At 47.9% G+C, this 66813-nt stretch overlaps 2 protein-coding genes across 2 annotated transcripts; both read left to right on the top strand.

Moving 5' to 3' along the window:
- Positions 1–19359: 19359 nt before the first annotated feature.
- Positions 19360–26355, top strand: LOC144123906 (uncharacterized). Its single transcript, XM_077656619.1, has 4 exons — positions 19360–19449; positions 23829–23920; positions 25185–25287; positions 25918–26355. Exons 1-4 carry the CDS (start codon positions 19360–19362, stop codon positions 26353–26355), a joined length of 723 nt encoding a protein of 240 aa, XP_077512745.1.
- Positions 26356–30454: 4099 nt separating this feature from the next.
- LOC144123153 (E3 ubiquitin-protein ligase Siah1-like) lies at positions 30455–47141 on the top strand. The gene is made up of 4 exons (XM_077656036.1): positions 30455–30530; positions 40054–40183; positions 42535–42638; positions 46383–47141. Exons 2-4 carry the CDS (start codon positions 40074–40076, stop codon positions 46766–46768), a joined length of 600 nt encoding a protein of 199 aa, XP_077512162.1. The 5' UTR covers positions 30455–30530; positions 40054–40073; the 3' UTR covers positions 46769–47141.
- Positions 47142–66813: the final 19672 nt, after the last annotated feature.

Raw genomic sequence — 66813 nt, 5'->3', positions numbered from 1 at the left:
TCGCCCGCGGACTGTGTGAAAGCACAGCAGGGCCCTTTCGCCTATGAGGAGGTTTTGTTTCTGGTAACTATCGTAAGCAAGGGTGAATTACGCCCGGCTTTAAACTGAGCGCTGACAGGATATACAGGCTTTCTGTTTGAGGACCGCCGAGCACGCTTGTGGCTATCGCCGCCGAGTTATTCAATTATTGCTGGGCGGAAGTAAGCACAAAAATTATTTTTAACCCTTTTCTCCGTGATTCTGATTACTGGACTGCCATCAACGCTTAGTAGCAATAATTTTTAAATACCCTTAGGCAACATAGCCAAAAGCTGACTTGTACCAATTAGCTTCCTACTGAATACATCCTTAAGATTTAGATGTTAAACTGTCCTTTGAAATAAACATGCCTGCTGGATGTACAATACCCAGTCAAATAAAGAATTACGCATTAGGATTCAGCTCATTCAAAAACTGCAAAGAAATCAAAAGCAAACATATTTATCTGCAGCAAGTTGTGTTAATCCCCGAGACATTGATGCATAAAGTAAGGGGGGGGGGTGCTGAAAATAGAACTAGGAAGGAAAATGACGGGAAACCGATAGCAGTCAGTTTTGTACATATAGATTGGCGCAAAATAAGAAAAAAAAATCGCGAATAAGCAGAATACGGGCGTTGTTTTCTCAGGCCTCTTGCAATTTGCTCAGCTGTGCTCCCGCATTATGGATGCAAAAAGAAGAAATTTTTATACTGAAGAAGTTGGCGCGGAAAAAACGAGGACAAGCGAGACAAACAAAGACGAGCGCTACTCACAACTGAAGGTTTATTCCAGACAATGCTCGAATAAATAGTGGAACCAACAAGAACAAAAAACAAACAAACGTCATGAACACCACAAGTTACCCCGTGAATCCCAATGTTTTGGTTAGGAACAGATACTCCCTATCAGAGAATCGGACGGAAGTCTGACTAATGCACTTATCGCCACTGATGCGCATATGAAAGGCTTCCATGAGCTCCCGCGTGAGTTGCTCCCTGTGCCTGAATAGGATGGTCGTTTTTTCAAAAAGCGGTTTACACTGGATTTTCTTTTCCTTGTCGTTTGTGATGCACGTGCGGCAATGTTTAGGGAGGTTATCAAGAGAATCTCCCCCGAGCAATCTTCGGTGCTCTCCTAAGTGCATTAGTCAGACTTCCGTCCGATTCTCTGATAGGGAGTATATGTTCCTAACCAAATCATTGGGATTCACGGGGTAACTTGTGGTGTTCATGACGTTTGTTTGTTTTTTGTTCTTGTTGGTTTCACTATTTATTCGAGCATTGTCTGGAATAAACCTTCAGTTGTGAGTAGCGCTCATCTTTGTTTGTCTCGCTTGTCCTCGTTTTTTCCGCGCCAACTTCTTCAGTATGCATTTCAACCAACTAGCCCAACTTTCCGCTCTCCTAAGAAATTTTTATGTGGGAAGCGATATTCCTGGCTGATTGGAAATTGCGCAAGCGGCGTGGTGTGCAAATTATCCCTTTTGTGTCGAAAGGCATAAATTGGACAAACTGGTGTATGTATGCAAGAAGCGCATGGACATAAGCTGCCAGTGTAAACTGATGGTAAGTTACTTCTGCCGAAGCACAGCAAAACATAAAAAAGCGAGCAAACGTTGACACGTATAAAAACATTATGCAGACGCCATGTATGGATCTGCGTCACGTCACCTCCTTGAAGATCTTTTTAGCCGAAAAAAGATTAACTGCGTGGCATCGACGTATGAGTGTGCCTGAAACAACAAGAACTTTTCGATGTATGATTAGATGAGAATACGTACTTATACATGTTTATGTTTAGATTTATACGGCTTTACCGTCCCAAAGTGACTAAGGCTGATATGGACGCCGTAGTGTATGGCTCCGGATAATTTGGGCCCGTGAGGTTCCTTAACGTGCATTCACGTCGCACAGTAAACGCGCCTCTAGAATTTCGCCTCTATAGACACGGGACCGCCGCCGTCGGGGTCGAACCCGCTTCATGCTGGCTAGCAACCGACCACTGTGATCAATGATCCGCCACGGCGGCTCTACTTTATTGTTATGTGTGCTTTATGCTGGTCTATGCAGTACTAGGTCCTAACTCGTGTGCCACAATATACTGGTGCCTATGTTGTAGCGGGACTACAGAAGGAGTAATAATAAAATATTCTCTAGCAATCACCAATAAAAGGAACGCTAATTAAACTTCCTATATATAATGGACGCAAGCATGGGTAAAAAAAGAGTTCAGAACTTTTCAGGAATAAATTTGTTTCCTTTGTACTTTGTGCTTTTTTGTCCCGTGTAGCTTGTATTAGAGCTGTGAAGTTAGTCCTGAAGAGAGGCAAACTTGGGTGGAAGAAATGGACCTCGAAGTATGAACAAACTGCAAAACTTACGTTCCCTGGAATGGGCTATTATTTTTCAATGGGGCAAATAACTCAATGCGAGCTATGAGAAAAATTCAGAATTTCGAGTTTTGCTGGAAATATATAATTTTAGATCAATGAGTGTTACCTAATTGTTCCATTCTTGACGGCATATTTGAGCCTTTTTTTTAGCCATTCTGAGAAAAAAGATCCAATATTAAAAAATAGATTAATGGGAATTAAAAACGACGCCAGATTTTTTGCACTGACCTTAAAAAGTTATGTGTCTAACTCGTAAGCGCATTATATTTGACGTTTCTTCACTGTTGCTTTCGCCATAGCATTGCTGTGGAATATTCTATTAATGCGAGAGCATTAGAACCTACGTGTCAAAAAAAAAAAAAACTTATGAAAGATTTTGAGTACTTAGACCAAACGAAAAAGTAGGCGCGTTAGAACTCTTTTTCAGCTGTTCTGAACCAGTTTTCACGGAAGACAAGGAGAGGGCTGAGTCGGGCTGATTTTGTTCATGTTGTATGGTATGACGAAACAGCGCTGACGGACGGGACGTAAAAAGAGACAGACACATGCGCTCTCTGCCTGTCTTTTCCTCCGTTCCATTCGTCAGTGCTGTTCAGTCGTACCATTCAAAAACAAAGTGCCACTGTCCTGCCATGTCTGATGCTGCCATGGGGCTAAATGCGGCAATTGTCCACTTATGCTCGCTATAAGTTCTAACGCTTTAAAAATGTCAACTGGCGGTGTTCTCTCTGATGGCACTTGGCACTGCTGGCAGGTTAGAAACTAGAGAGAGCAAAATCCCCTCCACATATAGGGAAGAGGAGCAGAGCCCAGAAAGCGGTTGCCATCGGCAGAGCCCAGAAGGTGGGCTCTGCCGATGGCAATCGTCTTCGCCTTTTTCATAAACTTTTTCACCATTCTTATCTACGCGAAGAACTTATTTCACCCCCACAGTACGTGTCACCACGTATGGATCACGCCCACAAGGTTGGAATACCATTCTGCAGAACGAAAACCTGCTTTCCTTCCTTTTTACCCCGGACATCCGACGAGTGGAATCACCTTCCCGCACCACTGGCACTAATCGATGATCACCGTTTATTTCAAGATGCCTTAGCTAACACTGTATAACTAGCTACATTCAGTGATATTGTGCTCATATTTCTATGTTTTACTACATTGTATAACCACTCCCCTCTACAATGCCGTATGGCCCTGAGGGTATTTCAAATAAATAAATTAATAAATAAACCTAGACTGAGGAGGTTCTGACAAGAGTGAAGGAATGCGCAACATGAGGGTGGTCGCGAAGGAAACAACCCGCCGGGAGGCTGTACAGGAAGGTGAAGGGTGAGGAGAAAAGCGAGATCGGAAGAGGAGCCGAGAAAGTAGTGAGGCGCACACGCGCAGGACACCACTCATTTGTTGAAGTCGATGCGTGCTAGTCACCTCCAGATCAGTGTGCCGATGAGTACTGGAGATGAGACATGGAACAGACCGCATGAGTAGGGCGTCAAGTATAAAGAAGTACAAAGTGCGCAATAAAGGTGTATGCAAAGAAATGTGTGCCGTGTGTCGTGTTCTGCAATGCCGAATGACTCTGATACTTCGCATTTCCGTCGGATTGGTCCACTGATTGCCAGACATTAGAGTTAAAGCATTGCGCGATTCGTGATCCGCTACCATGTACAGCTTCTGCGGAGCACCACTACATACGCGCTGGTTGGTCCAGGCGTGCATGCAGCTGACGGCAACGTGGCGCCATCTGGCGCCCCCATGGCATTCTGCGTACGCGGAGTGGCGCCACGCGGCAGCGGTTCATAGTAGCGGATCGCGCGGTGCTATAACTCTGTGGCATTTTTTAGACGTAAGTATAACTTGCCCCATTGAGCGAAAAACCGGCCGTGTGCGCGCGCGCGCGTGGGTGCGTGGGTGTGTGTGTTTGTGCGTGTGTGTGCGCGCGTTTGTGTGCGTGTGTGCGCGCGCGTTTGTGTGCGTATGTGTGTGTGTGTGAGAGAGAGAGAGAGAGAGAGAAAACTGCCAGTGATCGTTGAATGTTAAGTATGGACAGTCTGATTCTGCATATAAGGCCATTAATCCATTAGCTATCGCATCAGACCCTTTAGGCGGAGCGCGGGCCGCAGTACGCCGGCGACTGCTTTCCCGGAGTTAGCGCGCAAAATTCACCCATGCAGAATTTCCAGCATCGAGGCATCGGTTTACATCACGCCGCAGAGCTCTTTTCGCCTCGCGTTCTTCTGCTTCACGAGCGTCCGCGCGTGCTTGCGCCCTTTCCTCTCTCTGCCTTTTTGCCTCTTCTTTCTCCTCGTCACAGAGACGCATCGCCTCTTCCTTGCTTAACCCTAGCTTGAGCGCCAGCTCTAACGTTTTTGCCAAGTCCATACTTTCTGCCGTCGAGAGATTGGAAAAATCTGAGACAAAGCAAAAGGGAAAAAGGAAATGAATCCTGGCACAGGCTCGCCACTTATCTTTGTCACGGATCTCCCTGAAGAACACTCGGGCCGAAAGATTTGACTAGGCGACGGGTGTACCCACACAAACGCACATTTAATACAGCCTACGTGACACACACACTAGAAAACAAAACTAACAAAACTAACACAAAACACAAAGACTATAAATACACGCGACCCGGGCACACTGCTACTAGCATCTCCTACTAGTGTTCTACTATTAGCGGTCGGCGTTCGTGCTCACGGTTGGTTCGGTGTGGCTGCGGCGTTCCAGTAGGCGGCGTCGAGGTGGCGTTCGCCGTGCTTGGGCTTGCGTCGTTGGAGGCGTTCGACGCGCTTGGGCTGGCGTCGCTGTCTGCGTCGTACAAGCTCCCGGTCCAAGCGCCCTTGGAGGTATGCCGGTGTTATTGGCGTGGGGGCACCACCCGGATGGGTGGCATCAGCGCTGGAGATACCCCTGGCCGTAGCAAGTGGTAGCGCCCTCCGTCGACTCCCCGGAACGGGCTCAGGCACGGCAGGGAGTCCACGATGCGTTGCCGTAGAACGCGAGCTCACCGGAGAGAGAGAGAGAGAAATAACATTTATTAGCACCCGTCAAAATGATGATGGGTATCCGAGGCGCCGCTCGGTCCCAGCCATGTCCTCCCCCTCAGCCGTCGACCGGGATCTCTTGGATCTTAGCAGCGGCAAGGGCGAGACGAATGACTTCACGTTGTTTAGTTTCGTCCTCGTTGTGAAGCCGTGCCTCCCAGGACTCATCTGTTCGGTCAAGTTGTCCAAAGCTCGGACATGTCCATACCATATGGATCATGTCCGCTATGCTGTCGCAACGTTTGCACTTGGGGCTGAAAATCTCAGGATGCCACTTGCTATAAAGCTGAGGGTTAGGGAATACTCCGGTTTGGAGCTTGCGCCACGCAACCTCTTAGTTTTTGGTTAGCTGCTTACTTGCTTTTGGAAGTACCGCTCGGCCTAATTTGTAATGGTTTAGGATTTCCTGATACGTGTTAAGGTCGTCTTCGAACTGTAGGAGCTCCTCATCGCGCGAGGGGGAAGGGGTTGTGCACAAGACGCCACTGGGATCCCGGAAAGTAGCTAATCCTCGGACCAGTGCGTGCGCTTTCTCGTTTCCCCTCAACCCTTGGTGCACGGGTGTCCAGATGAACGCTACCAGTTCTGCCGGTGGTGGACATCCGGCCAACACTCGTGCTGCTGTAGCTGAAATGCAGCCCGCGTCAAAGTTTCTAATCGCTGATTTTGAGTCACTCACGATAATTTTAACCTGTTGTTGAGTTAGAGCCAGCGCAATGGCCAACTCTTCCGCCTCCGTTACTGTCGCGTGTCTGGTGCTGCAGCACGCTACCGGGCCTACGTTTTCCCTAGTGGCTACCGAAATGTGCCCCGAACTGTTTGTGCATTGTGCGGCATCCGTATACAAGACATCCTGTCTGCCCTGAAAGCGGGCTTGCAACGCTACTGCTCTTTCCTTCCTCCGGCTCTCATGGTAGATGGGATGCATGTTTTTGGGGAGTGGGGGTATCTTTAATTTGTCCCTAACCTGTCCAGGAACCGGGTCCGTACGTCTCGAGTACGCTCGAGGCTCGTGCCCCAGCTTCTCCAGAATGCTGCGGCCAGAACGACTTCGTAAAAGTCTCTGATACTGCGAGGTCCTTGCAGCCTCAATGAGCTCTTCGAGGGTATTCGAAACCCCTAGACTCAAAATCTTGTTTGTTGGCGCACAGGGTGGTAAACCTAGTGCTGTTTTTATCCCTTTACGGAATAAAACATCCAGTTTGTCCTTTTCCGCCTGGTAAAGCCGCAAATAAGGTGCCACGTAGACTATCTTGCTGATTATAAAAGATTGCATTAGCCTAAGGAGGTTAGCTTCTTTCATACCCGCATGTTTCTTAGCGATTCGTTTTAGGAGTCGGCAAGTTTGACTGGTGCTAGCCTCTAGTCTCTGAATCGTTTCCGAGTTCCTGCCGTTCGCCTGAATTCGTAATCCTAGAACGCTAATGCATTCCACCGCTGGAATTACAGTACCGTTGACCCTGAATCGATTTTTTGAGGACAAGTGTTTATATCCAAATACCATTATTGGATTTAGACCGCATTTGTCGACATGTGATGTCATGCTGCAGCTAAAAGAACAGATAATAGAAAATCCAACACTAGACACCAGGGTGATCGTTGGTCTAAACGTGTCCAAAGCTTTCCACAACGTAAAGCACTCGGCCATTCTGGAGGGTCTGGCTGCGTTAGACGTGGGTGTTCGTACCTACAACTACATACGCGATTTCGGCATCTATAAGCATGGGGGTAACACACTGACGGGTATTCAACGGGGCAACAAGGGCACACCGCAGGGATCGGTGTTGTCTTCGACCCTGTTTAATATCGCCATGCTAGGCCTCCCCGCACAACTGGACAAAATTCCGGGGCTGAACCATACGTTGTACGTAGATGACCTGACTCTGTGGATGTGCAGGGTCAGTGATAGCCAAATTGAACTGACGCTTCAAAGAGCTATATATGTAACAGAAAAATACTTAGAACCAATCGGTCTCAGGTGCTCGGCCGAGGAATCGGAAGCGCTATTTCACGCGCCCATGCGGTCGCCACAGCGTCGGCGCATAAAGAAGGATGGACCATATAACGCGGGAATCACACTCAGGGTCAACGAGCTCACCGGAGCAGTAGCCGGCGCCGCTCTTTTCCAGCCAAAGTGTCCCTGACCCGCCGGAGCCGCCGCTTCTCTGCTATTCCCCCCCTGGCCTCGCTCTCACTCGCCCTTTAATAGCCTTGGTGCTAGCCCACGTAAGCCTTGTCGTCGTCTTCTCTTCTCCACCAATCATCTCTCTCCACCTCACCGAATGCTTCTCCACCAATCATCTCTCTCCACCTCACCGAATGCTTCTCCACCAACCATCTCTCTCCACCCCACCAAATGCTTCTTCTTCCTATTCTTTATTCTTCGGTTAATCCACGTCGTCTTATTCACACCTCTTTCCTTTAAAATTTAATTTAGGCTCCTTAATATATGTGACCATTTGTTGATTAAAGTCCAACATTGACCTGACTCTATTAGCGATTACCTTAGTAAATACTTTGTAGGCAATGGATAGTAAGCTGATCGGCCTGTAATTTTCAAGTCCTTGGAGGAAGAAGACGAAGACCTAGTGGGTGGATACGTGTCTGCTTCTAGGTCTGTGTTTTCGCTTTTCGATTGCGTCCAGTGCATCCATCACATGTGGATACTACAGATGAAGACACAGCTTTAGACAATGCAATCGCGGAGGCTCGCCGCCGACTAGACGAACTCACCCAGCGCCGGGAACAGCGTCGTTCTCAATCCTCTCGAAGAATTCTCATAACTCGGGAGCAATCATCAGAGGAATCACCTAGGGTAAGCACTGGCCCACAATCAGGTGCCGACCACCTGTTAGCCGTGACTACCCCGACAGTGGACAAGATATTAGCGCTGATGAAGCAGGTGACATCCCTCATCGTGGAAGCTCTTCGGCCTCGTCATGGATAGCGCATCATCATCGGTGGTGGTGCAGTGGAACTGTCGAGGTTTCGCTAATAAGGCCTCTGAAGTGAACATCCGCCTTCGCGACGGAAAGCTGAGGGCATGGGCGTTCCTACTGCAAGAGCATAATGCACTCCCACGCCTTTCCGGTTTCTGCGCATACCATTCACCATCTATCCCTGATCGCCGTTGCACCGCCTCCTCCCTCAGCCCAGGTAAATCTGCAATTTATATTCACAGTTCAGTTCCGCACACACCGCTCGACCTTTCACGGTGGTGAAACACACGTCAAGAGGTTGTCGCCCTTCTCGTAAAACCTGCACGCACACCCCTTATTCTAGTTTCTTTTTATAGTCGTCCTGGCTCCGCATCTCCCAATCTGGGATGGGTTCGTTTTCTACGTTCTACCAACTCGGGTATCCCTATTCTAGTTGGCGGTGACTTCAACGGCGCACACACTGCGTGGGGTTACCCATCGGATTCCTCAAGGGGTTCACACATCCAAGGGAGCTTTTCAGATCATTCCTTTCAACTTTTAAACCACCCGAATACTTCTACCCGCCCACGAGGTGGCCCGTATTCACCTGATTTGACTTGGTGGTTAGGCCCCGGTAACCCTCGTTGGGCTGTTGATTCTGATACTTGGGGTAGCGATCACAGCCCTATTTTTATCTCCCTCACGCCTACGCGTCTACGGAAAATACGCCGCACTGTACGAATAACATCATGGGATTCTGTACGCGCAGACAATCATTTATCTACATTCAACCCCTCTTCAGCATTGTCTACTCTATCTGATGTTCTCGCTACTCACACTATTACCACTACTGTAAATGAAGATGACCCAAACCCGGACATACATCTCTTGAATCTGTGGGCTCTTCGTCGCCAGGCGGATCTTTACGCTACTCGTCACCCCGATCACCCTTCGGCTCTTCCTACTCTTCACCGCGCTACCGCACGGGCGCGGCGCTATGCAAAGCGGCTAGGCAGGCAACGCTGGGCTGCATGGTGTGCCCGCCTGTCCTCTACGCAGGGCAATCGACATCTTTGGAGAGTGTTTCACGCCATGGAGCGCCCTTCTCAGGTTGCAGATTACACAGAGAGCATTCGCCTCGCGCTAAATGTGGATGAGGACACATTTGCACAACAAGCGGCCCGTCAATTTTTTCCAAACCATGACTGCACCGCTACGTCTCCACCTGACTTATCGGTAACAGAGCCCCCCGATGGGATTACTTCTGACCTCACCATGGCAGAGCTGCTGGCCTCCATTGACCGTTTAAAAACTACTACTACTCCCGGGCACGACGGCATACCTAACTCCTTATTCCGTAACTTGGAAGGGAGGGCTTTGGAAACCCTACTTGATACTTTTAACGAAGTGTGGCTTTCTGGCATCATGCCGGGAGACTGGAAGCATTCTATTGTGGTTCCAATCCCCAAGTCAGGTCAGCCTCCAGTATCTCTCTCGGCCCTTCGTCCAATTTCCCTTACCCCTACCATCTGCAAGCTTTATGAAAACATTCTAGCCGCACGCTTATCATGGTGGCTGGAATCCCATGATTGTTACCCAGATTCCCAAATTGGTTTCCGCCCACATATTGGAACGGAGGACGGCCTTGCTACTTTGGCTGCTGATGTGCTTGACCACTCTCCACAGAGTCACCTTGTACGAACCGTAATCGCTACAGACATAACAAAGGCATATGATAACATCCTTCACTCTGCCATTCTTGCCTCCCTTCAAACTCTTGGTCTCCCTCACCGGTTCCTCCTCTCCATTCACGCCTTTTTAGCAAATCGAACCTTCAGCGTGCGTGTCCACGGAAAGCCCTTTGGTAATTTCACTTCCAATAGAGGAGTGCCGCAGGGCTCCGTTCTCGCCCCCACATTATTTAATGTGGCTTTAATTCCTCTGGTTCGAGCCCTAGAGACCATCCCTTCTATCCGCGTGCTTGCATATGCCGATGATATCACCTTGTGGTGCTGTCATCCAGATGCGTCTATTCATCAGTCGGTCCTTCAACACGCGCTGGATGTATTGACATCTCGCCTCCCACCTTTGGGTCTAACACTCTCTCCTACTAAATCATGTTTCATTCGAATTGGAAATAAAGCCGCCTTACGGAAAGCTCCCCCTTTAAATTTTACGGTACATAATTCTCTGATTCCTCAGGTAGAAACGGTTCGTATTCTTGGTCTTCTTCTCCATACATCTGGGACTGGCACCCCGTGGCTGACAGCCACCCGTAAATCGGCTCACGCTACTCTAGGTCTGATTCGTCGCATAGCTATGCGCTCTGGTGGCGCACGTGCTCATACGGCCCGCCAGCTTGTGCGCTCTATCCTTCAGCCACGGATAGTATATCAGGCTCAATTTCAACGTCTCACCCGCAGACAGTGGGACTCCCTTGAAGCTATCAATCGTGAGGCTATGCGCGTCATAACATATCTGCCTCGTTTAACACCCATACCTGTGCTACAGGAGTTCGCCCAACTTAATACACTCAGTGAGATCATCGACCAACGGGTGGCAAATAGAGCTCGAAAACAGTCTCTCAAACTTCATCGTTTAAAGACACTTCCACCGTGGTCCTATTGCCAGCTCACTGACAATCGCCCCACTGTTTCCCCGTCGGTATCAGCAGCGTATCTGCCTGAAGGGTGCATATTATACACGGATGCATCTCATTCTGCAGAGAGGGGAGTTACTGCTGTGTATAGTCCATCTCATCCGCATCTCAACTCTCGCGCGACGTATACTGCGGATACGTGCACTCCCCTAGCATTGGAACTTCAAGCCATTTACAATGCCATTGCTTCCCTTCCGCTCGTTCCAACATTCAATACAGTTCACATTTACACCGACTCCCGCGCCGCCCTTAAACAGCTGAAGGCTGTTCGACGAACGTTCCAGATTTCACAATCTATTCATGTGCTCTGCGCAAAGTATCCATGTCCTGTGCGCATACACTGGATTCGCGGCCATGCCCAGGATCCACATAACATTCAAGCGGATGCTATGACTCATCTTCATACATTAGACGATCCGCCACCTTCCCCTCTTCCCCCAGATCCGTTCCTGTCCCACGTTTCCGATTCCGAAGTTCTGCGCCAGCGAACACGCGCTCTAATTCCTCCGTATTCGCACCCTCTCCCCCGTAGTCTTACTCGGCAGGAGGAGGTATCCGTGCGCCGGATTCGGGCAGGGGCGGCTCTGACACCATCTGTCCGTCATCGGTGGCGTGCCAAAGATCTGCCACTACCTGACAGGTGCCCTCACTGTGGCGCTGCACCGGACATATGTGATGTGCGGCACTTGTTGTGGACGTGCCCAGCGACGGCTGCTATCAGAAAACGGCTCCTCAGGGAGGTGGGCCTGCGGTGGAACCGCGAAAGTGACTTCGTGAAGTGGACAATGGACAACCGTTTCATTAACAACCTCTGCGACTACCTCAGCGCAACGGTTCTTCACTCCTTCTTTTAACTTTCAATCCCGTGCATTCCTTCCCCCCTTTCCTTTTTCAACTTATGCCTCATGGCACACTTCTCGAATAAAAAAAAAAAGTCCTTGGCGTCTCACTTCTTATGAATTAAGATAATGTTTGCATTCTTCCAAGCTTCTGGTACAGTCGAGGTCAGAAGGAATTGCGTGTACAGGGTGCCTAGTTTTTCTAGCACGATGTCCCCTCCATTCTTCAGCAGATCTGCTGTTACCTGATCCTCCCCAGCTACATTTTCCCCTTTTCATTGCTTCTAAGGCTTTCTTTACTTCATCTTTCGTTACTGGCGGGATGACGCATTGCTGTGCACTGCTGTCTTTCTCATTAATGATCTGATTACATTGGCTACTGTACAGGTCTGTGTAGAACTCTTCGGCTACGTTAACTATCTTATCCATATTGCTAATGACATTGCCCTGCTTGTCCCTTAATGCATACGTCTGGTTTTTACCTATGTCTAGTTTCCTCTTCACTGCTTTTAGGCTACCTCCGTTCTTTAGAACTTTCTCGATTCTCTCCATATTAAACTTCCTTATGTCGGCTACCTTGCGCTTATTTATTAACTTTGATAGCTCTGTTAGTTCTATTCTATCGGTAGGGTTAGAAGCCCTCATGCTTTGGCGCTTCTTAATCAGATCTTTCGTCACCTGAGATAGCTCCCCGTATCCTTTCGAACTGTCCTACCGCCTACTTCTACTGCGCACTCCGTAATTATATATGTCAGATTATCGTGCATTGAATGAACATAGACATCGTCTTCCTCAGTTAAAGCCGATTATCTGTTTTGCAGCGCTATACTAAACTCCTGTGCTTTCCCTCTTACGGCTAACTCGTTAATGGTCTTCTTCACTAGATTCTTCCGTTCCCTCTTCAAGTCTAAGCTAATTCTGGACCTTACCATTCTGTGGTCGCTACAACGCACCTTTCCGAGGACGGCCTCATCCTGAATGATGCCAGGTTTAGGGCATAGAATGAAGTCGATTTCATTTTTAGTTTCACCATTGGAGCTCTTCCAGGTCCACTTCCTGTTGTCTCGTTTGCGGAAGAAGGTATTCATGATCCGTAAATTATTTCTATCCGCGAATTCGATTAATAATCAACAAAATGATCAGGCAGGCTTTCGTAAAGGATATTCCACAATAGATCGTATTCACACTATCAATCAGGTGATAGAGAAATGCGCAGAATATAACCAACCTCTATATATAGCTTTCATTGATTACGAGAAAGCATTCGACTCAGCGGAAACCTCAGCAGTCATCCAGCCATTGCGCAATCAGGAGTAGAAGAGCCTTAGGCCAAAATACTGAAAGATATATATAGCAACTGCACAGCTACTATAGTCCTCCGTAAAGTCGGCAATAAAATTCCAATAAGGAAGGGCGTCAGGCAAGGAGACACGATTTCGCCAATGCTGTTAACCGCATGTTTACAGGAGGTATTTCGAGGCCTGAATTGGGAACAGTTGGGAATAAGAATAAATGGAGAATACTTAAATAATCTGCGATTTGCTGAGGACATTGCCTTGCTGAGTCACTCAGGAGGTGAACTGCAAATCATGATCTATGATTTAGGCAGAGCAGATCGATGGGTCTAAAAATTAACATGCAGGAAACCAAGGTAATGTTCTACAGCCTAGCAAGGGAACAACAGTTCACAATTGGCAGCGAGAGCCTAGAAGTTGTGACGGAATACGTCTACTTAGGGCAGGTAGTGACAACTGATCCGGATCATGAGAGGGAGATAACTAGAAGGATAAGAATGAGGGGGAGCGCATATGGCAAATTCTCGCAGATCATGAGTGGCAGTTTACCAATTTCCCTCAAGAGGAAAGTGTACAACAGCTTCATCTTACCGGTACTCATCTACGGGGCAGAAACGTGGAGTCTAAAGAAAAGAGTTCAGCTTAAGTTAAGGACAACGCAGCGAGCCATGGAAAGAAAAATGTTAGGTGTAACGTTAAGAGACCGGAAGCGGGCAGAGTGAGTGAGGGAACAAACACGGGTTAATGACATCCTAGTCGAAATCAAGAGAAAGAAATGGGCTTGGGCAGGGCATGTAATGCGAAGGCAAGATAACCGCTGGTCCTTAAGAGTAACGGAGTTGATTCCAAGAGAAAGTCAACTCAGCAGGGGGCGGCAGAAGGTTAGGTGGGCGGATGAGATTAAGAAGTTTGCAGGCAAAGGGTGGATGCAGCTGGCAAAGGATAGGGTTAATTGGAGAGACATGGGAGAGGCCTTTGTCCATCAGTGGGTGTAGTAAGGCTGATGATGATGATGATGATGATGAATATATGTGACACGCATTTCGATGAGAATGCTGATACTGAAGTTCTTACCGACGCAAGCAGCGTGGGCCTAGGTGCCGTTCTCGTTCAAAAAAGCGAAGGGCTGTAGAAGTTCATCGCATACGCTAGCCGTTCTCTTTTCAAGCCCGAGGCTAACTATTCGACAAATGAGAAGGAGTGCCTTGCCATCATCTGGGCTACGTCAAAATTTCGCCCCTACCGGTACGGACGACCGTTCAAGGTGCTCAGCGATCACCACGTGCTGTGCTGGCTCGCCAACTTGAAGGACCCCTCTCGCCGACTCACTCGATCGAGTCTGCCTCTCTAGGAGTTTGACGTCACCGTCGTTTACAAGTCCGGACGCAAGCACTCTGACGCCGATTACCTCTCACGAGCCCCTGTAGATACACCGCCGCCGGACGACGATGAGGACGCCTTCCTGGAACCCATCAGCCCCAGCTCTTTCGCTCAGCAGCAACGCTCGGACCCCGACCTAGAACGCCTCATCGAGTACCTGGAAGGCAAGGTTTTTTGACCCCCCGCTTCATTCAAGCGAGGGCAGTCTTCCTTCTGTGTACAGAATGAGGTCCTTGGGAAGAACTTTGCAGCGAGCAAAACAGCCTATCTTCTTGTTGTACCTGCTTGTCTCCCCGAAGAAGTTCTACACACTTCACACGACGAACCGACAGCTTGACATCTCGGGTTTACTCGCACCCTCCCATGCATTCAAGACAAGTATTACTTGCCCCAACTGTCTGCCGATGTCGCACATTATGTGAAATCCTGCTGAGATTATCAGCGACGAAAGACTCCTCCCACACGACGAGAAGGTTCTGTGAACCCCATTGAACCTCCCTCAAGGCCCTTTCAGCAGATCGGCATGGACTTGCTTGGCCTTTTTCCAACGTCAACGACTGGAAATAAGTGGATCATCATAGCGACCGACTACCTGACCCGCTACGCCAAGGCTAAAGCCCTACCAAACGGAACAGCAGAAGTCGCCAAATTGTTCGCGGAGTGCATTCTTCTTCGACACGGCGCCCCCGATGTGCTCATCACGGACAGAGGAACAGCATTCACGGCGGAACTAACGCAAGCCTATTTGCGTTACAGCCAAACCAGACACCAGAGGATAACTGCATACCATCCGCAGACCAACGGACTGACCGAGCGCATGAACAAATCCATCGCCGAAATGCTCGCCATGTATGTCGATTCCGAACACAAAACTTGTGATGTCATCCTGCCTTACGTCGTCTTCGCCTACAACACCGCAGTGCAGGAGACCACTCAGATGTCGCCTTTTAGGCTCGTCCATGGCAGGGAGGCCACGACCCCGCTAGACGCATGCTGCCCAACGTTACAGAAGAAGAGAACGTCGTCGTTGCTGCCTACCTTCAACGCGCAGAAGCTCGAAGGCTTGCCCGATTACGGATCAAAGATCAGCAGCGGTCCGACGCCAGACGCTACAAGCTACGAAGACGCAACGCCGAATACAAGCCTGGAAACCAAGTTTGGGTTTGGACGCCCATTCGCCGCCGTGGATTGAGCGAAAGGCTTTTGCGCCGCTATTTCGGCCCGTACAAGGTTCTTCGTCGGCTAGGTGAACTGGATTATGAAGTCCTCCCTGACGCAATGACTGCATCCCAGCGACGCCGCGTACGACCAGAAGTTGTCCATGTAGTTCGTCTGAAGCCGCACTTTGCGCGCTAAACGACGCTGCATTTCCATACTCTATTTTCGCAAGATCTGTTTTATCACTTACTAGTCGCTTTATTTGGTCCAATGCATCGGGTCGATGCTTCCTTGAGAGGGGAGTAATTCCGCGAAAATTTGCAGTGTTTGTGCATTCTTCAAATCTGCCGCCACACAAGTTTTCGCATTGTTTGCGACGCAAGACGCGACTTGAATTATCTCGACTGATCGCAGCCAGGCAGAGTTGATTCCACATTGTTCCGGAATGTTCTAGTAACTTTGCACGCTTTATCTCGAAAGTTCGCTATCAGCTTCAAATTGAGCACGGCCAACAGCGGCGGGCACCTCTGTTCGACGACCGCCAAGCACGCTTGTCGCTTCGCCGCCACCGAGTGATTCAGTCCATTTCGGGCACAAGCCAGCCCAATCAACAGTTTTCTTTTAGAAGACCCCTTCTGTCTGTCTTCATCGCTGCTTCTACTGCCGTCACCACTACGTGATAATATGATCACGGCGGCGTCAGCAAGACAGCAAGACAACGTAAGCCTCTGTCGGGAAAGGTACAACGAGACGCCTCCAGCATGATTGAGGTAATTTAAACGAAAGCTATAACGGTGAAAGCTTGTGCAGCATCATTCTCATTCCTTTTGCATGCCGGCTGAAAATAATTTCAAAGCAGGCAAATGAGTATGTGCAGCACACACGCGTTCCATTAAGAGTGAAAAAAAATGCCTTAAAGCTTAAAAGAATTCTATAACCCGGCTAAACCATTAGTAATGATGTACATAAAGGTGATTTCGGTACTCAAGTTGAAATTTTCATAGCAGTGTTACAACATCAGTTATATAGCAGTCACGTGTAAATGACCGCAGGAGGGCGAAAATTTTTTTTGTGTAATTATTTCTGTAAAGGCACGCGGGAAACAAAAATATGAGTCTTGTACATTTTCTATACAGGTGTGCTGTTCCTGCCGGTGAAGGCACCAGCACACAGGAAGTCTGCGTGGGATCCATCCATGACCCATTTGTGTGCAATATCTCTATTATCCTGTACTGCTCGCATGGAAATCGTAAAACTCGTGAGCAAGTGCTTAGTGTATTCTGGCAGGCGTGAATGTTTAACATGTTTACAAGGAGTAAGATTGCATACAGCTAGTGATGTCTGATTGCATTTATACATAGTTAATTGAGCAAGGAAGGACAGTGTAAATAGAACTGCTTATCAAAATATTGTAAATGAATCATGAATTATAGTTTTCAGATGACAGCAAAAGTAGGTGTTGGTGACACGCAGTGCTGTTCAGTGATTTTGGATTTCTCTTACTGACCACAATGCAGCCTCATTTTGATAGGTGCAAAATGCAAAATCATGCATATACTAAAACTCAAGGTAGTCATAAAAAACTGAACTTGTGCCCTTCCCTGCAACATATTTTGTAGTGGTTTGTTTTACTGAATATAAATAGACTCTAATATGAAATCATTTGTGGCCATCAGTTTGGAAAATCTGCAATCAAGTTCATGCAGCTATTATGGAAAGAGTTTTTTGGTACTAATAATTGGTTTTGCACTGAACATATTTTAGTTATACGTGAAACTAGACTGCAGTTGGACTTGCAGCTTCAACAGTTTCACATATTTGGGAACGCAATGTCTAGCTTGTTCAAAGATTTCAGTGTACAACATAACTTGCTGGTGATGATGTGCATCAAATGCAGATGTGGTGGAGCACTCTCATTATGAGAACTCGTGCTCGAAAGCCCTGATGCCAGATCCACCTTCGCTCACGTCTAAGCCTGACTGGTTACCTAGCTCGGTGGCCATGCCAGGCTCCTGAATGATTACATGAGCTTTTTGCAAAGATGTCAAGGGCTGCACGGCACGGCATGGAGAGATGGTCAAGAGTTCTATTCGAAGATAGCACAGCTTGCATTGTGCAACCGAACGCATTCATGCACACTCAGCTGCAGGATATTGACACCACCGGCGAGTGGTGATAATAGCAGGAGCATCAACATCTACAACAAGGAGAAGGAAACAGACCATTCAGGTTCTACCTGACAGAGAGGAAGTGTATGATCAGCTGCGTGTGGTAATCGCATTCACTGCCATGGTTTTCACATCTAGCTTTGCGACAAGCAGTCAGTGCACATTTTCTTTTTTTCAAGTTTAACAACAATATGCTAAGAAGCTCGTCAACCCTTCTTCATTTTGGTTCTCTTCTATAAACACGACCATATTTTTGGCTTTCAATTCATTAGTGGTATGCATGACAACAGAGATTACTTTCAAGGCGAAAGCCTATATAGGCCCATGACCTGCAAGCAGGGATATTCTCAGAAAACTGTCACAGTATAGCTATCGATCCAACGTGGTTGAGGTGTCCACCAAGATTTCGAGATATGATCTCTGGGTCCTTCCCTCAAAAACCTTTTCTTTCCTCAAAACACATCCCGCGCGGTGGCTCAGTGGTTAGGGCGCTCGACTACTGATCCGGAGTTCCCGGGTTCGAACCCGACCTCGGTGGCTGCGTTTTTATGGAGGAAAAACGCTAAGGCGCCCGTGTGCTGTGCGATGTCAGTGCACGTTAAAGATCCCCAGGTGGTCGAAATTATTCCGGAGCCCTCCACTACGGCACCTCATTCTTCCTTTCTTCTTTCACTCCCTCCCTTATCCTTTCCCTTACGGCGCGGTTCAGGTGTCCAACGATATATGAGACAGATACTGCGCCATTTCCTTTCCCCAAAAACCAATTATAATTATAATTATTCCTCAAAACGCATGCTGTCACATTCCTCCACGTAACCAGGAAAGTGTCCTCACTGTTAAATATTAATTTGTTAATTAGCAATACTAGTTTTTAATACCTGCGCTTCAGCCTACCGCATGCGTGTGACGTCACTGAGTGGCGACACCATCGTTCGAAAGGAGCGCTTCCCAGGCAATCTTTCCAGATGCTTCTTGAATGCTGATCTCGAAGGATGCCGCTTAAGCGCTCTCCTGTGTTTCCAGAAATCAAGCGTGCGCGTGCTAATGCGAAAGTGTTGTGAAGCGAACAGTTGTGTAGTCGTTAATCAATTCCTTCGCCACACATCAGCGACACAAGCCGCGGCACTACGCTAAAGGCTTTCGCTTCACCCCACTTTAGGTCGACAAAGTGACCTCCTGAATTTTTCTTGGGTGCTGCAGTTTTTTCGTGAGTGAAGAAGTGTCCCAAGTACTTTCTGCCTACCATCCGCTAACTTCCTGAGTGTGCAATTCAACAGAGGCTATGGCGATTTTGAAGAAATGCCGTTCCTTGTAGTGCCTCCTTACATGTTCTGTTTGTGAACAACACACATTTTATTTGGTGCTTCAGTTAGAGACAGGAAGACACCAAAATGTTTTCTTTCTAGTATCACAGTGATGACTGGACAAGCTTTCACCGGTGCTTTTCTGTTTGCTTTGGTGTTTTTGGAGAGCTAGCAGTCCATAACATGCTCAACCTACAGCATGGTCCCTGCGTCTGCAGTCATTTACAGCATCTCTTCAGGGTGCAGCACATCCTGCGTGGCACTCTTTGTGTGGTAAGATTGCAACGTGCTTTACTTCATGGCATTTAGTTACCTCTGTGTGCTTGCTTTCGACTGTCTCTTTCAAATGCTTCATGTGGTTATACAGAAATGGTGTTTTTCTCGACGGAAAAGTGAGGTGATTGTTTCATGTTCATTATCTTCGAGGTGACAATGCAAGGCTAGGGCAGAGTTTTGTCAGGCTGCCCATTCCCATCTTCGAACTGAAATTTGTACCCGTGACGAAAACCTACAAATTCTACATTCAGTTGAATGTAACTGGAAGTATAAATTATGCAGGCGGACGTAATTTCAATAATATTAATAATAATAATAATAATAATAATAATAATAATAATAATAATAATAATAATAATAATAATTGGTTTTGGCGGGAAAGGAAATGGCGCAGTATCTGTCTCATATATCGTAGGACACCTGAACCGCGCCGTAAGGGAAGGGATAAAGGAGGGAGTGAAAGAAGAAAGGAAGAAGAGTTGCCGTAGTGGAGGGCTCCGGAATAATTTCGACCACCTGGGGATCTTTAACGTGCACTGACATCGCACAGCACACGGGCGCCTTGGCGTTTTAATAATAATGCTCCAAATGGCATTTTGCAGATGGAAGGGTATGATCAAGTTTAGTAATCCAGCTGGAAATTGACTGTAATACTAATGGTACTGAACTTTGTTATTGATTTTTCTGGGTTACTCTTGTGGTGTTGCCAGGTCCGGGATCTTTTTCTCTTTCCGTGATCTGGGGTCCGGGATAAATTTGTGTGCTGGCTATCAAACTCCCAGTGAAACTGTGTAAAATCTCAATTTCACTGACTCAGCCACTTGCATTTTGCTTCAATTATATTGGGGATATTTTTCGGCGGCCTTAAGAAAAATCCAAGACAACCTCTTTACCCTCTACACCCTTAGTGTGACTGGACCGTCAGTGTACGTGCTTCCACCTTTTTTTTGGCAAAGGTGACTACTGGGTACTCCTCTTTGCATGTCAGGCAACAATAATGTGCGGATACACCACTGTTGAACGTTTTTGAAAGGAGGGTCTGTCAGAAAATATCTTTGTACACGAGGCATATTGTTCAATATGTAATGTTGCACTAGGTAATAATTCGCAGTAGAACACGTTCTTGGGCAAGTTGGTTCATAGCTTTGTTCATAGCTTGACTCAATAATTCGCAGTATGGCTGCATAATGAATTCTAGGATTTATGAAGGACAGTGATGAAAATAAATTATTTTTTGCAATACAGGCTTCCAGTAACTTTTCGCTGTACTTATAAAACACACCTTGCTCAGACAAGTTGCTACACCTAAAAGGCATAGGAACTTGTCTCCATTCCCGATGTAGTAGGAGGACACGTAAGCTCAGAATTTAAGGGCATTTAATGACTGTGTTAATGGCTCTCTGCAGTGGTTTCTCCTCAACACACACTCACTGTTGTTCATTCATATTCGCACATGTATCAGAATTATCTCAGCACATGTTTCACACTCTTGTCTTTGAACTCTTGCACACTGCACTTCACCTATATAATATTATTGTAACTGGTTTCTCACTGATTAGCACTTATCTAGTTCACTGCAGCAATTACATTATTAAGCTTCAAATGAAGCCAACAGCACACACGCTTCACCCCTCCCCCTTTGCACCTGAGTACAGTCAATCTGCCAGCACGGTGTGGTTGGTAGTGTGTGCCTGGCTGGTGACCCAAGGGTCTTTGTAGCCAGACTAAAATTTAATCATAAATTTTGTACCTGAAATCTATTGCATTATGAGGTGAAGTAGTTTGAGACATATGCAGACATTTGATTTAAAGTATAAATCCTGTTTTCAGTGACTTTTATTGCAGATATACCCCCGTGGCGCGGTTTTTTGACACAATGCCGGCTGGCTAAAGCTGAGATTTTGCTGAATGGCAGCCTTAACGATGCCGTGTTATAAAGCTCTCCTTGACAGTGGTATGTGCAGACTTTCGATACCTTTCTTTTCTAGTTGCACATATCGCCCAATAAAATGTTAACACTAATTGCGGTGCCATCACATGCCACACACCAGTAAAGGTATTGCGTGGTACTAATCGCTAAGAAAATAATTTTTTTTTGTGGGAGTCCAAAACAAAACAGCAGCCCATTTCAACCTTACTTGGTTTGGTTTCATATTTCTGCTTGAACTCAAAGAGAAAATAGCCAGCAAAGCTGTAGAACAAGGTAATTTTTTAGGAAGCCTAAATTTTATGCACAAGCACTTTCAGTGACTTTAATTTCGTCATTATGCAACCTGTTCTACCATTATATTCGTAGATGAATACTTTTTTTTCATGCCTCTTCGAAACTAAGGGTCAAACCTGCTTACCATGTTTCACACTGCCTTAATCGTGCTGAAAAACACAATTTACTTTCAATGTGCACACCCCACTGCGCATCTTAGGTGTTCCATTTTTTTTCACGTAGTCAAGGACTGTACTAGCATCTTGCCAATGCAGTCCACCACGATAATCTTTTGCGCTTCAAGTGCTCCCTTTGATCAAATAATATAGGAGCTGTCACAGGAGCTTGGTTTTCATTACAGCAGGCCCTTTCTTATTGGAATGTGGTAATGTATTGTTACAGAACAAACTTAGATTTGTCCTCAGCATTCTTTCAGACTTTTGCCGACATTGCAACGCCTACACATGGCACGGTGGCCTTCATTGAACTGTGGACATCGTGTTTTTAGCGTGCATAGAGAGTTTAGGTTGTTTATTTTAATGCACAGTGAAGTAAACTACTTCGAAAGTGAACGCAATTCATAAGCATTACTCTCCTGCAGTGCACTTTAGTGCCATCACATGTTCTTCATTGCATCAGTGTATGATGTAAATGTTGCCTAACCACATTGTGATATACCGCTTGAAAAAAAAACAGCCCTAATATGTGTGTGATAAAGAGTGTACACAGTGAAGGTTATACACTTGCCACACCAGGCAACAAACATTGCTGAAGCATGTTGTAGGTTCCTTATTGTAGCAGTGCTGGTTCACTCTGACGTCACGCTGACGAGCGACCTAGCATCGTCCCCTATTACTTCACCCTCCTGTCTCTCCATTAACCCGTTTCATATCGGCAATAAATGCTGTTTTTCACTGACTGGCGCCCTGCTCACATGATGGCAGCGGTCCATAGTCGGCATGTCTACACCAGCGTCCCTTTCAGCGTCTCTTCTTCCGCCGCCGAAGCCCTCGAACACATCAGGCAACGCTTGGCTAGGATGGCAAGCGTAGAAGAGTTAGCTCACGTTGTTTTCCTACTGCTACCCAGCTGAACAAGCAGAGCAAAGAGGTGCAGGCAGCCACACTGCTAGTGACGGGTTGTGAAGAAGCTAGAAAATCGTACAGCACGTTCAAGTTTGAAGCAGGAGAAGACAAAAAGGACGTCGGGGTCCTGCTAAAACAGTCTGGTTGGTTTTGGGATTACAGAAATCCTCAAACATTTCACGAATTCCGCTATGGCTCAAGAAACCAAAAGGAAGGCGAAAGATTCATTGAATGGCTGACAGAACTGCGAATACTGGCAAAGAACTGCAAATTTGGTGAGCTAGAAGACCGTATGTTGCGCAGCCGCATTATTGTGGGCATTCGAGACAGAAAATTGCAGCAAAAGTTAGTAGCTGGGAACCCGTCCTATTAGAAGACTGTCGAAATCTGCCGCACCCTAGAACAAGGGAAAGAATAGTTCCGCGAGATAAGCGAAGCGGCAGGAACCACCCATGAAATGAGAGTTCATGTAGTAGGTGCTAAAAATGACGACTGCAATAGATGCGGTTATCAGACGCACTGTAGCGGAATATGCCTCGCGAACGGTAAATCTTGCAAGAAATGCGGCAGGCGGAACCACTTCGCAGAAGTATGCAAGTCGTAGCCGCATTCACAAAGTGCATTTCAGAGAAGAACATAATTGCAAGAGCTGCAGATAGAAGACGGGATTACTTCTTAGAAGCTTTGACAGTGCACACACTGACGGCAGACAACTGGAGTGCGATTGCGGACATTGAAGGGACACCAATGAAGTGCAAATAATACACGGGAGCAAACTGCTGCGTTATTTCAAGAAAGGACATTAAAGAACTGGCAGATAAGACAGAACAGACCTGCCTGGTCACGCTTACGGCATTTCTTGGACACAAAACCACTTCCCGCGGGAAAGTACGGTTGTTGCTTTCTGCAAACGACAAAGCTCACGACAAAACATTTTTCATTGTGGAGCAAGAAGTGCCGGTAACACTGAGTGGTACAGCAGCCCAACGTTTCGGGTTTATCAGCCGCTTGCAGAGCATTCAGCACGGCCAACTCTACCCACCAGCAGAGCCTTTTGCAGAAGTCTTCAAAGGCTTCTGCTTCTGCAGCTAAAAGACTTCGAGTACAACATGAAGCTGAAGCCTGGTGCCGGGGTGTCATCGTGCCAGCTAGAAGAGTTCTGGTGGCCCGTTAAGACAAGGTGAAAGCAGAACTACAGCGCATGGAAGAGCAGCGCGTCTTATCAAAAGTAAACGAGCCTACTGACTGCTCTAGTTTCATGATCACAGTAGTGAAAAAAGGTCAAAGTACGCATTTGCCTCAATCCAAGAGAGCTAAACAAATCGCTTTTGCAAGAAACATTCCCTATGCCGACAATGGAGGACGTGTTCCTGCGACTTTCCGGGGTTGTGTTTTTCTCTACTTTAGATGCCGAATCAGGATTTCGACAGATTAAATTGGGCGAGGCAAGTTAAAAACTCTGGACGATGAGCATGCCGTACGGCTGCCACCAGTTTTTCGCATGCCGTTCGGAATCCCCTCAATAAAGCAGCAATAAACCGCTTGTTAGAAGGATTTCCTTGCGTGGTGGTAATTATGGACGACATATTGCTCTGGGGAAGAACTAAAGAGGAAAACAACTACCACTTGACAGTCCTGTTGACTCGCTGTCAAGAGAACAATCTTAGGCTGGGCCTGAAGAAATGCGCGTTTTCGCAGCCCCAAGTGCGTTACCTGGGCTACATCTTCACTGCAGAAGGCCTGCGAGTAGACCCACAACGAGTTCAAGATGTCCTACTAATGCCAGCGCCCAAGAACTGTAAGGGGTTACAAGTATTTCTTGCCATGATTATTTTTGTTTAGCGGTTCATTCCTAGGATGTCTGATGTGACTGTCCGCTCCGAACATTGTTGCGCAATGACATTGCGTGGGTGTGGACCGAAGAGGAGGAAAGAAGTTTTAAGAGGTAGCGGCAGTCTTTGGTAGAAGCACCTGTGCTATCGTACTTCAACCCGAGCCGCCCTGTCGCTTTTTCGCCTCTGTCGCTCGCAAGCGCACAACAGCGCTGCGCGCAAATTGAAAAAGAGACGCTTGCTATTGTGCGCGGTTGCACGAAATTCCAGGACTGCATTTACGGCCAGCCAGAAGCAATCGTTGAGACCAATCACCTCTTTTTGGTGCCGATTCAATAAGCAGTTGCATCAGTGTCTTCTTCGATTGCAACGCACGAGAGTAACCCTGCAGCGCTATCCTATCAATGTTATCTACAAACCGGGCAAATAACAATTTCTCGCAGATGTTTTGTCGCAGTTTCCCAGCAAAGAGTGCATCGCGGGAGAGAAAGAGCAAAGTCAAGTGAATGTGCTAGATTTCGTTTCTGCTTCAAATGAACGTGTCGGGGACCTCCTTACTGCAACCGATGGCGATCCTTCTCTCCTCCAGCTACGTGTATATGCGGAAACAAGCTGGCTGGACGACAAGCGTGATGTCCCCGAAGCCGTCCGCCCATACTGGTCATACCGGGAGGAGATACACACCCAGGACGGCCTCTTATTTCGCAGTAACAAGGTAATCATACCACATTTGAAGAGAGCAGAAATTTTGTGTCCTCTTCACGCCGCACATTCGGGAGCGGATAAAATGAAAGAGCGGGCGAGAAGTGTCATGTTTTGGTCAAGCATCTATGCAGATATCGACCAGTACTCCAAAGCTTCCAAAATCTGCCAAACGCATCAACCACGCATTGCGCAGATGCCACTTTTGAGCCACGAAGTACTTATCTTGCCGTGGGAAGCCGTGGGAATGGACTTGTTCTTTTACGGTGGCAGGCAGTATGCCATAGTCGTTGACTTCTATGCATTCTTCTTTGAAATACGCGAATTCCAACATGTGACAGCGAAACTGCTCAAATCATGGTGTGCGGAAATTTTCGCTGTTCATGGACTGCCCTTAAAGCTTTGCAGTGATAACGACCCACCGTTCAACAGCGCAGAATTCCAAGCATTTCTAGCCACGCTAGGTGTTGCACACGTCACCTCGAGCTCTTATCATCCACGCTCTAACAGAATGGCTGAGAGGGCAGTCCAAGAGGCTAAGAAGGTGCTGAATAAGTGCTCGTGTGGGATGCCAGACTTCCAAATGCCTTTATTCGAGTGGCGCAATGCCGCCAGGGATACTGTGGTGAAGTCTCCTGTGCAGAGGCTTATGGGAAGGCAGACGATAACTCTGCTCCCGGTACCGGCACAACACATGGTTCCAGAGATGGTGCCCAGCAGAACCGTGCACAGCAGACTCCAGGAAACTCGCCAGTGCCAGAGAAGCTACTGCAACCGTGGCTCCAGACACTTGCCTCCCCTATCGCAGGGACAGCAGGTAACTGCGTACGACACGCTTCATCGGACCTGGGCACCTGCTATCTTCCTGAGGCCAGCGGAGACACCGCGTTCCGCAATCCTGAAAACGGAAGACGGCCGGGAGATCAGGAGGACCCGGAAGCACATACGCGACGTAACCCCTCGGCCAGACGATCTTCCAGCGTCTGGCGACCCAGACGTCGCACTCGACCCCTCAGAGCTACGGCGAAGTACACGACAACGTCTACAGCCATGCCGTTACCCACTGCCGGAGAGACGTTAAACTATTTGTTTAGGAAAACAAAGATGTAGCAGAGCTGAGTGACTCTGACGTCACGCTGACAGCGACCTAGCATTGTCACCTATTACGTCACCCTCCAGTCTCTTCACAAACCCGTTTTCTATCGGCAGAAAACGCTGTTCTTCACTGACTGCCGCCCTGTTCACAGTGGAGTGCACAGGGCTTGACAAAACCAATACACATCCAGTGTTATCATGCAGCATTTGTGAACCTTTTGCAGAATACCACTGCTTGTGTGTGATGATGCCTCTCTGAAATATTGTGCTAAAGGCCACGTTAGCCTTGCATTTCTTGCATTCTTTGTGTGTTATCTTGCGGCTGTCATGCTTGTGCTTTTTTATTGTCGTGTTGCTCTTCTTCCTTCTTTATTGTGGTGCTTGCAACTTCACAGTTCTTTTTATTCTGCTTTGAATCCTTCGCCTCACCCTGACACATTTTCATGCTTAATGTGCCACGTGCACTAGATAATGCGTGTGTATGTGCATATTAAGATATCAACTAGTATGAAGCGAATAAAACAAGTGTCTTGCACACTGCATGAAGCTGTTTGTAATATGGCACAACCCTCCACCTTCACTCTCCACCTCTGTATTCGTCCCGTTTTCTACGGTTGAGTAGCATATGTGAATACTTTTTTTCCATGTGACCTCTTCCCCTTTCCAGACATTAAACTTTTCTCTCTTACTAGGAATGTTGCTGCATTAAATGGAGCTTGCTGTTGCTGCAGCAGGTGCATAACGGTAGCCTTATAATAAATGAATCACTGGGCTCTGCGTGAGAAGTTTTGTTTCTCATTCTGCATTGTGGTGTTAACTTCCATCAAACGACCAGTCACCATCATCATCAGCCTGAATACGCCCAATGCAGGGCAAGGGCCTCTACCATGTGTATCCATTAAACTTCTCCTTTGCCAGCTGCACCCACAGCGCCCGCTTTTTCTCGGCCGATATACTATCATCGGGCGTGAGGGCCAACGCTCGGTGATTCAGCATAAAGTTGAACAGAGCTTCCAGTTGAATAGCGCCGCAGCGCCGTGCCGCTATCGCCTTCACTGCTTCCGTCTGGAGAGTCCATTTTCATTCTGGCGCGATTTCGTGCTTCTGTGAATTGACAGAGGTACAGAAGTTTCAGTTAAGTTGTCTTTATTACAGTTTTTTCATGCGACGAAGTTAAGTTATAAAGGGGTAAATTTTCAATATATATACTTGTTTTGCCTTCATTTTATGGGCGCACGATGACTCTCCCCCTTGTCGCCGCATGTGCTGGCGAAGCGACAGTCAGGGACCGCCAAATAATCCTCAGTCATAGCATTTTTCGCGCTCTGCCGCCAAGTTTCGTCACTTCCTGCGGGTATAGCAGCGGCAGCGTCGCGAAGAACATCGCTTCACGCAGTTGCCGCTCAACTATCCTCACTATTCTTGCGACTATTTGCGTCGCGTTAAGAACCAACGCCAGATCCATATATTCCTTCGCTGGCCAACGCAACCGTATGGGCTGATACGCTGAGACCGCAACGCATTTCCCTGTTTCGTTCATCGGCTGTAAACCACGCGTACGCGCCGCAGATGCTCGGCTTCAGGCACGCTTTAAGACATCGGTGTTTTTTGAACTTGGCGCCAAGTAGCAGACGACAGTATCGATTGTTGTCATACTTTTGAAGCGAAAAGCTTCACTACGCTAGTCAACACCGCGCTTCGCGCGAGCCGGCGTATGTCGGAGCACGAGTGACGTTACGCACGGTGCAGGTGACCCCCGCCGACTCCGTCGCCTGACCTCTCGCTGCTGTTTCTCTCTCTCGCTCCCTAGACCTTACTGCGCAGGCGCCACTAGTAGCACCAAGCCAAAGGTGTTCCGCCGCTGCGCGACTTTCCTCAAAATCCAACTTTCAATTTTCAATTTTCTCTTTCTTCTTTCCCTCCCTCCTTTATATCTTCCTTTACGGCGCGTTTCGGGTATCCATCGATATATGTGCCACGGTTACTGTGCCATTTCATTTCCCCAAAACCCAAACGAAACAAGTTAGCCGACGACGTTTATAGAGTTCATTGCCGTTGACAACTTTGCAAGGGCCGTTCATTTTCTCGAAAGGAAAAGCGCACAACCGGCTCCGTGGGTCAGTGGAGAGCTCAATATCGCTTTCATGTACGTGGCGTTGGTGCCCAACTGCACAAGCCTGCTTTGATTGCGTTCCGCACAATGGATAGGCAGCGCAACCTCCCTGCCACCCTGCGAGGGGGCATGCAGTTAATGGTTGATCGCGAGAGATTCACCAAACGAACGCTCCGGCCTAGCTATTGCTGCAGTGCCGCATGTCAGCCGGAATGCTGTCAGCGCTAATGCACTCAGGCCACATCTCTCTCTCTCTCACCACCGCCACATGTATCAAAGAATGAGGCGTCTGCATATCCAGAGAGCCAGTTCTGCGCCTTTACTTTGCTCAAAATCACCGCCGTTTAGAACATTGTCAACACCAACGCCAAACAACACAGTGAACGCCGACATCCTTCGCTTTGTATATCCTCGATTAGCTGAGCTAATACACATTTTTTTTCTTTCTTTTCCACTTTCGTCATGCGATTCTGCGTTTACGAACCTTGCCACCTCCCCGATGTACGCGTCACGGGTACGCCTCGCTCAGGGCGGATCGGCGTATATCGAGAATAGGGCCCCTGGTAGCGGCGCTTGGATTGATTTGGATGTAGGACTAACGATTCATGACGCGGGTAATGGCGATGCCAATGGCCGTTAGGCTGCCCAGAGTCAAGAGAGTTCTAATTATTGCTCTGGCGGTGGTGGTAGTGGTTTTATTAAATATAATAGTAAAAAGGAAGGAAAAGATTTTTGCTAGCCCCTGCATCTGCCATCGATACTGAAGCACCTGAGCTGGGGCAGCGGAAATAAAGGACAGCAGGCTGAATGGAGAAATGAAATGAAAGAGGTGAGGGGACAGGAATAGAGGATAAGGGGAGAAGTAATATGTACAAACTATTTACGCAATAAGAAATGTGTCCAGGTTGTGCGCGTGATTAGTTCATTTTAGAGGAATTAAATCACACACGCGCACAGCACTGTGTTGGTTACAACTAGAGTGGGGCGTCCAGTTATTAATCGTTCAAGGAAGAACTCGCGGAGCGTTCGGTCACTGCGTGTAACTACCTGACGGAGAACAGACGGGACGTCAAGCCCGTGTGTTCGAGGAATGCTCAGAGGCTCACCAAAGTTCGCTCACGAGTGCGCGCACTGCTCTGCGGCCACAATAGCGTCTTGATGGAGTCTGGTAGTATGCCCTGCGCCCTATAGGCCGCGAGCATATCGCGACGAGCATCGGCGAACGCGGAACAGCGAAGGAGCAGATGTTCTAGTGTTTTATTGTTCTGGCTTTGAAATCGCCGCGCTTGTGGCTGTGGGTCTAAATTGAGAAAATTATTCAAATAATCGTGTCTTACATGCATTCGCACACATATAAAATGGGATGAAAGCGTGTAATAGTTGACTGCTTGAAATAATTCCTTCCTGAAAATGCAGGACTGCGAACGCAGGAATAAATAAAATCCAAAGGTAACAATTTCAGTTTGTTCATACCTTCAAAAACAAACATATCTGTTTCTGGTAATTTGTTAGCACATTTCCAAAACTTTCAATGGGCTGTAAGAACATCATGCATATTTGAATATCCTCTCCACTTAGCATGCAGAGGATATCTGAGTCCAATAGTCGCCTTAAGATGCAGAGGATATCGATACATGGACAATGGACGTTAGGACCATTTGTTGATATCCTCTGAATATTCAAGGTTTACTGGGATATGGCGTGTGCTCTAATGTTCCGCTTCTGCACCGTGGTGGCCTATTGCAGAACCACGAGCTGCTCCAGGAGTTTGTGCTGAGGTACATATGCTGCATCCGCGCTTTGCGGTCTACACGCGTTCGGTGGAACGCTACTGAGCGTTCTATGCGACGCCGGTTGCAGCGCTCGCGTTTCAGACCGCGTTGCTGATGGCGTTCGGTGCAACCTTCTCCCCCCTTGCCCGTGCTTATAAAAAGGCCGTGAAGGTAGCGTTTGGTGTTAGTACTGTCCGACCCCTCGATCTGTGTGCGAGCTGTCACAACGTGGCCGAGGATACAGATCATCAAGCTCAAGTTCCCTCCTTCTAGAAGGTAAGCTATAATCAACGTAATTTTCATCTTGTGCAAAAAGGCCCTCAGGGTTTTGTGTCAAGAGGTTGTAATAATGTGCGGTAGTAGAGAAGCCGGCACAAGGTGTGCATGTGTTGCACAGGGTCGTCAAACATATTTGCGAATGCGGCCCCGCGTGGCCGCGCTCTGCGGAGCGTCAGAGCATCTAAACAAAGCGGTGCAGGCGCTCAGTGGCCCTGAGGAGTGCTTCGTGTAGTCTGCGACGGTGAAGAAGAGCACTGTGCTTGCATTGCAGTGAAGCGCACCAGACTGTGTGGAGACAGCGTCCGAGCCCACCGATACGGCGTTGAGGGAAAGCGCACTTATCTCATTGCAGCGCGTTGTCTTCGCTTCGGCCTGCAACTCAGTGGCCTGTTTTCTCAGTGCCACGATGCTGGTGAAATATATGTGTTGCTGGAAACTTATAACCCTTTCCTGCTGGTGCAAAAACAACCGGAGAAATGACATTTTTTTCCTGGGAGTATTTTTTTTTGTGTGGGCCTCGGAACTAACCTCCATGATCAAAGAATGAAAATATTTACTTCGTTATGTTCAACCTGAACCCACACATATGTGTGGTCTGGGCTTTTATTAGTACGACTTGCAGTACAGTAAACGAAATGAGTGCATGCGAATTTGCACCCCCTAAACTCTGGTATGGAAAGCTTTAAAGCAATTGCTATCGCTTGTCAGACAGCGATACAGCGCGTGCGACTTCCTCACAAGTTTCTGGCAGCCTGCAACACCTAGCATTCTAGATGGTGTCAACCATTTTTTTCCAGAAAATGGTCAAAACCATCTGTATGCTTGTCAACTCCAGGAATTAATTGCTGCTACGTACACTGATGGCTTTGTCAGCGTGCGCGTCATCAAGTCAATCTCCGTCACCACTACCAGACCTGCACTGTTTTGGTGATGGACAGACAGGTACTTCACCGATAGCGAGGCGAAAATCCACTAGCTGTATAACCTTATTTTAAACAATATTACCAAGCGCCAATATTGCTCCTCCCCAAAAAAAAACGACGTCAAAGTGCTAGCGGCTTGCCTTCAATGGCTGCGTTCGGGAGCTACCATGCAGCTTGCGCCCCTGGTCACATCGGCAAAAATAAAAAAAAAATAATGTGTATTAGCTCACCCAATCCAGGATATACAAAGCGAAAGATGTCAGCGTTCACTGTGTTCATTGGCGTTGGCGTTGACAATGTTCTAGAAGGCGATGTCTTTGAGGAAAGGAAAGGCACATAGCTGTACCCTGGATATGCGGACGCCACATTCGTGCTTTGAAACATGTGGCGGTGGTGAGAGCGAGCTGTGGCCTGAATACATTAGCACTGACTGCGTTGTGGCTGACATACGGCACTGCAGCAATAGCTAGGCCGCGGCGTTCATTTAGTGATCAATCTCTCGTGATCAACCATTAACTGCAAGCCTACTCCCTGGGTGGCAGGGAGGGCGCGCTGCCTATCCAATGTGTACGGAACGCAATCAAAGCAGGCTGTTGCAGGTGGACACCAACGCCATGTACATAAAAGCGTGATTGAGGTTTTCACGTATTCACGGTGCCGGTTGTGCGCCTATCATTTCGTGAAAATTAACGGCCTTTGCATAGTTGTCAACGGCAATGAACGCCGTCGGCTCACTTGTTTTGTTTGGTTTTTGAGGAAAGGAAATGGCACAGTAACTGTCTCACATACCTCGGTGCACATCCGAACCGCGCCGTCTCGGGTCCTTCGAATGCATCCATCTGTCTTACGTTCGGGTTCTCCCGGCAGCCATGTTGGTGTCCCGCCGATAGACAGCAACTACTGGTGAGTGAGCTTGTCCTGTATGCCTCGATAACTATTAGCACATTTCACCCGCAAATTAACAGATCGACTTTCCGCTACAGCGATTGCTGCGAAATCAGTTCCAGGTTTATTTATCGGCTTCTTGTAATTTTTTCCCGCAAAAATAGGAGCCGCAGCCGCGCGTGTCCCGTCATTGTGCCATTGGCTCGGGTCCTTCAATGCGTCCCTTCCTAGGTTCATATTCTTCCCGCAGGGATGTTAGTCTGCCGCTGATAGACAACTACTACTGGTGAGTGAGCTCGACCTTGTATCAAAGCACGAATGAGGAGTCCGCATATCCAGTGAGCCAGTTATGCGCCCTTCCTTTCCTCAAAGACATCGCCGTCTAGAACATTGTCAACGCCAATGAACACAGTGAGCGCAGACATCTTTCGCTTCGTATATCCTGGATTAGCTGAGCTAATCCACATGAATTTTTTTACTTTGTTATTTTTTTTAGCTGGAGGAACAGGGTCACTACGTGCCGTGGTGGCCGAAACGCGCAAGGCACGTATGTCGGTGCACGTAACCCTAAGTGCATGGTCTAAATTAATCCGGAGCCTTTCACGTGGATCCTTTGTAGCCCATGTGTCGCTGGGGATGTTAAAACCTTAAAACCCCATGATTGAATTCACAGTGTTTTTCTTTTCCAACGATGTTGTTGCTCTAGGGAACGCTTCCGGTGAGCGTGTTGAGCAAAAGCAACGCGTGCTGTGGATTTTATCGCTGTTTCTCTTGTCTGTTAACCTGATCGTGCTCGGCCAGCGCCTCCTCTGAAAGGATAAAGGAGGCGCTGGTTCGGCGTTTATAGCAGAAGCGCTCAAGATTTGTTCAGTTACAAACGCTTTCCGCGAATGCTTAACGTGTTCTTGAGGAGCGGCCGTTGGAGAAACGCGCCGCTCGAAATATACACGCGGACGCGGCTCAGCTCATCATATTCGATGACCGCTGTAGAACGCTTAGCATTTATTTTTTATTATTTTATAAATTTTGCCACCCGCCGCGGTAGCTCAGTGGTTAAGGCGCGGCTATACTGAGCCGGTGCACCCGGGTTTAAACCCGACCGCGGCGGGAGCATTTCGATATAGGCGAAACGCAAATGCGCCACGTGCTGTGCGATTTCAATGCACTTTAATGATCCCCAGGTGGTTGAAATTATCCCGGAGCCCTCCACCACGACACCTTTCTTCCTTTATTAGTCCCTCCTTTATGCCTTCCATTACGGCGCGGTTCCGGTGTCCTCTGAGTTATGAGAGACCGTTACTGCGTCATTTCCTTTCCAAAAAAACCAATTTTGAAATTAAATTTTGTCTGCGGATGGCGGGGCACGCAGTAATCAGGCAGTGAGTGGCGAACAACGCAGCGCACATCTAAAGCGCGTTAACCACGAAGGCCTGCGTTCAAAATCTCGTCGTTGGCCCCGAATTATATAATTTGGTCGTACTGCACAAGCCGCTGCAAAATAATGGCAACGTATTCCTTGGGTCCGTAGTCTTGGGGTGCCACTTCAAGCTTCGTCGACACAACTCCAGCAAGTGTGAGTCCTTAACGTCTATTTCCTTTGTTCGACAGGACTGAGCGTCGCCCTCCAGCAGGAATCAAAATGATTCATTACAGCGATGTTCCGTTTCATGTGGCATGCTCATCGGCATTGTTCTTTTGATGGAGTTTTTTTGTCTTCAAATTTTCATGGTTGCCTTGGCGAGCACAGTTCGTACTCGGTGATAACCACGGTGCGAAGGCATCACTTCGAAATCGATGAACATCGGGAAGTAGATCCGAATTACAGCATAAATTGAATAATCTAATGAATATATAGAAAGCCTATACTGTCTAGCTACGAGTATTTTGAATGAAAACCTCGAAATTAATGTTGAGTGCTTCATTCCAATAGCTGTCGTCCGTGGACACGTTTTCTTCACTGCGCACAATATGGTGTCTCATTAGAACGGGCTTGCGATATCCCAGTTCTACAATCTATTCTCATCGACACAAAATACAGCCAAGCGGTCTTAATTCGTGGCATAATGGAGGGACAAGTAGAAGGATAGGGCCAAGAACGTAGTAGTTATGTGGGGAACAAAAAATATCTTTAGTGACATGAATCGCAAGTCCACGACAGCGGCGTCCACTTCCCCGACGGGTAGAGAGCGCATTTCGGCAACGGTCAGACGCGAGGCCTAACGGAACCAAAAGAGTTTTACGCTTCATAGTAGACTGGGAAGTCAGCGTTCATAAAAACCGTAACTTTTCACTTTTTTTTTTCTTCGAGGAATACTCCAGAGTTTCCTGGAAATGTTTCACCACGCGGTAAAACCGAAACTCAACAAGTAGCCGCCACCTGCGTTCATACTGAAGCGGGGCCGGCCTTCTCATCATTTGGTACCAAACGTCGCTGTAAGGAGGGTCACGACTGCCAGCAGAGCACTAAGGTGCACTCCTCATTTATCCCCTCAATGATTAGGGTGGTGTCAATTATTATGCACGAAAAGCTACTCAGCCACCTGTAACGACGACTAACGCAACAAGCCCGGACGCCACAGACGAAGAGCTACGATCACCATACTGAAGCAGATATGTTCCCTATCGTCACATTTCATCATGAGTGCCACCGTTTTCAACGCAGATGGCAAGAACCAGGGGGGGGGGGGGGGGCAATTTCTGAGTATGTTACAGCTCTGCGGGACTTAGTGAACGCGTGATACTATGCCGCGTCTGACCTTGCGACCAGATCATTATGGGAGTGGCGTCTTTGAGAGTCCGTGAAACACTATTGGTACCGGGATAATCAGTGATGTTATAGACGGGTGTCCGCATTGCGACGCAGTATAAACAGTGGCGGACGCTCCGGTGTTTGACTCAGTAGTACAATCTTGTTGAGAGGACATATGCAACGCCGTCCGCATCAGAAGTGCGTCTGGCGAGAAGTCAGCAGACAGTCAAGGCAACAGAACAACTGCAACCAAATCAGTATGTGTGGTTTAGATGGTTTCCATTCTTGATTAAGTTGAGTGGATTGTTTTGCGTTTTTAGATGTGCACTTTGTAATTGGCCTATATAGGTTTCATGAGACTAAATGCTAAAAATATGGGTGCCTTCGCCTAATAAGCGTTCTCTTTTCTACCACTCGACCAGTGAGCTTTGTCTCCCTCCCTTTTAGGGTTAGCCCCCGCTTCCCCGACTTTCTTTTTTTCTTAGATAAAAGTTATTCCCTCTCTCCGTCTACAAAGGGGAGACAAATTGAGGCGGAGCATGAGGTGAGCAAGCGAAAAGGTAGTAGTGGAACGCGGCAGCATTTCGATGCAGGCCAAACGCTAAGGCGCGCGTGTGCTGTGCAATGTCAGTGGATGTTGAGGATCCCCGGGAGGTTGAAATTATTACGGAGCCCTCTATTGCGGTACCTCTTTTTTCCTTTCTTCTTTCACTCCCTCCTTTATCCCTTCTCTTACGGCGCGGTTCCAGTGTCCACCGAGTTATCAGAGACAGATACTGCGCCATTTCCTTTCCACAAAATAATAATAATAATATTAATTGGTTTTTTGGAGAAAGGAAATGGCGCAGTATCTGTCTCATATATCGTTGGACACCTGAACCGCGCCGTAAGGGAAGGGATAAAGGAGGGAGTGAAAGAAGAAAGGAAGAGGTGCCGTAGTAGAGGGCTCCGGAACAATTTCGACCACCTGGGGATCTTTAACGTGCACTGACATCGCACAGCACACGGGCGCCTTAGCGTTTTTCCTCCATGAAAACGCAGCCGCCGCGGTCGGGTTCGAACCCGGGAACTCCGGATCAGTAGTCGAGCACACTAACCACTGAGCCACCGCGGCGGGTTCCACAAAAACAAATTTTCAATTTTTACAGCAAAAGGAGGATAGCGAGGCTCTCGGTGACTCTTTTCTTCATGGCTTGAAGCTCTTCCAGGTTCGCCGAACTTTTCTTCGCGGTTTAAGTGCTCCTTTCATCGCCCCCCAAATCCCCTTTCTTCACGCTTTAAACTCCTTCGGTCGGCTCGAGATGGTGAACGCGCCAGCAGAGGGAGCATGGAGGTGCATGCCTTCTTCGACGTCCGTCGCGGAGCGGCGCAGGGCGCGCAGGCGCTAGGCCGTACGCCTAGGATGCGTCCATCGAGTTGGGGCTTTACTCGCCACAGCTTTGCACTTCGCTCCTTCACGTTCCGACCGTGGAGCGCGCTCTTGGCGATATTTTTCGGGTATAACTAAAGGACTTGTGATACGGCTGCAATGCCAGCTGGCCATCCCTCCACGTTTTCCATGCGAAACAGCACGCGGAATATCCCTGTTTTGAAGCGAAAAGCTTCACTAAGCCCGATTTTTGAGACGCCAGCGGGGCCGAAAACATGACCTTGATTGTAGCTAGAGGTCAAACAAGGAATTTACGCCTGTTTCACTTATCCTGGTGGGCACGCGAACTGCGCCGTAAGCGAAGTAAAATCAAGGTTGGTTTTAAGAAAAGAAAATGACGCCTGCCTCACATTGCGCCACATCTCCCCCCCTCCCCCCACCAAAAAAAAGCGAATTTTTCAATTTAGCTTTCTGAAATTTTCGGCAGGCTTTGGGCGTCGTTTGCAATCAGATTTGGTTCCATATCTCCGCATACAACGAGCACTAATACAGTTGTAAATATCACCGAAGCTATATTAAATATTTATGCTGTCTTGTGTGAGCGCCTTCAATGTCGTTTGGATCAAAAGAAGATGCTTAACAAATAAAAAAAATGTGGAAACCGCCAATCGCTCGTCCACAAACGTAGCCAGGGAGATGCAGCTTTGCGCTTTCGACCAGGGTTAACCGGACCTGAACTACCAGCATTTTTTTTTTCTTGACAGCCCCGTACAAAAACAGGTCTGTTCGAACTTCGAAAGCCAGGATCTGTGCAAATGTCAATGAAAACAATTGTGAAGTGTTTTATAAAAATTTCAATTTTTTAGTAATTATTGAGCAGTGCCTGGTTTGTCGCCTTTTCTAAATATTCACACCGCCCTCACCTCAAGAAAATTTTTTTTCGGCAAAAGTGTTTCATAGTTTCATTACGCACATTAGGATAAGTTTCCATGATTTTTTTGAACAAATTGGAGATGGTCGAGCGCAAAGTCAGGGATGTTTGGCGTGCAATGACACCATGTAACTGACGTGGATAGCGGAGAACGACTTCATTTTATGTGCGTGCGGTGTGAGGCGGATGAGATACTTTGCTGCAGCTGCTAATCTATGCGGAGACCGATGAATTCAATGTCATTCTTCTTGGCCACAGTTCTCTCATAATGAGCCTCGCGCGAAACTGTTCGCAGACTGCGCCACTCTACATCCATTTTTATTAAAAAACCGATAAACATCATCAACACTTGACATAAGTTAGAAAGAAATCAGAATATGTTTAACTCATCACGAAATTTTGGTTTATATCGATGTCATTGACTCCAGCATTAAGCGGGCTGTGCGACGGTGCATTTGGAAGCTCATGCGATCACTCACAGGACCCTATTCGTAGAGCGTTGTAATAGCCTGCCAGGCTGGTCGCATTTTCTGGTGCTGGATCCGCTCTGATTCCGGATAATATAAAAGAGCGAAGCCAGCAGTCCCCGAAACTGAGGTTGCTGATCGGCGAGAGGGTACTGCATTTCGATGGATGATGCAATGCCGTTATGCCTAAGGGCTGTGCGATGCGCGTGCACGTCAAAAACCCCTTGGATAATAATTATCAGAGGCCCTATCCGCGTCTCACATAGCCAGATTCACTTTGGTAAGCCTCATAACCGAACATTAGCTTTGGTAAGCCACATTACTGAACACAACTGCAGATGACGATTCATTCCTTTGCGAAAGGGCCTGAGACGCTATTAGCATTCAAGTTGACATGATTCAGTAGACTCAAATATGTTTGCAGGTATTGACATTGAGCTTACTGCTCTTACACGTGAAGTCAATAAAAAGACGTCAGCTGACCTAAAAGTGGGAGCATTTTTCATGAATACATTGAAATGCTTGGGCAGATTATCAGGAAATCATCATCAGCCTGACTACAGAACGAACGCCTTATTGCGGGCTGGATTTTATACTACCCGGCCACTGACGTGGCACAGTGATATTGCCGATGAAGGCACGAAGGAGTTGATGAAGTTGTAGATATATCAACTCTCCCCCTCTTACAAGTCCAGACGCACAGGTGGCCGCCGCTGTCGGGTCGATCTTTCTTCTATCTCTAGTCTTGTATCTATCTCTAGGCACTTCTATCTGTAATCTGTATCGGTCTCTAGCCTGCACAATAATGCCCCTGGGTGAAACGCAGCACTTTGTGTTTTCAGTTAATACTCGCTACATCGTTTCCAACCCCAAAGACAGTCCCGAATACCGCTACGACTATAAAATATTTCTTGTAAAGTGACTAGATTATGTTTCGTATTAACTTTTTTTATGTATAAATCCTCACAAGCAGCTGAGAAACAACTTCAAAAATATAGGCCGTGGTGCCAAGTCATCTTTTTCTTTGTTACTTATGTTAATATCTTGAAATGTTGGCGAAGCTGGTTTTTTTTTTGTGAGCTTGTATGTCAAAAATAGTTCTGCATTTACTTCTTCTGACTAGTTTCATCTGCACGTGATGATGTGTAGTGCTTTTGTAAAGGCTAAACATCCGTTCGACTGAAGGTGCTAATATACCAATCCAATCGCATTTTTACCTACGCTGCCTGCCACAGAGAACGCCAGTAATTGTATCTATTGATAGATGTCAACTGGAAACTGTGCGTGGAAATGTGTTTTTTCTTAGTAACGATGGGTTTAATGACCATAAGCAGTAGATACGCAATTATGGCCTCCTTTTCTGATGCCTTTTAAAGTACGGAATCGTGCACGAGACATTGACTGCCTATTTCAGTCTTGTAGCAGTGCTTTGAAAGTTGTCAGGTAATGCTCTGCATTACAAACCAGTGTGGTCTTACTGCTGCTTCTCGGCTGAAAGCATGGCGACGAGAACTACAGCCACTCTGGCCGCCACATAAACAGCATGCATGTTTAGTAAGCATGGCAGGATTGTTCAGCTGGGAAGTGTTGCTGCTTGCATGCTGCAGCGCTATATACAGAGACTGTTCGCTGTCTGTGCAGTGCAGAAACGCAGCCGCACACCCACTTCCAGGCATAGTGATAGCATTGATTTTGCTCGTATACCATGTGCCCTGTCTACTTTTGGTGGCCGCCATTTGTGTGTGTGGAGAAGTACGAGACCCACTGTAACAGGAGACCCACTGAAATGCAGTAGGAGGCCCATTGTAACATGCTGAAACGGTTGGTTCTTTTTTACATCATTGCCCGTTTACTTTTGACAAAGACTGTACATGGTGTATGTTTTGCTGTGTGCGCACCGTTGTTATTGCAGGAGAAAAGCAAGTGCTTCGCCGTGACTTGTCACTAGGCATCATTTGTCGGCCATTGGGGTCGGCCATTTTTCGTTTTGTTGTTCTGCCAAATTTTGATACTTTCTGACTATCAGTTATTACGTTTTTCGTTTTTTTGTTCTGTTCCTCATGTTAGATGTTCCTTCGTGTATCTTCATGTTCAAAGTTTTACCGCCCCCTATGTAATACCCTCGTGACGAGGGCCGAAAATAAATAAATAAAATAAAATTGTCCCCCTTTTTCTGTATAACTGTTTTCTGTGCAGGCAACATTCTCAACCTGGCCATGGACAGATTGGCAAGAGAGGTCTTTCCTTGCAAATTCTCCCTGAAGGGCTGCGCTGCCCTGCTCTCATACATCGACAAGCCCGAACACGAGCAGGCCTGCGAGTTCAGGTCTGTTTCACCTCCAACTTTTTGTTCTTGTGGCCGCCATTGTTCTCCAGGAGTAGATGTTTGCCTTGACTTGTGCACACATGGTGCAACCAGGTGGCTGGTCAGGGTTCGAGTGGCGGAAACAGCTGCCAGGCTTCACGGCATCTGTTAAAGAGCTCAGGTAGCCAACAGCTGGTAGGCATGCCTTCAGTGCCGTTATTGCTGTGCCCATTGTGCTGGAAGACAAAGCCTGCTACATGCTGCTACATTATGACAAACTACGAGTAATCTGCGCGTAGCCTTTGCCAATGTTCTGTATTTCCTTAAGAACAAACTTATCGGGCGCCACGTGTGACCCTACGTGAACGTACGTACTCATGCTGCATGTCATGCTGGCCAGACCAACAGAGAAGTGAAATAGGCTTGCTGCTCGCAAGAATTTAGTATGGTTATCCTCTGTTGTGGAGGCCGTGCTCAAAATGCGCATTCCAGAGACATGTACAAACAGCGCCGGTCTTGACTTCCACGCTTGGCTGAAGTGGGGAAACAGCACGCTACCGTGGAGTTGTCAGTGGGCGCCGATTCTGGGGTTCGCTTTGTTGCTCTATAAAATAGAGGTGGATAGTCCGGGTAAGTTTTTTCTCACTCACCTCAAACTGTATCCCTGCTGCGTTGTTCTCTTAATCAACGGCACTCAACTTCAGTTTTACATCGGAGCTTCCTTGCCTCACAGGCAGCATCGTGTTAGTAAGAACAACTCCTAATTTGCGCGAAGCCATACGGATGCGACGCTGAATTCGAAACTTTTGAGACTCTAACTGGACTAGATACAGCAGCAGCACACACTTTGTTCTGGTCAATTGTTTAAGGAAATACCCCTAGGTGGAGTAGATTTGTAACTCTGTTCCGAATTCGAGTTATTGATCAATTCTCTCTCGCCCTACCATAGGCTTGCTGTCCCAGTTAGCTCATTTGGTAGAGCGAATGCTCCGGTGAAATGGTGGCCCCAGGTTCGAATCCTGGACCAGGACAAATTTTTTTAACTATAAGTTCCTGAGAAAGCTGCCTAGCTTTCCTTTGTAGCCGTAAGGCTGCACTTCGGTAGATACCCATGAGTAATTACTGCCTTGCACTTTGTTACGCTGCCAAATTCCGCCCGGAGTTTGCGAAATTATGTGATTCTAGCCGAAGGATAATACCTAAAAATCTTTTAGCATAGCGCAATATACGTTCCACTACTGTTAACAGCATCCACGGATAGCTATATGCACATGCGCAGATGGCGCTGAGGAACACACACCGACCATTGCACAAACGTAGTTGGGTCCTCAACTCACCGTCGATTCGGATCACGGTAACGGATTACGCTGTGCTAAAACTAACAACTCGATGCTTCTCTTTTTTAGCCGCCGCGGTGGCTCAGTGGTTATGGCGCTCGGCTGCTGACCTGAAAGACGCGAGCTCGATCTCGGCCGCGGCGGTCGAATTTCGATGGAGGCGAAATTCTAGAGGCCCGTGTACCGTGCGATGGCAGTGCACGTTAAAGAACCCCATGCGGTCGATATTTCCGGAGCCCTTCACTACGGCGTCCCTCATAGCCTGATTCGCTTTGGGGCGTTAAACCCCCTTAAACCTAAACAAGCTTCTTCTCTTGTACAGACCGATTTTCTTTTCAAACACAGATACTGAACGGCGAAAAACTGTGCGTGTCATTTTTCTCTGTACGTGAGTCGCACCGATGCAATAGCTAACAAATAACGCAACTTATACACCAGAAAATTCTGCATATATCTGCACCAAATGCTCAATTTTCTGCTCCAAAAGGCACTTTTGCTTGCTCCAAAAGCTGCTGCAAAGGGACCTCATCCAATCACATCACTCAAATGTATTTTGATTATCCTTCTCTTTTTCAGCCTGGTCAGATGCTAACATGCTAGTAAAATCTGACATCACGAAGCCAGCAATTTGCTTGATGTTTGTAAACCTGCATATGTTTTTTTATATGTTCACAGAGGAGAACGTTTACATTTTCTACTTTGTCAACATTGAGGATTGAGTTTTTTTCATTTTTTGTTATTGAAAAGTAGGTACCGGTATGTAATTTGAAATGTCAGACTTTTTGAATTCATTAGTGGCCTCATACTATTTCACTGTTGAACACACAAAATAAAATTTGCCTAAAGGCAAGGCACTTCTGTTTCCTTCTCTGCGGAATTCGTTTTATAGTCTGCTTTCTCTGCATCACTATGGCTGAGCTGCATATGACCATGAAGCAGCACATGACGAACCAGTCACAACTTGCAAAGGCTCATCTTTGACATTAAACTGATCATGTTCTTTCTTCTACTGTTTCTGTCCTTATGCGGACGCAGGCCGTACGTGTGCCCCTTCCCCGGTGGATCATGTAAGTGGCAAGGCTCGCTCGACCAAGTGACGTCACACCTCGTCCACTGGCACGAGTCCACGATATGTGAAGGTGAGTGAGTAGAAGCAGCTACATTCATCATGCCTGCATGGCTAGAAACTGTTGACTAGGTTTGTCACTTTAGTGGAAATCATCGGCAGCTATGCTCCACGACAACTTTTTCTGGCTGTGGAGTGGGAACCACTGAGCACAAAATTCATTTTCTCTTCCTACGGAGCGAAATATAATCCTTGCTTATTGCTCTCCTCTTAAAACACGGTATATAGTGCAATACACTTTTAACAATATTGAGAAAATCGGAAAATCCGATCGTTGTAACCGATTATCGTTTTATCTGGACCAGCAGAAAAAAAGCAATAGGAACACACCCTTGTATTCGCCCATGCATGTAGACATTAGCCCATGCATGTAGCCACCACCACCTGTGCTCCTGTCAAGGGCGCACAGCGTCTTGGCGCTCTGCCAAGTTCGGTGAGCGAGCCACCTCCACCTCCCCCGAAGCTCCCATCCACAGATAAATAGGCCGCGATGTTATCGGCCTAGAGCATCTTGGCGCGCTGCCAAGGACTTCGATGCGGACTGAGCGAAACGCGGGAACGCGCAAAAGCGAACACTTAAAAGAAAGTAAATTCTCAGCCATGTCGGTCATAAACTAGTACGTTTGTGTTAGACGGCTGCTCAGCAGTGGCCAAGCAAGCTGCTCCCTAAAGCAATTGTGACTACGACAGCGCTTGGTACCCAAGGCTGTTTTTAACCCTCCCGCACGGATTTCGCCACGCCGGTTCCTACGGGCAGTTTTTACCTCATTTGCTTCACTGTAGACGATTTTTATCAAGCATTAATTCAGACAAATTTTGCCGGTAAACACTATCCGTGCGGCCAGAATCCTATCTTTGTATCCATTATGTCGCCAGTAATTGTATCTTTATATAGATTTATTTTTACACCAGCGCAATGGGAGAATTGATAAATCTAAAGAATTTGATCGCTATAGGTGGTATATCTGAAAAAGGGCGGAAAGTTGGGCGAGGCGGTATCGATTCATGAGAAAAAGAGCGCGAGCACAAGACGATGGATGAGCACAGAACACACACCGCGAGCGCTCGTGCAGTGTGTTCTGTCTTCGTCCATCGTCTTGTGTTCGCGCTACTTTTCTCTTGAAGTGATATATAGTTATATCTGGTATCGTTATAAGTGGATTGCTTTGTATTTTCAATGTTCATTATTTAAGGCTTGCCGTACAAAGGAGTGTAAGGGCCGCAATTTTTTTCCCCAGATTCGAGGGCCAATTTCGAGGCGCGAACCATACACGCGATGTTCAGAACTTTTTTTAAAGTAAAAACACACCGCTCGGGGAATGAGCGGCATTTATTATACGTTCAGTCGTCGCTCGCGGAGTCTTCAGACCCTGAGCTGGCGCTGAACTCTGGTGTACGCTCATCCCACGAGAAGTCGCGCAGCATGTCTGTTGTCAACGCGTAGCTGTTTCTTCCATTTAGGGAAACTTGCACGGCTTGCCTCAGAACGTGCATTCTTAGCATTTTGTGTTCCTCAATGCAACCTTTTGATTGCACCATCGTCGGACGCACTTCTCGGCCACGTCAAATTTTCTGCCCGCCTCACGCTTGCCGTCTTCGAGAGCAAATTTCCAGCCGTGTAGCTATTGATGGGCTTGCCTTTTATGTTAAATTGTGACGCTCGGCGGCAGCATGCAAAAGCCACAACTACGTTGAACTAACATGTTACCACAACTCCCGTGCCTTTGGCAACCACAAAAAGCTTGATCTGGTGATACCAATGCCATTGTAGATAGGGGGAGCTCGCGGCCAGAATGCGGGCGGACCGTTCCTCGCAGCCGGAGCTGATCGCTGAAGCCATTGCCTGTGCAATTCAAAGGCTATTTCCGTGTGGGTTGTGAAAAGTTTGGGTGTGGCGCTTACAGGGATATTTTTTTTAAATATTTCCTTCGGGAATACAGGTTCCGGCCTTTACATGCGTTTCTACAATATTGCTTATGCAACTGCCAGCTTTCAATGCTGAAAGCCAAGGAAGAAAGATGTTTTTGATATCTTAGGAATTTTGCTACGCACAATAGTTACAAAAAGCCTCCGTTGATGGCGCCAGCTGCCCCACCGATGATGCTAAAGTTGTGTGGAGGAGAGAACAACGCGCCAGGCAGCTACACGCACCTTTCTGTGGCAGAACTGTTGGATGGAATGACACAGTTCGGATGCTTCACCCCTGTAGCCTTTCCTTCTTTTCCAATAAAAGCAGCCGCCAGGTATAGTCAAACCTCGATGTAACAAACATATTCAATTCTTTCTTTTTATATCGGACGCGGTTTTGCCGTAAAACGGATATATCAAGCTGCCGAGTGCTGTTCTATCGCTATTCCTTTTTTCTTTTGCCCACGCGGAAGGAGAGAAAGCTCAGCTCGTATGTAGACTTTTATCAGCGTCACTCACTGTGCTATGCCTAAAGAATTTCGGACGCGCATGTCTTGCCACATTGAACGATACAAAAGATAAGAATATAAATTACAAAACCCAGCAGTGGGCTGCACTAAGCGGCGTTCTTGTCGAAGCTTTCTAACGCGTGAATGACAGCTCATCGCACGAATGCGCTCGCCTACTGAAGTTCCGAATACCGCTGACTTGGCTCTTTCAGCTACCAGTAGCAGACGCCATCAGATCTGTCAGAAGGTGCTCTCCGTCGGTTCATTTTTGTGTTATTGCTCACGTTTGAGCAATTCAAGTCTCATAAGAAGCGCTGGAAAGGGCTTTCGTTCGACAGTCGACGGGTGGCTGTCCCAAGATGATCTTCGATTGTCGCCTCCCAAAAACCACATCTCTACCCTACGAGAAACGCCATTGAGGAGAGTATATTGGTTTAGGGAACATCGGCTATACAAACCTACTACCCAATAAAGAGGCGATTTTATTACTTTTCTTCATGATAGAAAAGCGCCCAGCGTGGTCTTTATTCAGCACACGAAATCGTGCTCATTAAAAAGGAAATGTCATTGCTACGGCTTTGAGATCGTTTTAATATTTAGACGTCCCGGGCAATTAAAAATGACTGATGAAAAATCTGGACATAATGCAAAATTTACTGCGCGTTTATGCAAACTTTTTCATTTGACTCTCTTAAGTTCGGCGCTATCCACAGAAAAAAAAAAAACTACTGTTCAAAAGACAAAGCGGGCGAGCCCGCCTTTATGATCTCTTTTTGTATTTGCCTAGACATTATTATTTATGGTCACAGCGGTTTTAGCGCCCTTGCTCGCCGCTTTTTTACTCGCGAAGCCTGAGATAGGCGAAGTTTAACACCACCGTACCGTAAACACGGCAACTGCTGCCGTACGCAAATTGTGGCTGGGCAACGTCAACGCTTTGCTGAATTCACCGGACGGCTGTCTAACTACGCTACCACTGTCTACTATCCGCACTAGGTGAACAATTTACGATTGCTCAGGGAACGGGCCCGGGCTGGCCCAGGCTTTGCATCGAGCCTGGTGACCCGGGCCTAGGCTCAGTAAAGTGTTAATGTAGCGGGCCCGTCCTGGGCCCGGGCTTGATGCCACGGGCTCGGGCAGGGCTCAAGCTTTGAGTCGCGACCTCGGGCCTCGCAATGTGGCCCGTGCAGTGCTCTAATGTGGACATTGACAAATGTCTTGCTCTAGAAGTTGGGCTTCAGTCTGTGAACACCCATAAGATCTGAAGCGTGTGCTAGCAAGTCAGAAATTAAGAGAATATGATGCACCACAATGTGTTCTCCTGTCCATCTTTCTGCCAGGTGAGCACATTGTGCTCCAGGCGACAGACATCAACGTGCCGGACGCCCTCAACTGGGTAATGGTACAGTCTTGCTTTGGCCACCACTTCATGGTGGTGCTGAAGAAGCAGAAGTACGACGGCTACCAGCAGTTCTTCGCCATGGTCCAGCTCATGGGGTCCCAAGCACAGGCAGACAAATTCATCTACCGGCTCGAGCTCAACGGCCACAAACGGCGGCTCACCTGGGAGGCCCCGCCACGCATCATCCGAACGGGTGTCCAGGCTGTCATCGTGAACAGCGACTGCCTCGTCTTTGACAGCAGCATGGCCCAGCTTTTCGCCTACAGCGGAAACCTGGTCATCGAAGTGACCATCTTCTTGTCTGTACAAAATCACACTGAATGATACAGGCGCCACGATGAAAAGAAAGAGGAAGTAACAAACTATGAAGTCAGACGACATGTCAGACATTGTTTAAATCTATCAGGGTCATGCTCGATTACATTTTCAGAAATCTCTTTCCACTCGCCAATTGCGGCTGTTAAAAATATCCGTTAAATGCATTAGTAGATCCATGTAAGCGCCGGATGGTGTTCAAGTTGAACAGACAAGATGATGTGTGAACTGGTGGCACTACAGTACAGAATCATGGAGATTTGCGCAGTCTGGTAATGTTTATGGAACAGACAAAGGCAGGAAATTATGCATCTAAGGGCTAGTGGGCTGATACCGAGAGATGTCTTAATACTGCTGATGCTGTAGCGAAAGTCATAATTTGAAAACATAAAAAAGACAGCGGGTATCTGTATGGATTCAAATTCGTTAACTAGGTGCGCCTGATGAGGGGACGAAATTGCCGATGCGTGTTCGAGCTTCGGGAGAATGAGAGTTTCGTACGCAAGTTTACCAATGGATGGGGTGATAGTGAAAGTGACGTTCTAATGAAGCCCAGCGTTCTTGAAGTGTCAGCAGCTAGCGTGTAACATGCACATTAATGCCATGTTAGTTAACTAATCAGCACTTCGGAGTAAATGACGTGTTCCATGATATTACAGACAATTTAATGAAACAGAGTGATGATTGGATGGATTGGAGCGGTGTCCAGATTAGAACACTGAGCCTACCCTGCCTATTTTCCAGTAATCCGGAAACGAACTGCTAGGCAAGGACAGGGTGGATATGATCTTTAAGATAAGGCTGGAAATAATATTAGTGGACTGAAGTACCTTTTCAGGGATATTGTCGGGGCCAGGGCTTCTTGACAGTTTAAGGTTCTAAATGAGTTTTACGACTGCTTCAGAACTGATATGAATGGGGGGCATCTGGACATGTTTACAGGAGGCAGGGTATGTGTGCTGAAGGCAGGTACACATGTGAAAATAGAATAAAAATATGAATTCATGACATCGGAACGCTGATCAGTCGGCACAGGGGACCTGTCCAAATTAAATAAGGAAATTTTGTGGATTTTACTTCGCGAGGAGTAAATATATTCTAAAATTTTTGGGGGTTGGCACGGAGGATGCAGAGTAGGTCCTGCTGATGAAACTTTTTCTTTGAGCGTCTCAAAAGTTTTGTGTACTGCCTCAGGCAAGTAAAGTATTTTTTCCATTTAAGTTCAGAATGTGATGTCCTAGATGCAAGAAAAAGGCATTTTTTTCTTTCGAGATAGCTTTCTCAAAGCGTTTGAATACCAGTGTTTTCCTGCATTGCCACGGAAGAAACGAGAGGAACCTACTTCTTAATTAGAGATAAAAGTTTGTGCATATAAAACAAGTTTTTGTTCACAGATTTTAAAGTGCGAGATTCGCGAAAGGAATAATAAAATATTTCTGTTTGTTGAAACCAAAATGCCTGCCGGTTTGCAGTCTCGTATATATTTGATGGATGGTGTTCGAACAGGGGTGGGGAAAGAAAAGTCGGATAACAGCATTTTGTGATCGCTCACACCACTGACCATTTGCACTGACTGTATCAAATATGCATCGGTGGAAAAAAAAAGAATTCAGTTTGTGATAATTGCGAGTTGGCATGCTGACTGTTTTGGCATGTTAAGCATCACAGACAGGTCAATAAATTCTTTGGAGGGGCAGGAGGATGCAGATAAGCTGGTCCAATCAACATCAGGAAAGCTAAAATCGCCACAAATTTTATAATAGGTGTGGGGAAGGCGAAATTTAAATTCAAGAGGGACCTAGTGCAGATCGCGGGTAAAAGAGGTATCACAATCCGGTGGGCGGTACCGGGCAGTCAGTATATTTTTGCTTGCGGGAGGCGAAAAATTTACACACAGGATTTCACGGTGATCGCCTATATCAAGAGGGAGGGAAGGTGAACCCGATTTTGTAGGCACGAGAAACCCACCACCTCTACGACCAGCCATATCGAGCCTATGAACAATGAAAGATGATATGTCAGCAAGCAGTTCGTCATTACTGCGGTCGCGCAACACGTTCTCACCGGGCAGAAAAATAAGGAAATTGGTTTTTGATGAAAGGAAATAGCGCAGTATCCGCATCACATCTCGAGGGACATCTGAACCGCGCCCTAAGGGAAGGGATAAAGGAAGAAAGAGGTGCCGTAGTGGAGGGCTCCGGAAAAATTTCGGCCACCTGAAGGTCTTTAACGTGCACTGACACTGCACAACAAACAGGCTCCTTTGCGTTTCCCCTCCACAGAAATGCAGGCAAACCTGGGAGCTCCGCATCAGTAGCCGAGAGCTCTCACCACTTACCCACCACAACGGGTGCCAGCCGGGACACCCACTTCGCTATTGACCAAAAAAAAAAAAACAGATTAGGTGACACACTGCCAGTTTACTACTGAACGTAGATAGAGAGCGATAACTGTGGTGTATGGGGCATGTAGAGGCGAATTGGCGTCTCTAAAGTTGAGTGCATTCCGCACACTGGCTAGGCAGCGCGTTTTCCCTGGCAGTTAATGGTTGATCGCGAGTGGTAGGTCACCCAATGAGCGCTGCGGCCTATTGCTGCAGCGCGCGCGAGTGGAAAATTTCCTGGGGAGCGTTCAGCAGGTGCGCATCGGCTCTGCCGATTGTGTGCTGGAGCCGCGGATTTTTTCCACCCCAGGCCAACAAGACCGGCACCACCGTGCGCCGGATGTCACGGGGGATCAGCGGATAACTTTTTAAGAGTTGGGATCACCCTTTTACGAAGTTTCGACCACGCTGGGCGGCGGAGCCCCTCCAGCTCTGCGACGATATGGCCTTGCAGCCCGCCAGGGATATGACCCGGAGGCGATGGCACCGTTCATCCCCAGAATGTGAGTGAGCCGATAGCAGCAAGCTTCAAGAGCACCGTGCTCGCTGCCGCGGTAGCTCGCCGACGGCAGGGCCATGCCCTAACAACGGCGTCCGTCGACGCGGCCTCCCCTGCCGCTCCCGCCGCCGGCGCTCGGTCCGCCAAATCGCCGGCGTCCTCTCAACGCACAGCGGGCCGCACAGACCGGCCTCTTACGACGCGGATGCCTCGGTCATTACCCAAACCGGCACCCGAAGACTTAGCGGTTGTCATCAAACCGAGAACTCGAGTATCCTTGCACGAGGTATTTCAGGAGAACGGATATGGGCCGGCGTTCATAGTCTACCTCGGACCGCACTCCTCGCAATTCAACACAGTTCTCCCGGTACGGGAGCAGAACTTGATTCTCATCCAAACACAAAAGTCGAAATTGCAGACAAGATTATCGGGAACTTCGACACCAGTATACAGAATAATATAGTGCCACTTACGGGCCACCTGGGGCAAGCGGAGGCAACGTCTGCTGCGGCGTAATCACCGTACGCAACTCAGACACAGCGGAATCCCTCCGCTGAACTCTCTAGTGGCGCCATGGCGAAATTCTGGAGGTACATAAGTTCGGGACGTTGAATTAAGCGCAAATCACCTTTTCCGGGAAGCACAAGCCGCGCTACGTCCACTACGAGTTGATGCTCGTTCATGTCCATGAATATCAGCGCACCATCCCGGCCTGCGGTCATTGCGGTGTTGTCGGTCACCGCATGGACTCCTGCCCCGGCCCAAGACCGGACACAGGTGGAGTGTGCGGCCAGCAAGCCCAGCTCGCTGAGGCGGTACGGGTCCCTCACGAGTGTGTTCCGAAATGCTCTCTGTGCGGTGGAGCCCATCCTACGAGGGCCAGCGCGTGCGTTGCAAAGTACCAAACCCTCAGCCCCTGCGCCCGGAGCAGGCACCGAGGCCAATGAAGGGCCGCCGTAAATGTCGGAAACAGCGGCCCCGCCAAACGAACGACAAGGGAGCCAGCTGTCCAGCCCCCGAACAAGCCAGGCGGTCCATCTACAGGTAAGACGGAGTTGCTTCAGACAGTACCGCCGCCACCCCGAGCCGACGTGGAGAAACGAACGGGTGCTCCCCCACCAGGGTCTTCGCGGACGTGGGCGGAACCATGATCCAGGGATCCCAGGTGAGCGGCAAGAGCAGGGCAGATCCTCCTCATCCACCCCCCGTTCCAAACCGTCGATGAAAGCGGCCGAGCAAGCCGAAAGTTCCACCTTCAAAGACGAAATCACTAGCCTACAGAAGCGTCTTGCCCTGACTGAGGCGAGCCAAAAATTTTTCTGCTTGAGGCCCACTCCCCCCGCGGCGGAGGAAATGCACAACGACACACCGGCGAACGCGCAGACTGCAACGGTGCAGTGTGCGCTTGAGGCGAGGGCTCCCGCACTGGAGCCCCAGATGAACTCCGCATCCTGCGCCTTAGAAATTCAAATCAAATCAAAGCCACCATCATGGCGGCTCTAGACATAATTCTGACTTTTATAGCCGCACACATGACCAAGCAAACTCTAACTACCAGGTGCACTGGCCCACTCAATCGTATAAGGAGCCACAATATTAAGGCTGGTAGACCAAAAGTCGCACATAAGGAACAGGAGCCTGCCCTCAACCTGCCCAGCGTGACGGAACCTGCTGTCATTGGGGCACCCGAGTCAGAGGTAGGCCCCTTCCTAGTAAGCATAAAATCTAGTTATAATCATGGCGGGTACTCCTGAACCGCGATGGTACTCACGCAGCAATTCGGCCCTCGTACAAACTTTACATTGGAGCTGCAAAGGTTTCAAGGCCCGCACTAAGCGGGCCGACTTCCGGCTTTTCCTAACAACGTTCCTAACTCTTCCTGCTGTCGTGGCCTTCCAAGAGCAGGGGACGCAGCCACTCTAAAAAATTACTCAGTATATCAGCAGGATGCGCAGAGCTGCCTCTGCGTACATAAAATTATACGGTCTCCTCCGTGGACCTGGATTACAAAGCGATTTTCTCGTATGTGATGGTGACGGTCCTTCCGCTATTCAAACAGGACCCCCCATCACACGTACTCAACCTTTACAGCTCTCCCAAACTTCCAAGCGTCACACTTGTAGACTTATTCAGTCGCGCGTAAAGGCGGCGAACAGGGACCCGCTCATAATCATTGGGGACTTTAATGATCCAGCCCCTTAGGGGGGTACATACGTGAAGAAAAACGAGGACGCAAACTGTCGGAACTTGCGTCAACGTTGGGCCTTACTCTCCCATGGGCCCTGCACAGCGCACTCGCATTGGGAGCCCCGTGGCACGCGACACGTGCCGAGATCTCACCTTTGCCAAAAGTATTAGATATGCAGAAGGCACAACAGCGAGGAAACCTCGGGCAGCGACCACTGCATTCTTGCGGCCACAATCCGCACCAAACCCCTAGGACCTCGCAATAAAGCAACCCTTCCTGACTGGCCCAAATTCAGATCAAACTACACTTACCCTACCCCTATAGTGGATCAACGTTACGCTACCTGGTCACAACACCTCATCTGCCAACTCAAAGATTACCGAACAGCACGTTCAGCTCTCTGAGGAGAACCAGGCGGTAGAGAACCACCTTCTTCACCTCTGAGAGGCCCAGTACAGCCTCGTCCGTGATGACGCCGGCCGAAGCATAATCGGCAACTCAAAATCCGCTTCGCGGGACTCACCCAACAAGCGGCAGATACGCGGCCCAACTGCCGACTCGAACTTTGTAGACCGCTGCTCGACAAATGTCGAACCGGAGAACGTGCATTGGTCCGACCCAAACCCGCACCGAAACCCAAAAACATCTGCAACGAACAATTCACACCTTCAACGAAGACACAGCCAAACTGGCTGACGCGCTTCGAGATAAATATCTGTATACAGATCAGGATTCGCGTGGTCTGGCGTACTCGTATGCAGGTTCTGAGAACGCAGAGCTGGATCAAACGTTCCAGTTTCACGACCTCAAAGCGGCCCTGGCCAAAATGATACGACGGACAGCCCCGAGCAGGGACAAGGTGACGGTGAAACTTCTCGCTAACCTCCACGAACCGGCCTACGAGCGGCTGCTCGAATATTTCACTACCATCTGGACGAGAGGTACGCCTTCCGGTGGATTGGAAGACTGCTCTCGTCACATTCATACCTAAACTAGGTAAAGCTCTCAACACCGACAACCTCCGGCTCATCTCTCTCACTTGTGTGGGGAAGTTGTGGAGGCCATGATCCGTGAAAGACTGTCCACCGACCTAGAAAAGCCCAACGCCTTTGCAGACACCACGTATGGGTTCCGCCTGCACCGGTCCGCACAAGATGAGCTGCTGCAACTTCATAGACAGATTCTTGATCCTGTCGAGCACCCTAGCGACGACAAGGTGGTCCTCGTACTAGGCTTGCGGGGTGCTTTCGACAATGTGACGCATATCATCCTCTTCCACCTGTTCCAAGTGGACTGTGAGTGCAACACATTCCAATACGTTAAGCAATTCCTCACAGATCGGCATTCATATATCCGCCTCCAAGACTGAAAATGGCTCGCATCAACTTGGTAGGCGAGGGACTCCACATGTGGCAGTCCTCTCGCCTCTTGTCCTCAATCTGGGCATGATGATGCACCCTACCCTGGTGGGTAAAGTCCCTGGTGTGTAGCATGCCCTGTACGCAGACGACATCCCCCTCTGGGCAACGCACGGATCGGTTGGAGAAATCGAGGCCAACCTGCAGCAAGCGGCGGATATTGTGGACGATTATGCACGCCGCTGCGGCCTTGATTGCTCCGCGAGAAAATCGGAATTCGTGCACATACGCCCCAATCCAAAGTGCACAACCAAAAATGCCCTCTCCATGCTTAGCGGCCCGATACTTGAACACGAGGAAATCAGAGTATTGGGACCCTTCATATAGAGGAACCGCAAGATTGACACCACGCTGAAAAATCACCACAAGGTGGAAGGTCAGGTGGGCCGAATGGTCCGCCGGGTATCAAACAAACGCCGGGGGGGGGGGGGGGGTGCGATGCAAAGACGCCCGGCGGCTGGCCAATGCATTCGTAACCAGCCGAATCCTGTATTCGGCTGCAAATGCTACGAGAAAGCTCTCGAAGTGATTCTCCGCAGAATCTATTAGAGCTCTCAACCTACCCATTGCAACAGCCAACCAACGTCTCCTCCGCCTGGGATAATAATAATAATAACAATTGGTTTTTGGGGGAAAGGAAATGGCGCCGTATGTCTTATACAGTGCTGTGCGTTTTTATCGCTGACACATTCAAATATTTTCCCGCCTCAACCGCTTGCTCTTTTGGGGTGAAACTGCACACAGAGCTTGCGTATTATGGTAACTTTTGTATCGTAGCAAGTTTGACAATGGTACTTACTTAGTTCAGGTGCACATGTTGCGAAAACGTAAGCGTCTACGAGAGATCGGCGATTGTTTTTTTGGGGGGGGGGAAAGGAAATGGCGCAGTATCTGTCTCATATATCGTTGGACACCTGAACCCGCAGACGACGCTTTTTCGCTGAGAACCGGCAGTGGCGCCATCTGTTTTCGGCAGCGGAAAGCGTCACGACTAGGCCGCCGTGGCGAGCGTTGCAAGGAGCGCGGGCCGTTTGAATATGCCGTTCGGCATTTGCTTCATCTGTTCCAACCCCAGACGTGATTGCATTGCAAGAAGCTAGCGGCAGGGCTACACTGCCAGGCTATAAAGCATATCTGCCACCTCATTATGATACTAGTAACGCCGCCGGCTCCTTCACAGCCACTCTGGTGCATATAAATATCACCGCAATTCAACATTTTATAAATGATTCGGAAGAAGATTACACCCTACTTGAAATAGTACCAAGGCAAAAAGGAGGCTCAAATCTCTTCATCCTTAATGTATACAACCCTCCCAGAAACAAAAGCAATGGACTCCCACACTTGTTGATAAACACAGTAAAGCTGGCTGCTAGGGCTCAACTATTAATTGTGGGAGACTTCAACGCTCAACACCCAGCATGGGGATATACCAAAGCAACTCCGAAAGGGAACCTACTCTGGTAAATCATACAGTCACTAGGGCTCACGACGCTAAACAACCCGAGCGACCACACACGCATGGGTAACAGTGTATGTGTAGACACATCTCCAGACTTATCCCTCTCTAAAAACGTCAAGGACGCAAAGTGGGTCAACACCGGGCAAAACCTTGGTAGTGATCACTTCATCCTTAGCATCACCTTCCCCACGACAAAACTTAAAAACAAAGCAAAAGAAATGCGAACCACGGATTGGGACAAGTTCAGGCAACTTCGCGACAAAACAGCTCCAAAGGAGATCTCTAACCTTAGCGACGGCGTTATCTCCCTGAATGAGGATGTCAGCTCCACTAGCGTTGTGGTGCCAGTTGAGAAGGAGGAGCAGATTGCAGACTCAAAACTGTTACACCTGTGGCAGGCACAAAAAGGCCTCCAAAAACGCTGGAAGCAGCAAAAACACAACAAGCGACTACGCAAAAAGATCGCTGAAATCGAGAGGCGAATCGAGGAACATACACTTGCTCTCCAAACACAACAATGGAACCAAATATGTGAAAGCGTCAATGGACAGCTCGGAAATAAGAAGACATGGCATCTTCTAAGACACCTGCTCGATCCAGAACAAACACGTCCCGTGCAACAAAGTCAACTGTACAGACTCATACATAAATATGAGGGTAGAACTGAAGACCTAATCAAAGAGCTAGCAGAACGTTATCTAAAACACGGATGATAGTACCACACAACCAGACTACCGGGGGACTCCTAATCCAAATTTAGACGCAGACATCACAGACGCAGAGGTCTGGTACGCAATTGAAAAACTGCGGACAACATCTGCGGCAGGACCAGACAAAGTAACAAATAAGACTCTCAGGAACTTAGACGCAACGTCGATCGCGGCGGTTACAGTCCTTATGAACAAATACTGGCATGCAGGCAACATACCACCAGAGTGGAAACACGCGAAAATCACTTTTATTCCTAAAGCGGGTAAGAAACTCAGCACTGAGAATCTACGCCCAATTTCATTAACATCATGCCTAGGCAAACTCATGGAGCATGTCATCCTCAATAGGCTCCAAAACTATGCGGAGGACATGAACCTCCTACCTGAAACAATGTTAGGATTCAGGGCCCAATTATCTACCCAGGACATTCTCTTGCAGCTTAACAAGGACATAATTGAAGCTGACGAGGGAACTGGAACGAAAGCAATATTGGGTTTAGACCTTGTTAAAGCTTTCGACAACGTCACCCACAAAGCCATCTTGACAAACTTGTCAGAAATCAACCCCGGAGAAAGGACGTACAACTACATCCGATCCTTCCTCACCAACAGAACAGCAGTGATAACGGTCGGAACAATAGAGTCTGCCCCAATCAAACTAGGAAGTAAAGGAACACCACAGGGCTCCGTCCTGTCCCCTTTCCTTTTTAACCTCTCGCTCATCAAAATTGCCCCCAAACTGGCACAAATACCAGACCTACATCACAGGTTCTATGCAGATGACATCACACTTTGGGTAACCAAAGGATGCGAAGGCTACATAGAAGACACACTCCAAGCAGCAGTGGACATCATCGAGGCATGCGCATGGGATTCCGGCCTCACTTGTTCTGAGCAAAAATCTGAACTCTTCGTGATCCGTCGTAAACAAAGAGGTAGGCGTACCACGACATCCCCCCCGCAAATAAACGTCTATGTTAATGGACGATCTGTCAAAGAGGTACAGACCATGAGAATACTGGGGTTGTATTTACAAACAAATGGAAAAAATACTGACACACTCACTAAGCTAAAACGCACGGTAGAAGCGACGGCGCGATTACTCCGCCGCATAGCTAACCGCAGACAAGGGGTGAGGGAAAGAGATTTATGCCGCCTAGTGCAGGCCTTTGCGCTGAGCAGGATACTCTATGCCACCCCTTATCTGAAATTTTCGAAAGCAGAAAAGGACAAATTGGATAGCATGATACGGCAGGCCTATAAGGCTGCGTTAGGACTCCCACTAAATGCCTCAACCGAAAGGCTTATGAGGTTAGGAATACATAACACCTACAATGAACTGAAAGAAGCCCATTTAATGGCTCAAACAGCGCGATTAGCCAATTCCAGAACTGGCAGGAGTATTCTTACCAGGCTCGGAATTAACTTTCAACCTACGAATAACGATGCTAAAGTAGACTTACCCCGCGCCTATAGGACGGCCCAACTAATCAAACCACTCCCCAAAAACATGCACCCCTTACACCCTGAGGGTAGAAGACAAGCACGAGCCAAAGCCTTACATAAGAAATACAGACAGTGCGCTGCAACACTTTATGTAGATGCGGCAGAATACAAAAATACCAATGCCTTTGCAGTTGTGGTTGTGAACGATAATGGTGGCCACATCGTCTCGGCGACAATCAAAACGAAATCCTCTGAAACGGCAGAATAGGCGGCTATAGCCCTCGCCCTAGCACATACCCAAGGGAGCATCATCCTCAGCGATTCCAAAATGGGTATCAATAATTTCGCTAAAGGGCGAATTACAAACACCTCCCTTAGAATCCTTAACGCAACCAAATTCTCACCAAATTATTCCGAATTGATATGGGTCCCAGCCCATTCGGGGAATCCGGGGAACGAGGCAGCCCACAATAAAGCCCGAGGTTTCGTCGACCGGGCAGTGGATGAGTCTGGCTCCCTGAATTTCACGAAGGACTCAATGATCACATATCATGATCTCACCAATCATTTTAAACTAGAGAGGAGAATTTTCCCCCCTCCAGACAAAAGACTTACTAAAGAAAAAGAGGTTACGTGGCGTCGTCTACAGACGAGATCGATACGCACCCCATCACTCCTCGCGCACATTTATCCAGATCTTTACAACCCAAACTGCAAACACTGTGGCCAACGTGCTACCTACGATCACATCCTGTGGGACTGCAAAATAGAGCCACCTCCGGGTGATCTAGTTACAGCTCCTTCTCTCGAGCGGTGGGAGACCGTGCTGGCTAGCTCTGACCCCAGAACGCAAGTTTTGGCGGTGGAGTGGGCTGACAAAGTCGTCGAGGGCTATGTACTCTCGACCACTTAACGCGACCTCTTGCCAAGCTCTTCCCGGCGAATAAAATGTTTTACAATCAATCAATCATCTTAAGTATTTTCAAATTGGTTTGATCATAGAAGGTTGTGGCCAAGTACTACACCAGGGTGGCCAAATCCTGCTCTGGTGAGAGAGTGCGTTCGGTTCTGCTTACCGAGATCAGGCCGCACTCCAGGCCTGGTTATGCAATTCCATCGACATGCGGATTTTTTTTTAACCCGGTGGAGAATTGCGCGGCACCAGGATTTGAACCCCGGTCCTCTTGCACGCGAGGCGGATGTTCTACCTCTACGCCATCGCTGCGTCAGGACAGGCCGCCATTGGAATCTGAACCTGGCAAAGTTTAACGCTAGAACTTTAGCTAGTGAGGCCAGCCTAGCAGTGCTGTTTGAGGAACTAGCCGGAATTAAATGGGATGTGATAGGGTTTAGCGAAGTTAGGAGGACAGGTGAGGCGTATACAGTACTAAAGGACGGACACACACTGTGCTATCGCGGGTTAGAGGATAGTCGAAAACTAGGTGTGGGATTCCTCATTAATAAGGATATAGCTGGCAATATAGAGGAGTTCTACAGTATTAACGAGAGGGTAGCAGCTATAGTAATTAGGCTGAATAGGAGGTACAAGCTGAAAGTGGTGCAGGCCTACGCACCCACATCCAGCCATGATGACCAGCCCGTTGAAAGTTTCTATGAGGACGTAGAATCGGCAATGAATAAAGTAAAATCGCAGTACACTGTACTGATGGGCGACTTCAATGCGAAGGTGGGCAAGAAGCAGGCTGACGACCACGCGGTAGGTGACTATGGGGTAGGCTCTAGAAATAGCAGGGGAGAGTTATTAGTCGAATTCGCGGATAGAAATAATTTACGAATCATGAATACCTTCTTCCGCAAACGAGAAAACAGGAAGTGGACCTGAAAGAGCCCCAATGGTGAGATTAAAAATGAAATCGACTTCATACTATGCGCTAAACCTGGCATCATTCAGGATGTGGCCGTTTTCGGAAAGGTGCGTTGTAGCGACCACAGAATGGTAAGGTCTAGAATTAGCTTAAACTTGAAGAGGGAACGGAAGAAGCTAGTGAAGAAGAAGACCATTGACGAGTTAGCCGTAGGAGGGAAAGCACAGGAGTTTAGGATAGCGCTGCAAAACAGATATTCGGCTTTAACTGAGGAAGATGATCTTGATGTTCATTCAATGCATGATAATCTGACATCAATAATTACGGAGTGCGCAGTAGAAGTAGGCGGTAGGACAGTTCGAAAGGATACCGGGAAGCTTTCTCGAAATATCTGATTAAGAAGCGCCAAAACATGAGGGCATCTAACCCTACCGATAGAATAGAACTAACGGAGCTATCAAAGTTAATAAATAATCGCAAGGTAGCCGACATAAGGAAGTTTAATATGGAGAGAATCGAGCATGCTATAAAGAATGGAGGTAGCCTAAAAACAGTGAAGAGGAAACTAGGCACAGGTAAAAACCAGATGTATGCATTAAGAGACAAGCAGGGCAATGTCATTAGCTATATGAATAAGATAGTTAACGTAGCCAAAGAGTTCTACACAGACCTGTACAGTAGCCAATGTAATCAGAGCGTTAATGAGAAAGACAGCAGTGCACAGCAATGCGTCATCCCGCCAGTAACGAAAGATGAAGTAAAGAAAGCCTTAGAAGCAATGAAAAGGGGAAAAGCAGCTGGGGAGGATCAGGTAACAGCAGATCTGTTGAAGGATGGAGGGGACATCGTGCTAGAAAAACTAGCCACCCTGTATACGCAATGCCTTATGACCTCGACTGTACCAGAAGCTTGGAAGAATGCAAACATTATCTTAATCCATAAAAAGGGAGACGCGAAGGACTTGAAAAATTACAGGCCGATCAGCTTGCTATCCGTTGCCTACAAAGTATTTACTAAGGTAATCGCTAATAGAGTCAGGGCAACGTTAGACTTTAATCAACCAAATGATCAGGCAGGCTTTCGTAAAGGATACTCCACAATAGATCATATTCACACTATCAATCAGGTGATAGAGAAATGCGCCGAATATAACCAACCTCTATATATAGCTTTCATTGATTACGAGAAAGCATTCGACTCAGTGGAAACCTCAGCAGTCATACAGGCATTGCGTAATCAGGGGGTAGAAGAGCCTCATGTCAAAATACTGGAAGATATATATAGCAACTGCACAGCTACTATAGTCCTCCATAAAGTCAGCAATAAAATTCCAATAAGGAAGGGCGTCAGGCAAGGAGACACAATCTCGCCAATGCTGTTCACTGCATGTTTACAGGAGGTATTTCGAGGCCTGAATTGGGAACAGTTGGGAATAAGAATAAATGGAGAATACCTAAATAATCTGCGATTTGCTGATGACATTGCCTTGCTGAGTCACTCAGGAGGTGAACTGCAAATCATGATCAATGAGTTAGACAGGCAGAGCAGATCGATGGGTCTAAAAATTAACATGCAGAAAACCAAGGTAACGTTCAACAGCCTAGCAAGAGAACAACAGTTCACAATTGGCAGCGAGAGCCTAGAAATTGTGACGGAATACGTCTACTTAGGGCAGGTAGTGTCAGCTGATCCGGATCATGAGAGGGAGATAACTAGAAGGATAAGAATGGGGTGGAGCGCATATGGCAAACTCTCGCAGATCATGAGTGGCAGTTTACCAATTTCCCTCAAGAGGAAAGTGTACAACAGCATAATCTTACCGGTACTCACCTACGGGGCAGAAACGTGCAGGCTAACGAAAAGAGTTCAGCTTAAGTTAAGGACAACGCAGCGAGCCATGGAAAGAAAAATGATAGGTGTAACGTTAAGAGATCGGAAGCGGGCAGAGTGGGTGAGGGAACAAACACGGGTTAATGACATCCTAGTCGAAATCAAGAGAAAGAAATGGGCTTGGGCAGGGCATGTAATGCGAAGGCAAGATAACCGCTAGTCCTTAAGGGTAACGGAGTGGATTCCAAGAGAAAGTAAGCGTAGCAGGGGGCGGCAGAAGGTTGGGTGGGCGGATGAGATTAAGAAGTTTGCAGGCAAAGGGTGGATGCAGCTGGCAAATGATAGGGTTAATTGGAGAGACATGGAAGAGCCCTTTGCCCTGCAGTGGGTGTAGTAAGGCTGATGATGGTGATGATGATGAAGTATTTTCAAATTATAGCACTAAAAAACAAACCAATTCCAAGCGTATCTCATCATTTGCCCTATTAAAACGGCTCTTTTCTCGCAGGACGCTCCGTCGTCGGAAGGGAATGGTGTCAGCTGTTGAAAGAAACAATAATAATTTATTGCCAGTACACGCCGTACGCTCGTGTGTACGTTCCGTCCATGTGTCCGTATCTTTCTGAACTGTTTTAAGAATGATCTGCCACCGACTCACCCTTGCAGCTGCATTGGTTGGAAAGCTGGCAAGTAAAAGACGTTCAGTCTGCAAAGCAATCAATCCTCGAAGTGGCCTCCTGCAGCGTCTATGCAACGCAGCAACCTGTGAGCGTATTCGCTGAACACTGAAGCTCTCATGTCGTCGCTTATCGTGTCGAATTCTTTTTTTATATGATCCTGAAGACGCTCAACACTGTGACGGCGTCCAGCCCTGTAGACGCGCGATTTTATGTATCCCCACACGAAAAAATCGCACGGCGTCAAGCCTGGCTATCGCGGTGGCCAAGACATATTGGGCGACCCATGCCCCATCCACCGGCCAGGAAATTCTTCATTGAGCCATTATCTAACTTTGCTTGCGTAGTGAGCAGAGGCGCCATCTTGCTGGAAGATGCATAGCTGCTGCTGCATGTGGTACTCCACCAGCTCCGGCAGAAATCGTTCCTTCAACAGGCGCAGATAAGAGTCAGCAGTCACAGTGTCCTCAAAGAAGAACGGGCCGACCACTCCCTCTCGCCAAATTGCGCACCAGACAACAGTCCGTGGCGAGTTCACGGCCCTGGTGTGAGTGAAATGCGGGTTGTTTTTTGACCAGAAACGTGTGCACTGCCGGTTTACTTGGCCGTCCAGGTGAAAAACAGCCTCGTCGCTGAACATAAAAAAATCGAGGCGTCCAGGATCTGCTGCCATTCTCTGCTGCTCTGAACGACAGAATGAGACCCGCTGGGCTTTGTCTGCTGGGCTTAAGTGCTGGTGTACACGCACCCTGTACGGACGCCATCCTTTAATCTGAGTAAGGAAGTAAGAGGTGCCGTAGTGTAGGGCTTCGGAACAATTTCGGCCACCTGGGGATCTTTAACGTGCACTGATATCGCACAGCACACGGGCGCCTTAGCCTTTTTCCTGCATAAAAACGCAGCCGCCACGGTCGGGTTCGAACTCGGGAACTCCGGATCAGTAGCCGAGCGCACTAACCACTGAGCCACCACGGCGGGTGTCACGGCCTTCGGATGACAAACACTTTTGGGGAGCTGCGCGAGGCACATCTCAACAATCCATACTTGCGGTTAAGCAAAACACGTGCGGGTAGCTGCCTTCTGAGCCGCCTTCACATCAGTTACACAACCCAATTGGAGAAGCGTATATCCCGGCCCGAGGCCTGGCGCTTCGCCCTGCACGTTCGCCCCCTCCGAAATAACATGACAAATGATGCCCATGATGGCCGCCGCCTCGTGCGAGCGGAGGCCATTTCCGAGCAGTATGGTGCTCCACCGCGTACGCGGACGCGGCCGGTCCACACTACAGGGGTTGGTACCCGACGGCCGTTGTCCACCGAAAAACCTCTGTTCAGGGCCTCACCTTCTGTGCCCCCAACAGTACATTCGCGGAGGAAGTTGCTATCGCGCTTAGAGCCGTGGATCCAGCGTCCCGAGTAATTACACCGAATCAAGGGGAGCTTGCCGCAATTTCGAACAGGAACAAATTACAGATCGTGCCTTCCACATTTTACCAAGTTGTGAGTACCGGGGTTTCCCAATCCGGCGCACCATCATCTGTCTCCAGTACATGCGGGGATAGAGGGAAATAAGGTAGCAGACGCTACCGCCCGCGCGCTTAACCACCGGACATTGCCTCTCTAGCTGCTTGATCCGCCTCCTGATATCAATTCGGCGATTACTTTTCGGGAGATCTCTCTCCTATACCAAACCGCTTACAGCCGATACCCACCCCCCACCCCCCTGTAAAGGCCTCAAGAAGGGGGAGGAGCGTTGGTTTCTTCGCCTCTACACCAACACGGTACTGTGCCCGGCAGTGCTTAAACATTACAATTCGGCCTTTTCGGGCGAGTGTCCACACTTTGCGGAAGTGTTTGCGGACGCATATCACATGGTGTGGGCACGCCCTGCGAATCCTACTTTCCGAAATTACCCCCACCCCACCCGAGAGGACTGGGCCGCTGCGGAGGCCTCAGGTGTCCCGGACTAGGGATCCCTTCTAGTGATGGTGACGGCCGGGCCCTCAAGGCCCGGAACAAGCAATGCCTCTTTGGTAAATTGTATAAATAAATGTTTTACACCAACACCACCACGCGTCTGCCACAACATCGCCAGCGCTAATGCATGCAGGCCACATCTCTGTCACAACGGCCATATACTGTCCTGTCTTTCACCACGGACATATACTGTCACGTGTCAGCGCCTGTTACGTCGTCTTCCATGTTTTCTGTCCGTGTCTTTTAAGTGCTGTCCACAAAAGAATGGTTCACCACCAACTAGCCCGACAACTTGTCCTATACAGCTTCACTACGCCAGCTTTTCGAGCCGTCAGCGGGGCCGCAAGTTTGACCTTGAATGTAGCTAAAGGTCGAAGCTTAAGCATGACTGGTGGTAGTAAGGTTCGACACATGACGGCAGGGACACCAGCGGCTGTTACAGCAACTTTCTTGACATTGACCTTGACCTTCGGTCGAGAGGGAAAGCGTCTGCCGTCGTCGCATGCGCAGCTCATGAAAGTGGGTTCTGCGTTCTGCACAGCACACGGGCGCCTTAGCGTTTTTCCTCCATAAAAACGAACCCGACTGCGGCGGCTGCGTTTTTATGGGGGAAAAACGCTAAGGCGCCTGTGTGCTGTGCGATGTCAGTGCACGTTAAAGATCCCCAGGTGGTCGAAATTATTCCGGAGCCCTCCACTACGGCACCTCTTCTTCCTTTCTTCTTTCACTCCCTCCTTTATCCCTTCCGTTACGGCGCGGTTCAGGTGTCCAACGATATATGAGACAGATACTGCGCCATTTCCTTTCCCCCAAAACCAATTATTATTATTATTATTAAAACGCCGCTGCACTTTGATGCGTTCAGCGGAACTCTAGGTGTGATCGAGGCCACGCCTGCCATGGAGAGCGGCTGATGTGCGCTCCGTCACCGCGTTGCAGAGAGGAGGAAAGGAGGCATGTCAGGTGTGCTGCTTACGCCCTCCGTGACGTCACACACTGCTGGTATCGCATGCGCAGGGTACAATGCCAGCCGCATCGCCGGCTTCACAATAGCAACCGCAGGTACACCTCATTTCAGTTAGTTGCCGCGCTGCGGCGCTACCTAGATGGTACGACTGTTTGCGTCAGTATTGCGCCTGATCGCGCGGTGCTTGCGTTCTGATGATAGCTCTCTCCTACTCCTTCACCACGCGTCTGTCAGACTTTTGCTTCCTACCCCTTCTTGAACTCTCGCTTCATCCGTGGAGCGGCGCCTTTCCCTACGACAATCGTGTGGAGCAGCAACATTGCTAGCCATTTGCAGAGGTGGGCAGAGGCGTTCGCTCCGCCTATCACTTGGTGGCGGCTGGCATAATTGAGGTGCTGCTTCAGATTTTTCCGCCGCTTAATGCTGTTCCTTGCCAGGCAGACTGTTGTAAGTTGTTACGTTCGTTCGTTTCGTGCCACCAAAGTCAAGTTAGCGAAAATGGTTTTGCGCGGGTAAATGATGTTTTTCGTGCAGGGCCGGATTAAGAAAAATGGGGGCCCTGGGCTAATGCGCATGCGGGCCCCCTTTCCTTATACTGACACCCCCTCCCACCCTGTCGCCTGCTACGCTAATGGAAATATGCCGTGTTTCATTTTAATTCCACCACATTAAAAAGAACGAAGTGCGATCAACGGGATTATTATTATAGTCATTATTATAAGGAAAACAACAAAACTTCCTTGAAACGCGTGCTGTTGTAAATACCAACGCATATGTTCACTTTGTCATTAGACTGCCTTCTGTATTCAGCAAAAGTTAAGCTTTAAGGAAAAGTTTAGTGCACTCAAGACGAAGAATAACGCAGAAACGACAACACAGCTCAAATGTCGATCCTTATGAAGCTGGGCTTTGTTTGCATCACTGAATGATCTCAAAATTACACCAGAGAGAATAGAATCGGCCATCGATCGACTTTCTAATAACTCAGCGCCAGGTCCAGACGGCATCTGCACAAAGATGCTTAAAATGACTAAACCTATATTATCTCCCGTATTAGCCACCCTTTTCCAGCAATCAATAGATACAGGAATCGTACCAGATGACTGGAATGTCGGCCGTATCACTCCCATTTACAAATAAGGTGACCGATCAGTGCCCTCAAACTATAGACCTATATCCTTAACTAGTATTCCATGTAAATTACTTGAGCATATCATATCTTCCGCAGTTATGAAATATTTATCTGAACATAACTTCTTTTCTAACAATGAACATGGATTTCAGAAAGGACGCTCTTGTGAAACACAGCTTTTTGAACTTATAACTGATCTTCATCAAGCTGTTCACGATTCCATAATAATCGATGCCATATTTATTGACTTCAAGAAAGCATTCGAGAAAGTTCCCCATTCTCGCTTAATGACGAAACTTAGCCGGCTTAACATACATGTAAAAATTGTTAATTGGATCTCAAGTTTTTTAACCGATCGCTACCAATTTGTTTCCGTAAATGATCACTTTTCCGCTTTAGCACAAGTTAAATCTGGCGTTCCCCAGGGATCTGTACTTGGCCCAATCTTATTCTTAATTTACATTAATGACATCAGTAACAACCTGACCTCAACAGTTCGATTGTTTGCAGATGACTGCGTGCTTTACAGACAAATTATCACCTCTGAAGACGCTAATATTTTACAGGCCGACCTAAACAAAATATCACTTTGGTGCGTGCAATGGCAAATGGAAATTAATGTTTCTAAAACAAAAACTATGACATTTACCAGAGCCAGTAACGTTCACTTAAGTTCATATTTTATGAACAGCATATGCATAGAGAATGTGTATACATTAAAATATTTGGGAGTCCATTTAACTTCTAACCTTACATGGAATGATCACAATGATGAAATAATTTCGAAAGCAAATAAAACACTTGGTTTCATTAGGCGAAATTTATATTTAGCAAATCAGTCAACTAAATTATTAGCTTACACAGCTCTAGTTCGCTCAAAGATTGAATACGCTTCCATAATATGGAATCCAAATCAGACTTACCTAATAAACAAGCTGGAATCTTTACAAAATAAAGCAGCACGCTTCATCACTAAAACATACTCTAGAACATCCAGCATCACGGCTATCAAAAAGTCCCTCCAATTACCGTCCCTAGAAACACGACGACTGTTAGCACTACTTTCCCACTTCCACAGATTGTATCATGCCCCGTCATCCTTTACAGCATCCCATATCAAACCCCCACAAAAAATTTTCTCCCGCCTCGACCATCCCTTCAAAGTGCGTCCCATGTTTGCGCGTACGAATCTCCTGCGACAATCACCGCTCTTTCTAGCTATTCATCACTGGAATAAGCTGCCAAAAGAAATTGCTTCTATACGTGATCATGACTCATTTGTAAGTGATTTGAAACGCAGTTTTACGCATGTTGGGTAAAAGCAGAACTTTATGCCTTTGACGCATTGTAAGTGTATCTACGTGCTTTGTACGGAGTGTTGTTGTTGTTTGTTTTTTTTCATCATGTATGCAATTCTCTCTCCTTTTTTTCTTTTTATATTTTCTTGTTGTATTCGGTGATCCTTACCGCGATGTTCTATATTGCCTTGCCCCCCCCCCCCCCCCCTAATTGTGTTTGAAATATCCTGTTGTTAACCCCC

This window comes from Amblyomma americanum, chromosome 3 (genome assembly GCF_052857255.1).
Source record: "Amblyomma americanum isolate KBUSLIRL-KWMA chromosome 3, ASM5285725v1, whole genome shotgun sequence".
In the NCBI taxonomy this organism is placed as follows: domain Eukaryota; kingdom Metazoa; phylum Arthropoda; class Arachnida; order Ixodida; family Ixodidae; genus Amblyomma; species Amblyomma americanum.
Note: the sequence above shows the minus strand (reverse complement) of the source record. Positions and strands in the feature narration are given on the sequence as shown.

What these genes read in the sequence shown, in the direction of transcription:
- LOC144123906 (XM_077656619.1), top strand. Translation starts at nt 19,360, where the DNA reads ATGCTCAACCTACAGCATGGTCCCTGCGTCTGCAGTCATTTACAGCAT. An exon ending in TGCGTGGCACTCTTTGTGTG is followed by an intron (nt 19,450 to 23,828) that starts GTAAGATTGCAA and finishes CTGCTTCTGCAG; the next exon opens with CTAAAAGACTTCGAGTACAA. An exon ending in TCTTATTTCGCAGTAACAAG is followed by an intron (nt 25,288 to 25,917) that starts GTAATCATACCA and finishes TCTCCTGTGCAG; the next exon opens with AGGCTTATGGGAAGGCAGAC.
- LOC144123153 (XM_077656036.1), top strand. Translation starts at nt 40,074, where the DNA reads ATGGACAGATTGGCAAGAGAGGTCTTTCCTTGCAAATTCTCCCTGAAG. An exon ending in GAGCAGGCCTGCGAGTTCAG is followed by an intron (nt 40,184 to 42,534) that starts GTCTGTTTCACC and finishes ATGCGGACGCAG; the next exon opens with GCCGTACGTGTGCCCCTTCC. An exon ending in CGAGTCCACGATATGTGAAG is followed by an intron (nt 42,639 to 46,382) that starts GTGAGTGAGTAG and finishes TCTTTCTGCCAG; the next exon opens with GTGAGCACATTGTGCTCCAG.